This window comes from Canis lupus, chromosome 11 (genome assembly GCF_011100685.1).
Source record: "Canis lupus familiaris isolate Mischka breed German Shepherd chromosome 11, alternate assembly UU_Cfam_GSD_1.0, whole genome shotgun sequence".
Taxonomy (NCBI): Eukaryota; Metazoa; Chordata; class Mammalia; order Carnivora; family Canidae; genus Canis; species Canis lupus.
The window spans coordinates 62201161-62273249 of record NC_049232.1 but is presented as its reverse complement, the minus strand read 5'-3'; positions in this window follow the sequence as shown (position 1 = coordinate 62273249).

Below are 72089 nucleotides of genomic sequence, written 5' to 3'. Positions count from 1 at the left end.
GGTATCTTATTTCTTCCATGTTTGTAAGAGAGAGACAGAGAAGCAGAGAAAGGGGAGAGGGTGGAGAGCTTGCAGCTGGCTGTGGGTAGTAGTGTCCCCACTGGGCAAGATCTCACACTGCGTTTAATGGCAAGCTTACTTTGGGGACGATGGAAATGGGGAGCAATAGATTGACTGCTGTGTGTACCAATTTCAAATTGCTAGCTATACCCTCAGCTAACACTAGTGTTTCATGTTGCAAATCCAATGTTACCACATGAAATAGTCAGCAAGTACACCTCTGCCAGAGATGGAGTAATTTGCTATCGGCTGGAGTGAGAAGCTGACACAGTTACCTCACAGAGATGCTTTTATTCAGATGTGCAGCCTTCCTTAGATTAACCGTGACTCTCCCGTCTCCCTGGTGACACACTCTGAGCAATAGCTCCTTGACCAGTGCTGTTGCATTTTTGAAGGCAGTCCCCTATCTGCTATCCAGTTTCTGACTTTGCCAACTCGGCTGTTACATGGTGATGGCAAAGGAGGGTAATTTGGAGAAGTGTGGGATTCAGAGATAGTTGGAAAAAAGGTCTCTGTCTCCGGTCTTAACTACCTTCAATCTGTCCTCCAGTGTGTTTTGCTAAAACTCGGATCTGAATGCATCACCCCTGTTGACATTACCTCAATGATTCCTGTTGCACTTGGGATGAAATTTAAAGCTTCCTAGGCTAGCATGTCTCCCTCTGGGTAGCCTGGCCCCTGCTTACTTGTCCACTCTTGTTTCTGACTTTTGGATCCTGTAAACATCAAACTATTTGTCAGTTTCTGCACGTAGTGTTTTTGTATCCATGTCTTTGCTCAAGCAATTCCTTCTGCCTGGAGTACCCTTTCCTATATCCCTCACCTCTCACCTACTTTGCTTAGCAAATTTCTACGTAGCATTTAAAGGCTTAGCTAAAGCATCAACTCTTCCAGCTTCTTCTAACCCTCTGGATGAATTCATTTCTTTCAGGCTCCCCTAATTCTTTTACATTTCTTCTGTATGTTTTACAGTGACCTGGGAAAGCAGTAGAGTATAGGGGTTAAGCGGAGAGGAAGTACCAAGGGCAGTGACAGGAGTCGTCTGCCCTGGGTGCAGGCAATAAAGAGTGTATTGTATGTAGAATATGTAAAATTAGTTGAAAGTAAAAAAGCACTAAAAGTTTGATGTACCTGAAATTCTAAACAATCTCAGTGGTAAAACACCCACTTCCACCAGGGCAGTCCGTTCCCACCTCTACCTCTGGTTAATAATGCAGGGTCTGGAATGAAACACTCAGTTCCATTATTTAACATCACTTATGACCTTGGGCACATTACTTATCTATCTTACTGTTCTTCAGTTCCCTCCTCTGTAAAATGGGTACAAGAAAACCATCTGCCTTGCTGGTTTTACTGCATGAGACAAAGCAGGTAAAACACCTAGCATGGTAACTAGGATTAAATAATGATTAAATAATCATTCCATAAATATTTACTACTATCTGCTGATGAGTCTGTAATCCTCCTTTAGGTTAAAGCCCCCTCACTAGCTTAAAGCTCTTTGAGAATCTCTCTTGTTCACTGTTGTATATGCTCTGCCCAGCATAATAAGCGTTTGTGGAATGAGTGAATGAATCTTATTCATCTCTGTGAGCCAAGTGCATTGCAGAGTATGTGCACTGCAAATAGGTGAATGTTTGTTGGATGAATTGGTAGTTGAATGAAAGAATAGCTCATAGGAGAAGAAGAAACCTGCAATGAAGCTTGAAAGAACCCTAAGAAGACAGAAAAATAGGGATAAATCACGTAGAGAAAGTCAATGGTGAGAGCAAAGGAGAGATCCAAAACTCTCTCTCCTTAAACATCATGCACTCCAGGAAAATGGGAGCAGTGAAAGGGTGCACAAGAGAAAGCTTTTTTCCCACAGTCTCAGCCCACATTAAGCCTAGAAACATGGCTATGAAGAGGAAAATGGAGATCTGCCAGTTTCTTATTCCAGCTACTGTCTTAATATTAGGGTTTTTTTTTTTTTAATTTGGTCAGTAAAGTTCACTACCATAATTCTTTGCATCTAGTTTTTGAAAGATATATGACTAAGATATGTTCAGTATATGGATTACTGTCAGATTTTCCAGGGTGGGACACTTATGAAACCCGGTGAGAGACTCATAAAACTCTAGATTGGAGTCATTAACAGAACCAATCAAGATAATCCTTTCAAGTAACTCTAGCAACATTTAGAATTTCCTTCCAAAATATCACCTCATTAATTCTTAGCCTTAATAAGTAGGAAGAATGGGCTATATCTGGGAAAACTTTGCTAGATCATATGTCATCACCAGGATTCCAAAAGACCTTAACAGACTGAATTCAAACCAACAAAATACGATCCAATGTAAAAAAAAAAAAAAGTCCAAAGCTTGGTTGACATTTATATTAAATTTTAAAAAAAGCCTGCATAAGCAGCTATAGTTCCAACTATGATCCTGATGTTTCCACCCAGTGACCCAAATTCTGTCCTTTGTGGAGGCCAAGAGGTGTAATTTACTTCGTATATACATCACAGCCCACCAGCAAACTGGTGATAGCTCTCACATGCTGCCAACCCAAACCACTAAGGTTTATCTTTTCCAGAAGTAAATATTCCCAGTTCCTTCAGCTAGTCCTCACAAAGCACATTTTTCTATCTCCTCTTAGAATTTAAATCAGAAAAAATGTAGCTTCTGAATGTATGGACTAACTTAAGCAATTCCAGTATCATTCAAATGCTCTATATCTAACCTATGATGAATCACGTAAGATATTTTGTCCTGTCACCCATTCAATGAAATACTTTCCTCCACAATAATTTTGTTTGGACCTCACCTGCTAATAAGAGATCGTTATCTTCCAAAGCACTTGTTGGAAAGAACAGACAGATGAGGTACTAGTTACTCCATTATAAGGAAACCCAAAATAATATTGGCTTTAATAATCTAGTAGTTTATTTTTGTGAGTAGATGGTCCAAGTCTGATATGGCAGTTCTAACAGTCATTAGAGCCCCTGGTTCTATTTACCTTTCACTCTGCTGTTTTCAACATGCAACTTCCATCTCATGCTACAAGGTAGTTTTTTCAGTTCCTATCGTCATGAGTTTACATTCCCAGTGACAAGGAGAAAGGAGGACAGCGGAATGCACATCCCTTCTTTTTGACAGTAAATCCAGAAGCTGCAATCATAATTCCTGCTCAGTTCCAGCTGATCAGAACTCAATTACATTCCATACATGGTTAAAAGGAAGTCTTTATTCTAGATCATCATAGACATATATATATATATATATATTTTTTTTTTAAAAAGGTTCTACTGCAATGTAAATAAGAGACAATTAATATTAGAGGACAACTGGCAATTTCTGCCATACACGGTTTATTTTTTTATTTTATTTTATTTTTTTAATTTATGATAGTCACACAGAGAAAGAGAGAGAGAGAGAGAGAGAGAGAGAGGCAGAGACACAGGCAGAGGGAGAAGCAGGCTCCATGCACCAGGAGTCCGACGTGGGATTCCATCCCGGGTCTCCAGGATCGCGCCCTGGGCCAAAGGCAGGCGTCAAACCGCTGCGCCACCCAGGGTTCCCAAGCCATACACAGTTTAAAACTCTTCCTCGTACTTAGGTAAAATTGACTCTCTCTTGTTTGCAACTGAAAATGATTTATTCTCTGGAGACAAAATAGACAAACTTATTTTCTTAAAAAATTAAATACAATTGCCATGTAGCTTCCCCTTACTAAATCTTTACTTTGCCAAGAAAAGCAATCCTCCATTTTTTTTTTTTTTGCTTCTTTTGTAATATGGTTTCTGCATACATCTGCATCCTTGTCACATTCTTTTTATCTCTTTTATCCTAATGTTTCTCTCATAGAGTTCTTGCTCTATATCTCTAAGATCACCCATAACAGTCACATTCCACAAACATGTATTTATTACTGATACTTTCCCAGAACGATGCTAGGTATTGGCAATAACTCAAAGATGATAGGACTTTTAACTTCAAGTTTAGAAGTCTAGTGCCACATCAGACAACTGATTCATAATGACCTTACAGTCAACTCAATCCTCCTGGGTATTTCTCACACGAACAACAATGAAGTAATGCTTGCATCATTCTGAACTTAGATAATTGACTTTTTCACTTAACTGAGGGATGTAATGTCCAGCTATCTTGTACCTTACCTTAGTTTTCAGCCTTTCAATTGGACCTTGAATTGTGTCCTTGAACATTATGCAACCACTCCCACTTTTATGGGTTTTAAATTTTTTTCTTTGATAGGCATGTTTGGAGAAATCATTGATATAGGTAATTTGTTGGAACCCAGGTAGGATTCCAAGTATAACATCCATTGCTTAGGAGAGGTTAGAAAAAGAAACCATGATTTAAAAAAAAAAAAATCAGGATTTATTTTTCCTTTGCATCCTTTTTTTCTTTTGTTAAATATTGTATAAAATGATCCTGACAGTAAGAATGGCTGTGCAGGTAATTAGCCAATGCCAGCTGAATGCAGCCCAGAAGCTTCCAAGGCCCATTGGCAAGCTGGTACCAGTAACATTCCATATTAATAACTGGTAATACTGGTATAACTCTAGGAATTATGTGAACCCATCCTGTTTTGTGAGTTTGATCCTCATCAACAGAATGTTCTCCCATGCTCCATCTCCTCTTCTGAAAAGAAATGCAAATAAATGTGAATTACAGCTTGGGAAGTTTTCAAATTCTCAAATATATATTCACTTCTCCTGTTTTGGGGCCATGAATAAAGAACCAGCTAGAAGTCGAAAAAGTCTTATCATGAGAGCTTAGCGTCAGCCATAAATCTACCTCTTTTCACCTGGACTCTCAGGCTTACAGGGCAGAAGCCAAATATATGTCTTGTTCCATTGCCTCCACTTGTTTGTATTATCACAATTATTCCCTGCCCATGTCATCTGTGTGACAAGGAAGGTAGTAGCTAAACACAATCTCTCACACACACCACAGAATAATTTAATAGTACCATGCAGAAGAAGGATAACAACCATGATTTCAGCAATAGGGGAAATCCTTCGCGTTTATATCCCTCTGTAAAATTGGTGAACCCTCTACCTGAAAAAAAAAAAAAGTAGGATAAAAGATCCTTCCATCATTCCCCCCAGGGAAAAGGTAGAACACAGGAGGACAATTAAGTTTGAGGAGAGAGGGGGAGGGAGACTAAAAGAAAGAGGGGAATTAGAGGGGAAGGAGAGAGAGAGAGAGAGTGATTCACAGACTAGGCAAGTGAAGAAATAATCCATTCCTTTGCTAATAAGAGAATGGGAAAGGCACTTGGCAGAGAGCATTCAGGGGAAAGTACATCCTTTCACTGCAGCTAATAAAAGCTCTACATTTTAGGTGACCTTTGAGCAGTAACAGACACAGAGAGTGAAAAGTTCCTGCAAATAGAAATAAATGCCTCACAGAAAGAATTGACATCCCAGAGCAGACCTACTTGGGGCAACCACAGCTGAGGGCACACAGTGTCCTGTAGTGGCCTACAGTCAACCTTATGTCCCTATACCCAGTGGAACCAGGATAGCTTATTCATGTTGACTACCTACTACCTATCAGGCACTATACAATAAAATCATCAATCCGTCCTGGACCATAGCAGTGACAATTTTCTTTGCAGGCTGCATTGATAGATGCCAACCAACAAAAGCAACTAAGATGGACTCCCAAGGAAGACAGACACTTAAAGAACATTGCTTTGTCAGGGCATGTTTGGGCAGGCTGCCTGCCAATTATATTCAAATAACACTGTTGCTTACTTTTTTTTTAACTCCCTCAAGTATATTCACACAGTGTCTATGAGAAGAAGAAACAGAAATTAGAGAATAACATTTATGGATAATACAGAATTATGTTTTCACGACTTAAGGTTTCTGGTAGCAACAGAGATGTGCAGCAAAAACAAAACTGATTAGAGGCCATGAGACCATCTGAGACTTTACCAATTATTAAATGAGATGCTTTCTGCAAAACTCTAGCATGTTGCTTGGAGATTGGTAATTACTCAAGATATTACAGCTACTGGTATTGCATTATTACTATTGATTATTGTTCCAGTTGATTTTGGAAGCCATTGCATATCCATGATTCTAAAATTATCTCAGTTTTATATGGGTTCATTTCCCAGGGATGAATTGGGGAAAATGATAGAAGAGAATCATCCTTCTTAAACAAAAAGTATACAGGAAAAAAATTCCTAGAAAAGTATAAACTATACCTTAACAAATACTCGGGAAAGTCAGCAATCTTTTATATCCAAATTCACACCAGTAAAGTAAGATATCAGCATGCCTGGGATGGGATCGTGCCATACATCAAAAGAAGTGAACTATGGACTCCAGAGTGACCTACAGGTTGGTGGCCTGTACCAAGAAAGGGCAGAGAAGACTAGTCTGTGTGGATAGGTGAAAGAAATGTTTTAGCTTAAACTCATTATATGCTTCAAGCCAGCTACCCTAAAGGCAGCTTAGTTGCAGACAACAAAAACCATTATATCTGGCTTAAGGAAAGAGATCTATATTGGAGGGCAGTAAATAGTTCACAGAACGTATTGGATAGTCAGGGCAATAAAACTGAATGCTACGCCCCTTGGAATTATATTTTCAGGAGAAATGTCCAACCACACTACTGGACTTCAGCAGATGTCCCATTGCTGCTGCCAAAAGGGACTGGAAAATAGAATTTCCAGCATAGATGCCCTATGAGAAACAAGTGCTTCTGTGATAAAATTTGGTTTCATGCATGGTCTCCAAATCTCTTATAATTGTGTCAGCTTAGTAGAATCTAGGTAACCTATAAAAATCTTAACTGCACAGTAATGTCAGAATGTAGCTTTTGGCTTTCCAGCCCCTATAGTACAGAAAAGTATGAGAAAAAGAAAGGTAGTGGAAGTAGCTGTCGAGTAAACTAATCTGTAGTATCTGCCACATTGACATCAGATGTGGAAACTGAGTTGCTTTTTTTTAAAAAAATATTTTATTTATTTATTTGAGAGGGAGAGAGAGAGCAAGAACACACAAGAGCTGAGAAAGCAGCAGAAGGAGAGAGAGGAGCAGATTCCTCACTGAGCAGGAAGCCCAATGCAGGGCTTGATCCCAGGGCCCTGAAACCATGACCCAAGCTGAAGGCAGACACTCAACTGGCTGAGCCACCCAGGTGCCCCCTGAATTGCTTTTTAAGGCATCTGGTTATTAAATCTGGAAATCTCTCTTTATGCCAAATGGCCTAGAGCTGCTCCAGGACTTGGAATGGCCCCAGAAAATTAGTTTACCATGAATTTAATGGACAGAGATCCACAAATGCAAAGAAAAGCATAGAACTTGTCATTTTACTGGACTCCATAGGTTTAGCGTAGGCTCCACTGGGTATTTTCAATATTGAAAACTACTCATGTGCCTTGTCTTTTTACTAGTGGTACTCTCAGGTTGGAGGTATGGGTATAGACCAAAGTATCTCAAAATAAGTCCTGCACAACACCCTCATTGAAATCACTTGGGACCTTTGTTAAAATAAAGATTATTGGGCCCCATTCCAGACTCTGAAGCAGAATCTCTGCAATAGTGGGAACTACAAAATTATGGAACCACTTATCTGTATTTTGATATAGGTCCCCAGGAGTCTAGAGTCTAGACTCAGAGTATAGTGAAAACTCCCACTTATTTCTATAGAAGTTTACCTCCAACAGCTTATTATGTAGGTCTAAAAATTATAAAGTAGGAATATCATTGGAAACTACTTTCTGGCCTTGTGAATTTGAGGGTCACAAAAGAGCTGAGATTGAAAATATACTGAGACTTAATCTAAGATGTTTTAATGTAATGTAAAAAAAAAAAAAAAAAGATGTTTTAATGTTCTAAGCTACATTAGCATCTTGTCATATCTTAGACACCAAAAATATATAAATCAAAATTGAATTCATACTAATCCAAATGTTGTGTGCAAAATACCTCACTCAATTTCAGGAATAAGGTCATAGGCTTAGAACATTGTTTATAGGTGTCTCCAAGGAGATGGCATTAAAACATTTATACATGATGTGCCCTGTATTTATATGCAAACTAGCTTCTACTCTTTTCCTGCAGATGTTTTTAACCCTACAAAAAGAAATGTGAAGACCAACTTCTAGCACATGGAAGTAGTTTCATGTGGCCAATTGTATGGGAACTAGAGAAAACAGGAAAGACTTGTAAATACTGTGTGTTTAAATGTGCCTCTCAAATTCCATTAGAAGACCTAAATCCCTCTGTACGCATGCAACTAAAATCAGCCAACATTTCTTGAAAACCTACTGTGTGCCAAACTCGTTCTGGGTGCTTTCTCATATGCAATCTCATTTAATTTTTAGAACAATCCTATGAAGTAAGTAATTTTAATTCTGTCCACCATTCAGAAAACTGAAGTACCAAGAGATGATTGGGTAACATGCCACAGAGCAAGGAAGAAGCCAGGACTTTCTGACAACAAATCCGGTGCTCCTTCTACTCTGTCACTAAATAAGTAAATAAGTATTACTTAATACTAAATAAGTATTACTTAATAATCAATACTAACAACTCTCTATTTCTTATAGCAAAATACATTTTTACTAACTACATTATCTCATTTGATCCTAGTAACAGCACTCAAGGCAGAGAATGATGTTATTATTTCACAATGTGAAAACAGAAACCCCAGGAGATTCAGTAACTCCTCATAGGTCATAAAGCTTATAGCTGCAGAGCCAGGATTTGAGCCTTATTCTGATTCCAAATATGTGTTCTATTTACTACCTCAGAATTCAGGAAAAGGGAATTAACATTACCCTGTGCCTGGTATATCATCTGCTAGGCATTTTATATACATGAGTTCTAATCCTTACCACGGCCCTGAAAATTAGGAAGTAGACCCATTTTATAGATGTATAAACAATGGCTTAAAAGAGATTGAAGTTAATCAGCACCAGAACTGATTCCAACTCAAAAGTGTGAGACACTGATACAACTGTACATTACACACACATACAGTGTCATTCAGAGTGGAGAAGACTGTGATAAAGTACAAATAGCTCTTAACAGAGCCTTCTATTTGGAAACTCCTAGGTTAGATCACAAAAGTGTTCCAAATCACTATTCTTAAGTAACAACATAGAGCAAGCAAATGTAGTCAAAAATCTCTCCATAGAGTCAAAATTGTACCTGAAGGAAGAAGAAACTGGTTGGCTCATTCTGAAAGCACTTGGCCATGTCTCTGAATGTCTATTGCCAGGATAACTTCAAATAACTATGTCCTTCATGCCATTTACGCAGAGTCATTCTTAGAAGCAATATCCTTGAGGATCAAGTTATGAACAGACCTGTAGAGTCAATGAGGCCCTGTGCTCAGAACTACTTGCAAATGGATAGAAAATTGGGTAAGTAGAAAAACTTGTGTACTGATTGAGAACAGCATGCCAGCCAATACTTTCACAGATACTCTGAAAAGCACATTTGTTATAAAAATGCATGAGATTTTATCCAAGAAGAGCAATAAAGTATTTTCCTTGTTAACCAATAGCTTAGCAGGTAAGTATGTCATTGAGACTTACATATACTTTTTACAGCATACAAAATATTTTCACACAAAGTTCGTTTGATTTTCAGATTATAAAATATTTTAATCCCATCTTCTGTCCATTGGAGGCTTTCAAAAAATGCTTGTTACAATGAACAGAGTTAATAATTATTATCCTTTTTAAAAACATGAGAAAATAGATGCTCAGTAAGGTTAAGACTTGCCAGCTGTCAAATAAAAGCTGTTACATTTATTTAAATTCTTCTACTCTATGGTGGATCTTTTAGAAACCATCTAACTTGATATTGTTATCATGAAGTAACATTAGGCCATATGATACACGTCAAAATTGGGTATCTTTCCATTAAGATGTCTATCCATCTTAGTCAGAAAACCTGGATTTCATTAACTTTGGTTTCTAGAATAGAACCCCTGAAGAATTTAAATCCAGATTTTTTGAGCGGTCTATATGTCTGAATAAGTTGTTTCTGTCAAACATCCATTATCTCATGGCCCAAATTTCCATAATTAAATGAGGTCAAATGAGAATATATGCAAACTGAAAAGCACCGTGTTAATATTAGTTGTTACCAGTGAAATGTATTTCTCTTATAAACATAGAAGACAGTTAGATAAAGGGCTTCTTTTATAACAGAAAGAACTGTCTAGTTAGAAAAAAAAGATTATTTTACATTTTGCACACAAAGAATTTAAAGACAAACATAATTGGTAATAACACTATTACAATTATATTGCAAAATGGGTTGGAAGTTTGGAGTTTAATGTTTAAAGGAACAGTCAAATGTTGCAAGCACGGAGAACTTTTAGGGATTCAGTCTATTATGAAAACCAAAGATTTACCGGGATATAATCCTCTTAAAACATGAGCACATGTCTTCACATTTTCAGGTTCAGCTTTCTTGACGTCTTCAATCTTTAAAAAGCTATAACTTTAAAAAGGAGGGGGGCTAAAGCACTCGGAATGAATATAAGCTATATTTAAAACAGCCGCTATTTATTGAATATGTTCTAGGTGATAAGTGACTGCAAAAAATACATTACTTTCCCTATTTTACACATTAGGAAACTGAGATTTAGACTGGCTAAGGCACTTGTCCAAGATAATGAAAATAATAATTAACAGAGGCATAAATTAAGTTCAAGTGTTCCAATGTTGGGTCCTATATTCATATTTTCTAAACTTTTCTATCAGTTTCAAAATAGACCAATAGATGGGTCCAACATGCTGATACCGTCTTTTGTTCTTTTAATCTTTTTATTAATGTAATTATTTTTAACATTTGCTTCCTCTTAATGTCTCAATTACTCTCTATTCTTCACATCTATTTAAAGATTAACACATTAAAATCAACGTAATAAAGAGACTTCTAGTGTTAAGATATCTTCTTCTTTCAGCTATCACTCCCAAAGTAATAAGAAACATAAACAAAAGAATTCATAGTCTTTTTTTTTGGCAAAATTTAGAAAATCTATAATCCCAAACCACTGTATATGATTAAAAGATGTCAAGATGTGGGATTAGCTCAAGAAAAGAAGCTTGCAGGAGCAAATCTTAAACATATCAGGGGAGTACAATCACCAAAACAGATGGTGCACTAAAAAAAGCAAAAAACAATAATCACATCTTTGGAAAAAAAAATAGACTGAGAGGCCCAGGCAATGTAAAAGTAGCAAGAGATAAGCAATGAAATAGGAAGACATTCCATATTTACAAGAAACAGTCTATTGATGAATTGTAGTGAAAGAAAAAGTCAAACACTGAGAAAATAAAAATGTCTAAACTCTTTTAAAAAACCATCACACACACATACATCCACACAGGCACATACATACACATACACACACACACAGGGAGGAGAGAAAAAAAAGGGAGAAATAGAGAGACTTTTATTTCACTGTGAAAGGAGGAGACTCCTATTCATCTGCAATATAAGTTGGTTCCTTTCTCATAAACTTCCTATGCATGCAATCCAAGAACCCAATAATTTATTTCACTCAAGCTAGATTCAAAAAGAACCAAAGATTCTTTAAGAAAAAAAAAAGGAAGAAATGGAAAAAGTTGTTTTCTTTCTCACAAAAAAAATGCATGTATAAAAGAGGCAGAGAAAAATCATGACAAAACTTATTGTTACAAATCAAAGAACATTAAAAAAAAATCAAAGAATCCAAAGTAGAGATACAAGAGCTTAGGGACTATGTGGTGAAATGATAGAAGAAAGTGAAGTATAAGAGGTTAGGCCTAAGAAAAGAAGGAAAGGAAAAGTAATTAAATAAAGACCATATTATAAACAGTACACAAAAATGAATTAAATCTTATGTAAACATAGTAAAGTTGGGTGAGATTGCAAAAAGTAATCAAAATAAATAGAAAGAATTCATTAAAATAGCTTGGAGAAAAATTATATTAATGAAAAATAAACTGGAGATCTTTTATACATATGATCAGTGTTCCTAAAGAGAACAAAACACACACACACACAAAATCAAGATATAAATATATAAATAAAATTTCCAGAAAGAAAATATTTGAATCCAAATTAAGATAGTCCAATCTGTCTGAGAAAATGAATATATTACAGTACCACTAACTACAAACATATCTCAATAATGTTATCACATTTCAAAACAAAAAACTTCTGGTCATTCAAACAAAAATATTAACTATAAGACTAAAACATACAAAGGGGGCATGGTTGGCTCAGTTGGTAGAGCATGTGACTCTTAATCTCAGGGTCATGAGTTTAAGCCACATGTTGGGAGTAAAGTACTTTAAAAAAAAAAAAAAAAAGGAATAAGACATACCAAGCTAATCTCAAGTTTCCCAAGCACAATTTTTAAGAACAGAATCCAGTAACACTATGTTTAAAAACCCTAGAGGAAAAATTTGAAAAATTCAGGTATAAAGACAAGAGAAAAACATTTTGAACTTGTAAGACCCAAAGAATATAAACTATACAGAGAGGAAAAACCTATGCAATTTAAGAAATGAATTTAAAACTATTACAGAAAGTCTGGCAGTGATTATTGGATTCAGGTAGCCACAAACCTAAGTCTAAAATAATTCTGGTAATGATAAGTGTAAAATACAAATGTTGGAAAGTATTACAATGTATAAGTGATATAAATATCATATAAATATATACATATATATAAATATATTACATTTATATATAAATATATGTATATATTTTTAAACACCAGAAGAACCAGAAAAATGAAAAATGAATAAAGGTAGGAGAAAATTAAGAATGTGGCTTTCATCATTGCTTAATACATACTGTCTTTAAGAAATGAGGAATTAATTATACAAGGTTATAATAATAAAGATAATAAATAAAACTTAGAATATAAACCTAAATAATTATTTAGAAAAACAGATTTGAACAAAAAAAGATTTTTAAGGAGAATCAATTAAAAAGAATCCATGCTACAAGATTTTATTGCAAAATTATGATTAAACTATTAAAGCTATTATATAAAAGAGATAAAGTCAGAAATAAGTAGAAAAAAACTAAAACACAATAAAATACAACTACACACCATATACAGAGAAGATGCTATGTGTCAATTACTTATGCATATATATAATCTTATAACTTAATAATACACTTACATATATATTCATATATAATAATCTTAAAGCTTAGTAACAGATAACCCAAATAAAAATGGACAAAGGACCTGAAGAGACATTTCTCTGAAGAATATATACAAATAGTTAGTAAAACACTAAAAAAAAAAAGTGCTTAGAATCACTAGCCATTATAGGGAAATACAATTTAGAACCACAGGGGAACCTGGGTGGCTCAGTAGTTGAGCATCTGCCTTTGGCTCAGGTCATGATCCCAGGATCCTGGGATAGAGTCCCACATCAGGCTCTCTGCAGGGAGCCTGCTTTTCCCTCTACCTATGTCTCTGACTCTGTGTCTCTCAATAAGTAAATAAAATCTTAAAAAAAAAAAAATAGAACCAAAATGAGAGATCACTTCACACTCACTAGAATGGCTATAATAAAAAAGAGACACAAGCAAATGTTGGCAAGTATATGGAGAAATTAAGACCCTCATATGTTGCTTATAAGAATTTAAAATGGCACAGCTACTTTGGAAAGCAGTTTATCAATTTCTTAGGATGTTAAACATAGAGTTACATATGATTGAGCAATTCTACTCCTACCAAGAGAAATGAAAACATATGCCCATGAAAGACTTATACACAAATGTTCAAAGTAGCATCATTCATAACAGCACTTGTGGAAATAACTCAAACATCCATCAGCTGAAGAACAGATAAATAATGTGGTATATCCATAAAATGAATATTATTTGGCAATGAGAATGATGTACTGATGCATGGTACAAGATGGATAAAAGTTGAAAATATGATGCTAGATGAAAGAAGCCAATCACAAAAGATCATATACTACATTCCATTTACCTGAAATGTCAAGAATGAGCAAATTTATAGACAGGGAGTAAATTGGTAGTTACCTAGGGCCAGGAAGTGGGGGAAGTTGGGGAGAAATGGGAAATAATGAATACGTGGTTTCTTTTTGAGATGATGAAATGTTCTAAAATTGTGGTGATGGTTGCACAACTTTCTGAATACACTAAAAACTATTTGACTGTCTTTAAATGAGTAGACTGTATGGTGTACTAATTATATATTAATAAGGTCATTAAGAAAGATAAACCATTAATTATTTTAGTTTTTAAAAACAAAGTAGAGAAGCACAAGTATATAAATGGGAAATGAGAGTGGAGAACTGACTGCATATAGAATTTAAAAGATTATGAAAGACTATTTTGCTTGACTATACATATTAACTTGAAAACCTGAATGAAATGGATGACTTTCCAGGAAAATAAAAATTACAAATAAGAAAATAAAAGCAAATAAATTGTCACAGGAGACACAAAGTTGTCAAAGAACTAATCACCCCTTTCCCCCAGAGTGGGTCAGGTTAGGTCTCTCATGTTGAGTTCCACTAAACCTTTAGAAAAAATATATATCTCAAATACTCAAATATATCTCAAATATCTAATCAAATTCAACATCTATTCTTAATTTTTATAATTTTTACTAAAATATAAATCAGTTCATACTTATAAGACATGATATGTGTGTGCAAACAAAGGGGGAGAGAGAGAAAGGGAGAGGGAAGTAGAGGAAGTAAGAGAGTGGGAAAGGGCAAGAGAGAGCAAGAGAGGGTAGGAGAAGAGAGCAACCATCAAATTTACAAGTAAAACATTAAAGGACTCCTATCAAAGACAAAATAAGGCAAGGATTACAGAATGCTATCAATTGTATAAACACAAAATTATTATCATGTTATAAAAGAAGATCCTGTTTACAATAGCAGAAAATAACCACAGACAAAAAATACATAGAAATAAACCTAACAAGATATGCCCAAAACTTAGGTAACTTTAAAATACGTTGAAGAATTCAGAAGAAGGCTGTAATAAATGAAAGGAATACTTCATTCTTAAATAGGAAGACACAATATTGTGATGATGTCCATTTTTTTCTAAACATCTATAAATTTGACCTCATCTTTTTTTAGAAAAGCTTTTTAAAAAGATTTATTTGAGAGAGAGAGAGAGCAAGCAAGTGTACAAGTGCGGGGAGGGGCAGAGGGAGAGAGAGAATCCTCAAGCAGACTCCCTGCTGAGCTTGATGCAGGGCTCCATCCCAGAAACCATGACCCAAGACAAATCAAGAGTCAGCCATTTAACCAACTGAGCCACTCAGGCACCCACCATTTGATTCGAACTTAATAAAATACCAATAGAATTTTTATTTTTAGAATGAGACAAATTCTAAATTACATGTGGGAGAATAAGTATGCACACTATAACAAAAAGAATTCTGAAAAGCAAAAGTAATGTGGGAGACCTACTCCAAAAGGTATTAGAACATATTTTATACCAGTATAATTTAATTGGTGTAGTACTTGTGCATGAATAGAGAGTTAAGAAAAAGAAAAAATGCACATAGGAATTTAGCATATGATATGGTCGTGTTGAGATATGATAGATTAATTCAATAAATGAGTACCTTCTAGAGAAAGTAAAGATCTGTCCACATAAATATTTTACAAGATCCCTGCCAAAAAGAAATTACAAATGGATAAAGGCTTAATTCTAAAAACTGAAGCCATGAAATTCCACAAAGAAAACACAGAATTTTAAAAATAATCTTTTTTTTATTTATTTTTTTTAAATAATCTTAGAGATATTCTCAGTATAATCAAAACCCAAGAATCTTTAAAGATTGCTATATCTTTCAAATGTTTATGTATAGCAAATAAAAATTAAAGTTAAGATTAAAAGTTGGGAGAATAAATAACACATACAAAGGCTATATTTTTGTGCATATAAAGAGAGCTTCTGAAAATCAAGAAGAAAGTGACCTGCAGCCTATATTAAAGTTGTTGAAGAACATGAACATGCTCACACTAAAGGAAGTATAAAACTTTAGACATATGAAAAGATGTTCAAATTCACAATAAAAAAAATGCAAAAACTAAAATGAGTTAGCATTCACCTAGCAAAAACCGAATCCCTTCTAAAAATCTATATTTTTCAGGGGATGGGAAAATAGGGAAACTATTTTGTTGATAGGTATTTTACACACAGACAATTTAAATATATATTTAGAACATATAATTTAAAAACCAATACTGGGGGGAAATTTCTAAACTGAAAACCACTCAACATTGCTGAGGGAAATTAAAGAAGACCAAATAAATGAATAGATTTACCATGTCAATGGATAAAAAAAAAAAAACTGAATATTGTAAGATACTACTCCTTCCTAAATTGATCTATAAGTTTAATGCAACAGGGTTCCTTTTCATTCCAAAATTTATGTGGAAAAGCAAAGACAAAGCTAGACTAAACAAGACATCTTTGAAGATAAAGAATTAAGTTGAGGAATTACAATCAAGACAATGTAGTACTGGCATAAAAAGAAGTGGAACAGAGTACCCAGATATAAATCCACTTATAAATGGACAATTGATTTCAACAATGATGCGAACACATTTCAATGAGGAAAGAATGGCTTTTCAACAAATGATGCTGGAACAACTATAAAAAGATATTTTTGGTGGGGGGGGGATATTTCACTTTCAATAATACTCTCTAGCTCCATCTACATCATTTCAAATGGCAAGATTTCATTCTTTTTGATGGCATAGTAGTATTCTATTGACAAATTGATATCATGCATATTTGAAATTTAGGGAAAAAAAGAAATTTAGGAAACAGAACAATCATAGGGGAGAAATAGAAAGTGAGAGGCAAACCAAGAAACAGACTCTTAACTGAGAACTGATGTTTACATCAGAACTTACAGAGAACTGATGGTTGCCAGAGGGGAGGCAGGTGGGAGCCTGAGTGAAAAAGGTGATGGGGATTAAGGAAAGCACAGGAAGATATGAGTGTAAGAAGCACTTCAAACCTGTTTTACAACATATACAATTTGAGATGGATCACAGACCTAAATGAAAGCCAAACTCTAAGATATCTAGAAGAAAACATGGAATAATATTATTGCACACTTGGGGTATGAAAACATTTCTTAGTAAGAACAGAACCTGTTATAATCACAAAAGAAAAAATATTGATAGACTAAATTTCACAAAAATAAAATCACCTGCTCTTCCAAAAACATTGCTAAGAAAAAGACAAGCCACAGACTGGGAGAAATATTCACAAAACATATATCTGACAAGACACTTGTACCTAGATTATATTTTTAAGCACACAAATCAATAGCAAAATGATAAATTTTCCCAATTCTTTAAATGGCAAAAAATCCTGGACAGTTCACAAAAATAGAAATATATGTGCCAACAAGCACATCAAAAATGTACTCAACGCCATTAGCTATCAAGGAAATGCAATTTACAAACCACTGTGAGATACCATTTCATATTCATTCAAGTAAATAATATTTAAAATGACAACACCAAATATTGGTGAAAACATGAAAAAGCTGAACTCTACTATGTTGCTGGTGGGAATGTAGAAACTTTTTGGCAGTTTATAACAAAGTTAAAATACATCTAGCCTATGACCTAGAAGTTCTACTCTACATGTTTACTCAAGAGAAATGAAAACACATACCTCCTAAAAAATTTTACAAGAATGCTCTTAGCAGCTTTATTCATAATATTCTCAAACTATAAATGACTGAAATGTCCATCAATAAGAGAATGAGTACAGTTGTGATATATTCATAAAATTGAATACTACCCAGTAAGCAGAAGTGTGCATACTGTATGACTCTACTTATATGAAGTTCAAGAATATGCAGAACTCATCTGTGGTTAGAAATAAGACCGTGTTTGACTACTAGAGGCATAAAAATTGACTTAAAAAGGAACTTTGAGGGATCCCTGGGTGGCGCAGCGGTTTAGCGCCTGCCTTTGGCCCAGGGCCCGATCCTGGAGACCCGGGATCGAATCCCACGTCGGGCTCCCGGTGCATGGAGCCTGCTTCTCCTTCTGCCTGCGTCTCTGCCTCTCTCTCTCTCTCTGTGTGTGACTATCATAAATAAATAAAAATTAAAAAAAAAAAAGGAACTTTGAGGTGATGGAAATGTTCAATATCTTGATTAGAGTGGTGAGTAACATGGGTATATACATTTATCAGAATTTATCAAGTTGTACACTTAATGTATTTGTATTTCACTATATACAAACTTTACGTCAATAAAACAAACCAATGAAGTGAAAAAAATATATACATATGATTTGATCTTGCAATTCCCCTCCCAGAGTTTATCCTAAAGTATAGTGTTCACTGAAACACAGTGGAAACATTCTAAATATCCACTATGAGGTCATTAAAAAGAAGGAGGTGCCACAATAGATAAAGAATGAGCTTTAATACATAAACTGTTAAGTTTAAAAGGCAAAGTACAGAATAGTGCATATGATAGTTACTGCACGTATTTTTAAAAAAAACACAGAAAATATCCAGAAAGATAGAAAAGAGAATGGAAACCCTTGTCAATGTACCTGGAGTAGGACAGACTTAATTTCAATATTTATTCTTTCTATATTTGAATTGTATATCACTGAGCATATGTACTCTACTTTTTAAAGTAAAGAATTACTATGTTTTTTAAAACTTTTATAGGATAAAATCCACTTACATCATTTTTAGACCTGAGATTGAGTATATGTCAAATGAGAGGTCAGAAACTAAGTATTAAGGATATTCAAAGAGAAAGAGATGAGTTTGTATACTGAAGGAAAAATCAAGGAAGGCTTCATACTGAAGGGAGGATCTGTAATGGAATTTTGAAGCGAGAGTCGTATTTTGACAAGAGTACAACAGAATGAACCAGAAACAGTATCCAAATAGAGGAACTGAGGCGGCAAATACAGGCTTTAGGTAACCTCGGCCACATTTGGAAATTGGGCACTAGAAACTATGTTTGAAAAAATAAATGGGAGGCCTTAGCCTAACCACTGAAGGCTCATTCAGTATACTTTATTGATTTGGTTATAACCCTCAAGCCTGTGTCTTCTACATGTATACAGTATTGACTTCTTTTCTATCAGAAAAAGAAAATCAAAAGGGATGGGAAAAGAACAGAACAGGGAAAAAAAGGAGAGAAGAACAAGTGTCAGGATAAAGAATCTTAGAAAAGTTAGAATGTGGTTCATTGGAAGAGAAAGTGAAGCAAATTTAAAAATTGAGGAAAATAAAGATTTTGTTGGTGTTGGTTTTGCTCGTACAAGAAAAGAAAAGAAATAAAAGGACAAGGGCAGTTGCTTTCCTAGGACCTGTGGTAGGTAATCAGACACTAGGGGATAAAAGGACAAAAGGCCTATTAAATAACTGTCCTCCATCTGCAGTTACAAACGAAGAAGGTGGATCATCAGACAAACCAAGGATCAGGTTTCCAGGAATGAAAGATGAGGGCAGATAAAATCAGAGTGGAAATTAAACGTCTTTGGAAATTAAGAAGACACCAAGATCTCACGAAAGCAAGAAACCTGCAAAGGGAGGAGAATCCAACATGTGGACGAGACTTGACAGACCAGCTCTGAGTTCATTCATCCGAGCTCATTGGCTCGGCAAAAGCTGCCTCCTCTCAAAATGAACTGTACGTACAGGGATGAGCTGGGTCTGAGACGCTGGGCCACTTGTCGGCTCACAGTGGGCAAGTTACAGGCTTCCACTTGGCTTAAGAGAAGACCTATCTCAGGATCTGTGTCTTCTCTTAAGTGAATGTTTGTTCAGACTTAGAAAGTCCATGGGACACTCTGGTCTTTCACGTCCCTTGAAGCTCAGTCTCTGGGATGTGCTAGGAAGATATCTGAGGGAATAAAAAAAAAATGTATTTATTCATTCATGGGTCAAATATCTATTGGTTACCTATAGGTGCCTGATACGCTGCTAAGTTCCAATGAAATAAAGATAAATTAGATTAATAATCATTGAGGCACTCCAGTCTAGTGGGAAGAGAGAAACAAATAATGGATAAAGCAAGTGTAGCCAAAGGTTCACTGTAGAATCTAGACACTGTGGATATTTGCTTTTGCTGTACATTGCTTTCAATTCTTTCGTCACTTCAAAAACCTTAATAATAAAATGTTGAAAAAATAAATTGTAAGTGACAAATGCTATTGGCATTTAACTCAAAGTGAGGATGCCATCATTTTTTCTAATGATGGGTGCAACATGGAAAGAGGTGTGTGGTCAAGTAAGTTTGGTAAACACTGAGTTAACAGTGTTTCTTTACTGCTTCATTTATTAATACCACTAAAATGTTCTATGCACCTTAGATCAGATATAATGTGCAGAGTTTTCCAGGGTTATTCAAGTATACGCCTTCTTTTTCACTGGGTGTTTCTCAGCATACATGTTTTAAGGAGAGGACAGTAGGAGATGCTGGATTAAGGATTAATTCCCCTGAGCTACCGCTATCCTGCAGAAATGTAATGAGGTCACTCAGGTAGTGCCAGGTGTACTGCACATGGGGATGCCTTTTTCAGCTCATAGTCTGAACAGGAATTTACTTTCTCATATATAGTGATTTAAAGTACACAATCCAGTATCACAGCCCTGCGATCATTCACAGAGACACTGAGTAAGGGCTTTGTAAGATACGAAGAACAGAAACACAAAAACAAATTGATGTTGAAAAACAACAACTTCCTTTAAACAAATGCATAAGCAAAACCTAAGAACTATGAAAATATTTAGGTAAGAACCCTGAAATGAAGGCGGGGCATCTCAGTCCAGAATGACATACAGGAGAGGAAAAGCAGAACTAGAACAATGCAAACATTAAAGACACGGTTTTGTTTTTTGTTTGTTTGTTGTTGTTGTTGTTGTTTTTGGTTTGGGTTTTTGTTTTTGTCCCACTGGTTTAGAGTCTTTTCATGAAGGAGAACTGGAGATGAACATTAGAATCCCACAAAATAGTATTCAGAATTGTACTTGAGTAGGACTGTGTAGTAAAATAGACATAATTCTCCACAAGAAGACATTTTCAACAAGTCCTTTTGCACTTTTTCAAAGTCCCAAATGAAAGAACCCATCTAAGGATTGTGTGAGGTAAGCTTATGTCTGCATTGATATGAACCTGCCAGACAACATGTGTTAAATTTTGCTGCACAGAGTGAGTAAACTAAGTACACAGATGACTTTGGAGAATGCTCTCTTAACAAGCCAAACTACTCTGTTGCAGGGCTACATCCTACATGATAATAGAAGTATTACAAATATCACACTTCATTATAGTTGTTTTTATTTGCACATAACTATGAGAACATTTTTCATAGTGCATTAAAATTGTGTATGCACCGGCCTCCCTAATCAAATCGTGAACTCAGAAGATGGGACTGCATTTTTTCATTTTTTGTATCCCATGTGCAAATTCCGAAGGTCCTGGTATGCCGTTCTAAAGAGCTTGGATCTTATCCCAAGAGCAATTGGAAGCACTAGAGGCTTTTAAATAAGGTCAGTTTTTAATAGGACTAGATTTGCATTTAGAAAGCCCTTTGGCTGGATTGTGGAAAGTAGATTAGAGGCAGGAAGCCAGGTGGCAGACAGGCCAGTGAGAAGGCTACTGCAGTCTCGCAGGTAGAGATGATGGGGGGGGGGGGTGCTGAAACCAGGGCACTGGCACAGAGGAGGGGACAGCTGGAGGCTTCTCAGAGGTAGAATGGGCTGGATTTGGTAACTCCTGAGATGCTGGAGATAAAGAAGGTATAGTCTTAAATGACAGATGTTTCTAGTTTTGGCGATGCCAGTGATTGCAAAAGGGATTCCTATAGGGAGATGTGGGCCAGAAAAAAAAGAAATGAACATGTTCCTTACAAAGGACCCTTTTTTTTTTTTTTTTTTTTTTTTTGGAAAGCGAGGTGCTGTGCTAATACAGAGAAACAGAGACAGTCTCTAACTTAACTATCAGGCTAGAATCCAACTGTTTACAAATTTCAAGTGCTTATAAATTGAAATCTGTTTTCCCAAAGAAACAATATTATAGATCCTGTTTGGGCCTAAAGACTATTGACTCTCCACAAGTATAGTAACATTTCGGTGGGTGTTGAGGAAAAAGCCCTGGACACAGAAGAACAAAGCTTAGAACCTAGACCCAGGTTCACCACTGACTAGCCTCATCATCTGCTTCCTTAGTTTCTCTATCAATAAAATGAGGATTGAAAGAAATGCTCTGCTTACCCAGGAGGATTGTTGTAAAGCTCAAGGGAGATGGTTTATAGGAAAATAATTTCTGTATACAGTAATATGTCTTTTAAAGGTAAAATTTAAAAGCAGCTATTCAGTTATCTGATACTCCTACAGGGTAAATGATTCTGGGTAGCTGGGATTGAAACACAGTGGAGAATTTATTCCCTTAAGCAGGAAAATATTTTTTTCTGAAATATTAACCAATTTGTAGGTATGGAAAGCTCTCCAAACTATTGCTTCTGTCACAGAGCACACTGAAGACAAGACATAAATGGCAGCACCATTGGCCATTTGCTCTGACCAACATTCTTGGAGTCAGCCTTGACACTCCCTTTCCCTCACACTCTGTGTCCAATCCATCAGTTACAACCTTCAAGGTCAATTCACACTGCAGCCACTTCTTGCCATTTCCACTGTTCCTCCCTAGCCAAGCCGTCATCATTTGTTCTATAGATTTTTACAAAAGCCTTCTAACTTTCCCTCCTGTAATCTGTTCCCCAATGAGCAGCTAGTATGTTATTCAGCCATGGTTATAATTCATGTCACTCCTTCGCTCAAAACCCTCCAAAGACTTAGAATAAAATCTGATGTTCTTCAGTATGGAGATTCCTCAAAAAGTTAAAGATAGAGTTACTCTACAAACCAGCAATTGTATTACAAGGTACTTACCTAAAAGATATTAAAATACAGATTTGAAGAGGTGCATGCACCCCAACGTTTATAGTAGCATTATCAACGATAGCCAAACAATGGAGAGAGCCCCAATGTCCATCAATTGATGAATGGATAAAGAAGATGTGATTTATATACATACACACACACACACACACACACACACAATGGAATATTAGTCAGTCATCAAAAAATGAAATCTTGTCATGTGCAAGGATATGGATGGAGCTAGAGTATATTATGCTAAGTGAAACAAGTCAGAGAAAGACAAATACCCTATGATCTTACTCAGATGTGGAATTTAAGAAAGGAAACAGATGAACATATGGGAAAGGGGAAAAGAAAAAAAGGAGAGAGGGAAATAAACCATAAGAGGCTTTCAACGATAGAGAACTGAGAGTTGATGGAGGGTGGTGGGTGGAAGATGGGCTAGACGGGTGACGGAGATTAAAGAAAGCACTTGTGATGAGCACTGCGTGTCGTATGTAAGTGGAGAAGCACTGAATTCTACTCTAGAAACCAATATTGCACAGTTCAAATTTTAAATAAAAGAAAAAAATCTGAAGTTTTCATGATCTAATAGGCTATAGTAATCTGACCCACCTTTTGCATGCCCCCCAGTCATAGAAGACAGCATGAATCTTGGCTCAGAGCCTTTGCTCATATGGTTTCCTTTCCCTGAAACTGTCCTCTGGTATCTGCAAAGCTCACACACACTCCTACTTCATTCCATTCTCTGTTCAAACCTCACATCATCAGGAAGCTTCTCTGTCTTCCTTCAAAAGTAGCACCACCACCTTCCAACTCCATCATTCTCTTTTCCACTGCTGGGCTCTATTTCACTCAATAGCATTTAAACAACACCTACACATTATTTGTGTATTTGTATGTATTTCAGTGGTCCATGTGGTCCATGGATTGCTGCCAGTCTGCAAACTGTTACCAGTCTGCAATGAGAAAAAGAAAAAAAATGCTTTGAAACTTGTTTAGTAATTTGACAGAGGTAGTTTATGTTTATAGAATCTAATAGTAAAAAGTTAAGCCTTGTGCTTTGTATTTTTTTTTTCAAAATTATTTTTCCAAGTATCATCCTACAAGAGATTGGAAAATTAAAAAACAAACAGGAAAAAATAGCTTTTCACCAAAGACTGTCCAAAAGGAGCTAGTTTACTTCATCCTCTGGACTGTGAGCTCCAAGAGAGCGGGATTACATTTATCAAAGACTTACTAAGCACCTACTATGTCCCTGGTCCTGTACTGATCTCTGGGACTCAAAAAGAACATAGACCATGCCCTCCTGGAACGCACAATTTACAGGAGGAGAGAAACACAAAAACCAAATGGTAATAATATGAAAGTCCAACAGTGCAGGCAAGTTACATATCACTCATAACTTACAAGTTTAAATATTTTCATACCTGAAAAAAATAGCCAATAGTGCAAATGCATAATAAGCAAGGAATAAGCGGTCACAGAAAGCTTTCTTGGGGAGTCCCTAGGCTACACTGGTACGTGTCTCCCTCCCAATTCATGAGAGTCCATTAGTGCTTCTTCCCTTAGCATCACCTTACATATTATGTATCCATTTGTTCATTGATTACCACAAAGGTATTCCACGGACCAGTACCTATTTGTTACCTGGGTCAGAGGAGGTAACTCACTTCCATCTTTTCAGCCATTCACACATACCACATCCATGGTCCATGCCTAGAGAGGAGTTTTCTGTTTCTTGTGCTAGTCTGGCAGAGGCAGGAGCTCCTGCTAAGTGGCAAAAGTTAGATACAGGAAGTGGAAGGACAAACCACTGCTGAGATGCAAAAACCTACAAATATGTAACAACACCAAACTGTAGCCAAGAAACCTTGTTTGCTTCATGTTCTCTGAACCACCATAATAATAATTTTTAAAAATTCACAATTCCTCCTAGCACCATCTCAAGGAACAGGGTATCTCATTTCACTGCAAACAAAGTCACCTCACTCTTTCCCCTGCAAGCCTGGAAGTACGTGAAGGTAGATAGCACATCCTCCATCATCGTTTCCATCTCCCAAACACACAACATGCATTTGGTACAGTGCCATGCAATCTGAGAGCCCTCACTAGTTAGGTATTTTAATACATGTCTAAATCCTATTGCTTTTCAAAAAATGGTTTGAGATAATAAGAAAAAATGGAAACAAGGATTTATTGATCAAGGCCCATTGCATAGCTCTTTGATTATTTAATCTTCACCATGGTCAAGGGAGGGAGGGAGAGTATGCCCATTTTACAAATGAGGAACCCGGCTAAGAGAAGCTAGGTGGAGAGATTAGGCTACAAATTATGTTGATTTTATTCCAGAGCTATGGACTTAAGTAGGGCCTTGGAAAAAAAATAGGAGGAAAATATGAAAATAATAATAGCCATTAGAATTTCTACAAGTGCATTATAATTGGTTACAAATGTTTTTGATTTCAAACTAACAGCTGAGGCATCACAGGGGAGGAAGAGGAGAAAAGGAGGAGAGGCAGAGGAAGAGAATGGGGAGAGGAAAGGGAGGAAGAGGAGAAGGGAAAAGCTAATTTTCCTAACATCTATATCAGAAAAAGAGAAAGCACTCAATTTCTCAAAGGTAAAATTTCTTATATGAAACTTTAAATAAAAGATAATGAGCTGAAGAAAGAATGTGGCTGTCAACAAATTTATCCATTTATTCAATACTGTCATCAGGCCAGATGCTAAAGTTCTCGGGCACAAAAACAAACAAGAGTTCCTGGTTTCACATAGCTTAGAGTTCTAAAACACACACAGGGTTTTTCTCAATGACATTAATGTTATTTTCAAACAACAGTTCTTAAAATCGAAATATTCAAATCTCCATGACATTGGGCTTCAAGTAGATCTCTTGGTGAGTTCCTAAACTGACAGAGCCCAAAATCATAGCATTTTGGAGGAGCTAATTTGACCCAAAGATTAAATATAAAGCAGTGGATAGAAAACATGTCTCTTTACCCTATTTTCCATAGATATTACATTTCACAGCCTGGCTTAATTGAGGTCATTCACACAGACCCATGAACAGGGTTTCCTGTGTTGCTGATGGAAGGAAGATCCATTTTGTTTTAGTTGCCAGATTTGTGGCTAGGAGAACTGTTATCAAGCTCTGACAGTTGAGAATCCAAACCAATTTCATTCAAATGGTTCATAAGCAAATTCATACTAAGATTCCTGTTTTCTCTTTTGCTGCTTTAGTTCTCTCCCAATTGCCAACCCCCTCCCCCCCCACCAAAACACAACAGAATAAAAAATATTTTATAGTATTACACAAGAAATAGGACCTTTGATTGGATTAGGACCTTGTGGTCATTGCCTCCTTCATTTTAGGGGGATTCTTTCCCTTATTCCACAGCTCAATTTACTATTAACTATAATTATAATCGCTTATTCCACTGAATAGTAAATGAGTACTTTCTCTGTGCTAGGCACTCTACTAGTGCTAGTAATGCCCTCAGGAAGCTTACTATCTAATGGAAGAACTGGGCAAGCATATAATTAAAATATGAAAAGCAATTTTTCTATAACAGAAATGGAACTAAGCTGTGGAGCCCAAAGAGAATATAGTGATGACTGTTATGTAATATATTGTATAATGATATCATCACAATAAAAAAGTGGAAAACAGACTTATAAAAATCTTACATGTTCAACAAAACAGGCATTTTTATGTCTTTGTTCGCATTCTGCCTTTATGTTCAGACACAGTTGATTTCCTGAAGATGTACATTATTTTTTATTGTTTATTTGTTATATATTTGGAATGTCTATGTATTGCTCTGTATCTTGTAATTATCACATAATAGCCTTCTAAATCAATTTATTGTAAGTTTCATATCAATTTCTCTATTGTTGAATACTTAGATTGTATCTAACCTCTCTTTAGTATAAATGACACTAATATATATTTTCACTGTATATGTTTGGGCTAAGAAAAGTTACTGAAGCTCCTATACCTCAATTTTCTCAATTTTCCCTTCTTTCTATATAAAAAGTAGCATATTGTGTTGTAGAATATTTACTTTTCTTTATATATTTTTCTCTTTTCTTTTTGATTTTTTTTTTTTTGGCATTTAAGAGATTTTCAATTTTTTGTTCTTGTAGCTACCATTATATAATAAATGCCCTTTTAATCTGTTTTCTTCCCTATGCTTCTACTATTTCTGTTTTAAACAGAAATTACCTATGGGTCAATTATCGAGTTTTTGTCTTTTTTTTTTCTCTTCTCTCATGGTTTAGTTATGCCACTTCTTCTTTGTAAAAATGTATAAAATTTACATAGTAGTCTCCTACATCCTTTTTTTAGCTTTAGATCTTGCTCTATATTTTATAAATCTAAAATCTACAATTAGATATATTTAATGCTTGCCAATGTGCCAAACTTACCCTAGTCATAGCTTACTTGAATGAAGTTCATCCTCTATTAAGATTCCTCAGAAACTACTCATAAATGCACTATTTCCCAAGTTGTTGTGTGTTTAAAACTGTTTTCCCTTACACTATATGTTAACTAACCAGAATTTAAATAAAAATTTGGAGAGAAAAATAAAGATAGAAAAAAAACCCTGCTTTCCTTTAGTCTTGATTTTTAAGTACAAGCTGGCTTGATAAAAAATCCCTAACACTTTATTTCCTTAAGTCTCTTGAAAACAGTGTTCCACTATTGTCTTTCTCTGTATTTTGCTGTTAAGAATTCTGACACCCTAAATTTTTCCTTTTTCAGGTGGTTTTGCTTTTTTTGCCTGGAGGCCTTTATCTTAAAAATGTGCTGTTAAAGACTTTGAACCAGAGTTGACTATTCCGGGTCATTTTTCCCAAATATGTAATCGGTCTTTTCAATATATAGGTTTAGGTCTTTTTTCCTAGAAAGTTTTCTTTGATTATAATTTTAAATATTTGTTGAGTTCCCTGTTTTAACTCTTTAAAGACTCCAATTATAGATATTTTGGGTCTTCTTTGCTTATCTTCTAGATCTATTACTTTTTCTTTCAACAATTTAACCTTCTATTATTTTGTTATTATTTTCTTGACTATTATCTTTCCATTTCCCTGCTCCTCTCAATGTCTTTTCAGTTGAATCTGTTCTCCTTAAGCACTTTGCATTTTATCCTCATTTTGAAGAAGATTTTGTCTCTTCTTTCAAATGCTTTTTGAGTTTATTCAGTACAAATTTCCCCTCTTCTTGGATGTTCTGTCCATCTCAATTCTGAGTTTTTGAATTTTTGATTTGAGGAAGATTTTCATATCTCCTTGCTTAAGGATATTCATTTCAAATTGGGGTAATGTATTATATAGCTTTCCTGTGCTTCATGATTGATTTGGGGGAAGAACTTTCTTTTCTGGTTTTCTCCTCATCTATTAGATTCCATTTTCTGTTTGTTTTTTGTTTTTTTGTTTTTCAATGTCTTATATTTTCCTGACCTGCGATAACTGGCTTATGTAGGCAGGCGTGATGGGTTTAGATGGCTTATCAAGTTTCCTAGTTCAAGAGTACCTCTTCTATGGCTATAGCAAAGTCAGTTTCTTTAACAGTGGTCCCTTAATCAAAAAAAGTTCCTTTTATTTGGATGGGGATAACAGCTGGTGTGTCTTCTGATTTTATGATTATCTTTTATTTCTGTAATGTCCTTTATTTGCACACTTTGCTTTCTTCTTTCTATTTACTCCAAGAAACACCTCCACCCTCCAAATCATCCCCTCCTTCCCAAAAGCAGTGGTTCTAAAACTTGTCTAGTAAATTTACCATCTTACAGTTCTAGAGGTCAAAAGTCCAAAGCGGGTCTCACTGAGCTAAATTCAAGGTACTGGCAGAACTGAATTCCTTCTGGAGGCTATAGGAGAGAATATATTTCCTTGCTTATTCCAGATTCTAGAGGACACCCACATTCTTTGACTCATGGTCACATTCCTCCATTTTCAAAGCCAGCAAGGTCCTGCTGAATCCTTTCATACTGCCATCTGTCTGGTTCTTTCTCTTCTAGTTCCTTCTTCCACTTAAAATACCCTTGTGATTACATTAAGCCCCATCTGGATAATCCAGGATAGTCTCCTCATCTCAAAATCATCTCATTAGTTACCTTAATTTTCTCTACAATTTTACTTCCCTTTGTCACTTAAGGTAACATATCAACAGTTTTCAGGAATTAGGATGTGGATATCTTGGGGGAGTGGAGCATTATTCTGCCTACCATACTCTACTTGAACAGAAATGGAATTTATAATATTCTATGCCTTCTAGTGTGCTGTACATATGGATTGTGGGTAGTTTTATTTGTTCTCCTTATTGATACTGATGGTTTGGGCGGGGGGATTTGAAAAGATTTGGCTTTATGCAATTACTACTGCCCCAGTAGAAAATAGATTTCATCCACTTATCATTTCAAAGGCCAGAATATTGTTTCAGATCTCCACTCCTTTATTCATAATATACTTACTGATCAAAATGTCCTTTATCCTTTATAAAACCCTACCTCAGATGGTATCTCTTCCATACATCCTGGACAGAATCATTTTTCCTTTGAAGATTGCTTAAGATTTTGCATTTAAACCATCATTCCATTTGCCATGTTGTGTTACAATTATTCCTTTATGTATCCTACTAGACCAGGGAACCTTCTGAGAGTAAAAGATTACTTCTTATTCACTATGGTTTACCTGCTGCCAAGCATAGCATATGGCATGTACTTTGCTGTATTATTGTTACTGTCTATATGAGTGATGTCAATTTTATAGCTAGTATTTATACTGAACACTTAATACATTATTATTAATACACACTAAAATTCAATGGCATAGGTCTATTATTATCCTTATTTTCCAGAGGGAAATACTGAGACTGAAATTGTGTCCAAAGTCAGAGTTAATAGTGGTGTAAACTTTTATCTTAATTCAAGACTATTTAACTAAATACAAATCTTAAGCTTTCACTTCATCCCAATATGTTCTCAGAGAGACAAAGGAAAAGTAGAGCATTTTTGGAACAGTCAGCAAAAGAAGATTCCAGAACCCTCTTGTTCTTTCTTCCTTAATGTTCCAATAAAATCACATGGTCTACCTAGACGCCAAGAACCTCTGCTAGGTAGACAAATAAAAAACTTCTCAACTAGAGTATAATCTAAGTAATCTTGGCATTTAACATTTTACTTGAATAAAAGGAAGCCTTAAGCATTTTCCCAAGAAAAAAGACCAGATGAACTCTGGGAGCTGTGAAGATTCTGGAGATAAGCCAGGGACTCAAGGAGGCTTTCAGGAAAAGTGGCTCTCCTATTACAGGAAGCGAAATGTCCTGAATAGTCACCAAAGTCCTCAGAATAGGTATAGAGAAGGCATACAATGCATTATTTTCTAAAGAGCTGACAAAGATCCTAGCCTTGGCTCAAAAAGACCAAAATTAAAATACAAAGTTGCTGAGTGAAAATCCATTTATAGGTATAGATTACCAGGAATCCACCAATTCCATTGTTAAGATGAGAAGACAAATCTAACAGGTAACCAGCAAAATGAGAACCATGCTGGCTAATTAGTTGTGAAGAGAGCTTGGATACTAATTTCACAGATGTAGGGATGTATTTCATATCTCCAGATGGCACCAAATTGGGAGAAGTGAGGGCAAAGCAAAATCATGAACCTAAAATAAATGACCCTTCAGTTCTGCTTCCAAAAACTTCCTTGAGAATTGGTGGCACTTCTTAAAGGAATCAATAGCTTTACAGCCCTGGAAAATAGTCTTAAGGCAGGTCTGAGGCAAAGAAGACATAGTCTTTGATGCTGACCACTGACCCCTGTGTCTTAATGTTGACTCCTTATATAAGGGGATGCAGGATTAAGTAAAATAATATAAACCAGACAGGAATTAAAATTCAGAAGTCAGTGCCACCAAACACCAAGAAGACTGAGAAGTCCCAATTAATGTTACTCAAAAGGAAGGCTCTCATACTGCTGGTATCAGGTAAGATCAGATGAGTCAGAATGATCTGAGACAGACTCCAAATGTAACTTTTGCTTCTACTATTACATGATTTAGTGGCTTTGAATGATCTGAGACAAATAGACTCCAAATGTAACTTTTGCCTCTACTATTGCATGATTTAGTGGCTTTGAGGAAGAATCAAACTAAGTCAAAATGGCAGAGTTAATTTATATGGGCTTATAGGCTACGAAGGGCTACACAGCTCTGAGCTGTATGACAAACCAATGACTTGAAAGTGCCATTCCCATTAGAACACAACAATGATATCTACCATTTAAACTAACAAAGATAAAACTAAGTAAAAACAGACAAAAAGAAAAAAAAGAACTTCTGTTGGTCCCACAGCTCCTTCTAGTCACTACCATATTACTCTAAGAAGGATTGACTCTTCTATTTCCCTACCTTCTGTTCTTTAATGAAAATACTCCAGTCAAGCTCTCATCCCCACCACTCCAACCAAACTGTCCTATAAAGGACCACCAGTGCCTTCTACTCTAATGAAGACAATGGATAACTTTTAGTCTCTAGCATACTTGACTTCTCCGTAACATTTGGCAGAGTTAATTTCCTTCTCCCTCTTGAAATACTTGTCTCTCTTGTTTCTGGAATAGCACGCGTCTGTTTTATTTCGTTTTTAGTTGTTTGCTTGTTCATTGTTTTATTAGATTTTTCTCCTATTTTGCTGGCTTTCCTTCTCAGGCTTTTTTGCTGACTCCTCCTCATTTTACTGCCTAAATGTTGGAATGTCCAAGGGCTGGGTCCTCCATTCTCATTTCTTCTCTTTTGATATGCATGTAAAAGGTATGCTCATCAGGCTTCAAGATTAAATATCTATCATGTCTATGATGCCTACATATGACTTTCAAGCTCCAAACTCTACCTTACTGACTAATAGGGTTCTCAAATTCTTGACCATCTAATAGGCTTTCTCAAAAGAGAGCCTTAATTCTATTTGCTCTAGTACCTTGCAAACTGCCCCTTACCTATTCCTCTAGCCTACACTTACCTTTGCTTTACTGTACAATTATTCCTTGTATGGCAACCAGAGTGATCATTTTTTTTACTGTTATTTATTTATTCATGAGAGACACAGAGGGAGAGGCAAAGGGAGAAGCAGGCTCCCCACAGGGAGCCTAATGTGGGACTCGATCCCAGGACCCGGGGATCGCAACCTGAGCCAAAGGCAGACACTTAACCACTGAGCCACCCAGATGCCCCCAGAGTGATCATTTTCAAACATAAGTCAGACAATGACATTCCCTTGACCAAAACACTTAAAGGCTTCCCATCTCACTTATATTAAACTCCAAATTTCTGGTCATCTTAACTATAACTCCTGTATTACTGATGCTCTCATCTCCTTTAAATCTTTGCTCAAATGTCACATTTAAAATGTTCATAGTGACCACCCCCTTTAAAATTCTAACCCCTAACCCTCTACTTTCGGTCCAACTTAGCTCTGATTTATTATTTTTACAGTATTTATAACCATCTCAGATGTTACATAATTTATGTATTATATTTATTATTTATACTCTCTTGCTTTGCATTTAAATATGAATTTCTATAATGTTTTGGTCTATCTTACTCACAGACATGCCCTGAGAGCCTAAACAAGTGCCTGGCATACGATAAACACTCAACAGACACTCACTAAATGATGACAACGACTCCATCTTGCCCTTGTGACTACGCTCCTGCCTAATTCCCTGGCCTCATTTCCTACCATTCTGCTCTTTTTCTCTGTGCTCCAACCATACTTGCCCTCTTGCTGTTCCTCAAACACACCACTCTCATTCCTCCCTCAGTCCTTTTGTGCTTGCTTTCCCTTTACCTATAACAGGCTTTGCCCATATCTTCACACAGCTTATTTCTTTATTGCATTTATGGAACACTTTCTAGACCCCTCTGGTAAGTGTGTGCTTTCTGTTAGATGGTAACACTATTCACCAAATACCCATTTCCTTCCCTATGGTTCTCCACCCAGTGGGGCAATAATAAAAGTCAAGAGCAGCCATTTAATTTGCTTTCATCAATGAAATGTGAACAGAAGTGATGTGTGCCACTTCCAAGAAGCAGCTTTAAGAACCAGCCAGTGGCTTATTACATTTCTTTTCTCTCTGCCACCATGACCAGAAGTGTTCCAGACTGAGACTGCTCTGTTGGTCTGGATCCTACAGTAAAAATGTGGACCAGAGGTGCAGCAAATCCATAGTAGACATGTTGCAGGAGTGAGAAATAAGCTTCTTATTATAAGCTACTGATATTTGAAGCTTGTTACTGCATCATAACTTAACGCTTTACCTTCCATGCCACTTATCACCACCTGAAATTATAATATGCTTTTGTTTGATTAGTTGTTCAATATCTCCCACTGGAATGTAAACTCATGAGGACAGGGACTTTGCCTTTTTTTTACTATATTGCCATCACTTAGAACAGTACCTGTAGGGGACTCCATAAATATTTATAGACTTTATTAATGAAGCTTTGTGCTTTAGGACAGCAAGTGCTGGTGGCTCCAACATGCATCTGTACAGTGTATATAGATATAGTGGAATTGCTAGGTCTCTCTCCCTCAAGGTAAAGGGCATGCAGAGAATGCTAACCCAACACCTGTTTCTCTAAGAATCAGCATCCTTCCATCCCAAACTTCCTGCCCCATCCTGGTATTGATGGAGTAGTGTATCTGGATTAATTCATCCCTGACAAGGGACAGCCAAGAGGTGTCCGTCCCATTCTGATCCATACCAACAGGAAGAGGTATAGTTCTTGTGCCTGGGAGTGTCCTCCTACCTAAGATCCTCAGTTTTACATGAGCCAAGCTCGAGGAGGACCTTTTTCTTTTATAAAGGACATACAAATACCACATGGGGCATAGGGCATGCTATCTTTGCTTCAGGCCTGTTTTTTATGAAGGGTGAATATCAAACTCTCTGTTCCTCATCTGCAACAAGGTTACTAGTTCTCAAGGAAGTTGTTTGGATTCAAGTAAGAGAGAGGAGAGGAGAGGGGTGGTGGGGAGTCGGGGGAGAGAGGGAGAAGAAAGGAGGAGAGAGAGAAAGAGAAGAAGGAAAGAAAGAGGGAAAGATAATGAGAGAGAGAGGAGAAAAGAACACATCAATTTTACTTAATCCACACCTCGACCAAAGATAAAATTGCTTGTTTACTTAATTTGATTATAGAGACTAAATTTACAAAGCCTCAGGAGAGACTGAAAAATCATCTACCTTTCTCCTCCTTTCCCATAAACTCCCATACTACTGTTCAAAATATCCTACACCCTCCCTTCCCAGGGACTGACATCCTCTACTGCTCACTCCCAGTGACAGGGAACCCACTCTCCCACCCCATCTTTGGACAGTTGTGACTGCTGGAATTGTCTTCCTTGAATTTAGCTACAATCTGTGCTCCAGAGCTTTTCATACATTATCCCTAGCTCTAATCCCTGACACAGCAATCAGTCTGATCCCTCCCTGTGGGCCAACTATTTGGCGGACTGGAGGAATCAACTTCACTTTCCTAGAGAAAGGCACCTCTAAGCAGATACTTTATAAAATAAGTGGTAGTAAGTCATGTGAAGAAGAAAGAGACCTTGTAAGAAGCGAAAGGAACAGAACACACTTCTGTCCAGAAACAAGTAAGAGTGTGACAAGTTCCAAGGACTGAAAGATATGTAAAATGTTGCAAGACTACTGTTTCTGAGAATTTAGGGAAGAAAGGAGAGTGCAAGGAATAAGCCTAAAGAGGTAAAATTATACAGGTGCTTATAATTAATTTTAAGAAGTTTGAATTTTACTCTATGAACACCAAGGAATATAGATCTGTTTCAAGCAGAAGAGTAACTTGACATAAATTTTAGGAAGACCACCTTTTGGAATGGAAGACCAATTCCTGTAGTGCGGAGAATGGATTAGACGAGGGTATGATATAAAACAATTAGGGGAGACCTTTTAGGAAGCTCTTGTAGTAATTAGGGTTCGAGATGATGGTAGTCCGGACAAGGAAAATAGCAATGAGAGAGATAGAAGTTGATAGAAATCATGATACTTAGGAGCTAGAATTGACAGAACTTTTATGCTCTGAGAATGAAATTCTCTCAGAGCCTTGGTATATATTCTGTTGGATCAAAAGCCTGGCATCACTCTTCAAGGCTAGTGTTTCTATACTATTTCCCCCACCTCTCTTGGGCTTCAGTTCCCCTGACTACTGTTGGCTCATTCTGTCCAAATCAGTCCAGATGCATTCTACTTGGCAAAGGAAAACAAACTCAGGAAGTAAAGACTTTGCACTCTGCTCTGTTAGGGTAATATGTCCCTATCAGTGTATTTGCATAATTGACAACCAGCCAGAATAAAGACTGTGTAGGAGGGTGATGGTTGTCAACAAAAAAATGATAGAACACAAAAGCACAAAAGTATTTGTTTTCTTTTATATTTCAAACAATGCTTCAGCATATAGATAAAAGATTACCAGATGTTATGTCGTTTTTTTGTTTTTTTAATAATAAATTTATTTTTATTGGTGTTCAATTTGCCAACATACAGAATAACACCCAGTGCTCATCCTGTCAAGTGCCCCCCTCAGTGCCTGCCACCCAGTCACCCCCAACCCCCGCCCTTCTCCCCTTCCACCACCCCATGTTATGTCTATGTAATTTTAACCATTTTTAGGCTCCCTTCATCTCAGTTCCAGGAGGCAGGAGGAAGACAGGTGACACGGACTTGGATTTGAAACTCAACTCTATTCTCTAAAAAGCAGTGTGACCTTGGACAAGTCATGTAACTTCTTTGGCCCTCCGTTTTCTCATGTGAAACACAAGGTAATAACCCAGCTCGTTATAACTGAGATAGCTGATGAAGGTAAGATGCTTAGCATAGGGCCTGCTACCCAACAGTCCTCGGTAAACAGTGGGAATGATGGTTACTGTCGGTGATAATTGCAAGGTTAAGTCATTTTCAAAAATCCATTATACTCACTACCAAGAGAATAACATTGTCAAGCCAAGGCCTTCTTAAATTTTCCTGTGGTCAACTCTAGGTGGACTGAGAAGCTGTTTTCTTCTCTCTCTCTCTGAAAGTGGCCTAGCATTTTCACAGGTATAGGTGGTCTTGAGGAGAACTGAGTCTCAGCTCAGGCTTTGTCCCCTCAGATATGTTCCAGATTGTCTCAGATTCAGATTGATTCAGATTCTCAGGTTCAGATTGTACCACCATGGCCTGGGCTTCTCCCTGCCTCTCTAATTGGACTGATTCCTATTAGTACCTTGGCTATCATATTCATCAACTGTTTTGGGACTCCTAGTTCCCCTGACCAGTTATACCATCCTTCTGCTCCCTCTCAAAAATCCCCCACCTCTCATTTCCTTAGAGACCCATCATCTAATTCATCTCCTAAAGCTCTAGTATCATAGCCTCTTCTTGGAAGAAGAAACTGGCTGTATGGTTAGCATCCAGATAAGATGTAAAGGACCAGAGAGCAAAAAGCTTCAGTAAAGTAACACTGGGTTAGAAATTAGTCTAACTTTATTCTAATTCTACTCTCTTGGAGGTGACATACATGGAAATTATGCAGATGTGTTTAATTCCACTTATTAAATAAACTCTGAGAACTCCCTGAACCTGTTTGTTCATTTGAAAAACGAGTAACAAGAGTACTTATTACTTCATGGGCTCATTGTCAGATGAATAAGGTAAGACATTTAATGGACTTAGTAGACCTCTCACATAATATGCACTTAACTAAAGGAAGCTCCTTCTATTGTTCTATGATAATGATTATTACTCCTAAAGTCATTGGACAGGTGGTTAGTGTCCAGTCCTCTTCATGGCCTATAATTCACAACTCTTTTTTTATCCCCATAAGTTAAACATCATCTGACCTCTCCAAGGAAATATCTATTGACTTTCTCTGAAAGTTCTCTGCACCTCCATCTCTGTAAAATCTCAAAGCAAAGATATCTTCGCATACTAAACCAAAAACCATGGAAGCATGATGATGACTGTATGCATGTTACAGCTGACAAAGTACTGAATCTTCTTAGAGCCTTACCACCACTCTGAGTAACAAACAGAGCAAGGGTCACCATGCTTACTTTGAAAGCAGGCCAAGAGAGTTCAGGTAACTTGTTCAAGATCACACAGCCAGAAAAAGGCAGAACCAGAATTAGAATGAAGGTCTTAGGACTTCTAGTAATACCTCTTAACTACTAAGTTTGAACTTCTCTACTTGGAATTGGCCAACTGTTTGGCCCAGGGCTTCTGGGTCAGATGATCTCATAGAAAGTATACAGGCCAACAGCCTGTATGCTAACAGTGCTTGACCTCTGGTTACACTGACAAACCAGACCAAAGAGAAGAGAAAGGGAAGGGAACAGGAATTTCAGAACTCCAAAGACTTCAGCATGCCAACTCCTCATTCTAAATAAGAAAACCATTCCTCCTCTGAGGACACACTGAATTCATGGCAAACCAAGACCAAAATACAAAGGAGAAAATTAATTTGGGTTATTTGAAAAAAAAAATGTATGAACTCATCACTGTTAGGTTTCATTACCATCATTAATTCAACTAACATTCGTTGAACACCTACCATGTGCTAAAGTCAATTCTGAAATCAGAAAAGGAAAAGATCATTCTAATTTTGAGAGCAATCAAGTATAGTTTCTCTCTCTAATACACACACACACTCATCATATTTATAAAAACTATTAATTAACTGACATCAGCAAAGCACTATAATTTCCCTATAAATACTTTACATCTTAATTAACCCTGTAAGGGTAGGCACAGTTACTATTCCTATTTTATATGTGAAGAAACTGGGGCTCAAAGAGCCTAAGAAATATTCTCAAGGTCTAAGTAATACAGGTAGGACTTTAAGGCGATCAAATTCTGAAATCCATGCTCTATTCTAGTGGAAGATAAAAACTCCTAAACAAAGAAGTTCCCTCAAAATATTTCAAGGGGATGATAGGTCCATTTCACTTGGGCAGTGAGGGATCTTAGAGCTGAGGATGGAGCCCACAGCACCTGAGAATGGTGTTCTCTCAGGTTACAGACTTGGTAGAAGGTATGAAAGAAATTTCATGAGTGGAGCTGCTTGAATTCTACATCCATTGTCCAGGCAGTATCATATCTCTTCTCTGAATTTTTCAAAGCACCACTTCTTAATGAATCTGCAGCAGCCCCAGCCAGGGTGATTGCAGAAGGGGTATTACAGAAAGAAAAGCAGGAGTGAGAGGGAGGGGGTTGAGGCAGCATGGAGAGACACTTAGTTTCATTGCTATTGAATCTGTTCTTTATCTTTCAAAGCTGGAACAAGCAATCCAATCCATACAGCCTTTTCCCCCCTCCAATAAATTGCATTTAAAAAAAATCAACTGGTGCAGGATTTATTGATCTGAATTGACAGTGAACTGCACAAATTCATACAAAAGAGTTTTCTCATTATAGAGTCATTTAAAGGACTTGTTAGTTCAGAGCATTCATCGTAAAGTTCACCTGCAGTATTAAAAAAAAAGCCAAAAAATGTATAAAATTGAACCTGGCCTGTGTTTTTATTTCTATCAATCGAATTTTTTCAGCATATTCTTTCAGCTATGTTTTCTCCAGCTTGGTAGGCAAAACCAGAAGGCACACCTCCATAAATTTTTTCCAACAGCAGCAACAGAAAACCAGGGGTTTTAGCCAGTCAAAACTTGAAACCAAGTGCTATAACTGATCAAAAGTTGAATCTATGGAAAAGTGTGGGGTTTTGTTTCTGCAGGTCCCCTTCTGTGTGGAAATGAAACAGTTTGTCCTTGAGGGTGGCTTCTTAGGTTTCTCAACCTACACGTGGAATATCAACTCTACTATCTGCTCTTATGGCTTCTCAAACATAAAGCTCTATCTTCAGCCATCTAAGCTTTAATCAGATAGTATCAGTCTTACTGGTCACAGTTTGCATCCTAATAGAAGCCTCTAAGTATGTAGAGAAGATATTCATACAAAAAAAAAAAAACACTCCTTTAGACAATTTATACTATTCCATAGGATCAAGAAACAACCAGAGGCTCCATAATCAAACATCACCAATTTGTCCTGAGTTGCCCTCCAATGACATGGAGGCATCGCAGAAGGAATACCCATTCCACTTCTTGCTGTATTTGTCAGAGGAAGAGTTACGGGCACAGGCTCCAAAGTCAGGCTGCCTGGGTGTCAGTATTGGCTCTACCACCTACGAGTTTTAGGCCCTTGATAAGTTATATGCCCTGTTAGGTTTCAGTTTCTCCATCCGCAAACTAGGGTTAATTAAGAGCATTTACCACATAAGGTAAAAATTAAATGAGATGAATATATGCTCTTAGTTCAATAAATGCAAGTTATGACATTTAATTGTTCTTATAAAGAACTCTTATGTAGGACATCATATATTAAATCATTTGATGTCTCTGATATTAGGCTTTCCGTGAATTTTTTTCTTAAAAATGTAACATAGAGAAAACAGAGTACCTACAAGAGTCATAGCTTTGTCACCCTGACGAGCTCTGTAATCTAACCTGGTTCTCACTTTGCCTTGTAAAAAGGAATCTCAAATCTAAACATGATGAAAGCTTGTATTTGATTGACTGTAGCTCATGTATTTATTTAACCTCCCTAATACTAGTATTTTGATATCCTGCTGCAGAATGTTCCAAGGTCATTTGGGGAAGAGTTTACTTGACAGTCTGTTTCTTAGTAGCAAGGTGCCTGCCATTCCCATTTGTATACACCTTATCTAAGCATAGAGCACAAAGTAGGTGTTCATAAATATCTATTGATTTGCATGTTTGAGAAAATTTAAGAAAACAAGACACTCAAAAGATAGAGCTTTAATTAGCATTAATACTGTCCAAGGTACAATGATAGCAATTTATGCCTTCCTCAAAACCTTTCTGTTTACTGCAATTAAAAACATGTTTTTACTGTATAGTAATGAGTTTGAGTAATGAGTTACTTAAGGATCTTCAGTTTATTCATCTTTCTTTCCTCAGATCTAGCCTGGTGGTTAGCACATTTGTGGTAAAAGTAATGGATACACATATGAAATTTTTTAAATGACTATGAGTAATGGATGGTCAGTAAAGTCCCCAGAACAAAATAAAACTTACACTTCACATCAAGCACAGCACATTATAAAGACTCAATGGCAGCAGTTAGAATGAATTCAAGCCATTCTTAGTTAATCTAAGAGAAAGATAAAAAGGAGGATAATAGGGAAAAGGGAGCAGGAAGCCGTCTCCAACCACATTTATTTAGTCAATAAATATTTCTTAAGCACCTTCAATATGCCAAGCATTGTTTTAAACACAGCATTACAAGAGTGAATGAGTCAAAGGATCTGTTCTTACAGAGCTTACATCCCAGTGGAGACAAAATAAACAAGGAAACAGCAGAATAAATAAGATAAGCTTAGATAATAAATCCTATGAGAAAATGAAGCCAGATAACACAATAGAGAATAACTGGATATGTAAAGGTGGGTAGTTTTAGATAGAATGTCTAAAAAAGTCTCCTTTTGGTCTCTATTTGAGTACTTCTTTACTATTATCTTTACATCATTGGGTTATGATGATCTCTCCTACATTTATCTCCCGACTGCTCCAACTGAAATATAGCATATCACAGTCTTAAGCACAAAACATAGTGTCTGGTACTTGTTAGACCTTCAAGAATTTTTGCTGGATTAACATTTTTTAAGGAAGTACTTCCTCTATTTGGACAATACCGAAGCAGGAAAAAAAATTTTTTTTCATGAGAAGGAAAGAGGAGTTGAAGGCAGGAAAAGCTTCAAAAGCAAGGTAAGAAAATGCACAGAAACAGGAAAGTATATGCCATATTTGGGAAACAACTGTAGTTCAGGCAAAGCATGGCGGGGGAAGTAACTAGAAGGTTCATTGGTAGAAGCTAGTGTGGCAAGGTTGTGAAAAGACATGATTGCTATGCTTGGACTTTCTCCTGCAGGCAGTGTAGGAGCCATCAGAGATTTTACCACAAAAGAGCCACACAACAAGGTCTGGAAGGTGGAAAAATCACCCTGGCAGCTGAGAAAGAGATCACAGAAAGGGGAAGAGGCTATAGAAGGGGAATCAAGACAAAAGCAGCTATAATGACATTGTTGAGAAAAGAAGAGGGGCTGAACTAGGCTTCCCCAGATTGGATGGAAAGACACAATGTCGATTCAGGAGATGTTAATGAAATAGAATCAATAGGACCTGGGGATCAATTGTACCTGAACCAATTTCATCTAGCCCAGAAGGTACTGGAAAGGGTGGCTCAGCAGTTGCCAGCTCAGAGAACTTCATTTTCTCATGGTTTATCCATAGGAGAGTTTGAGATACATAAAATATGTTACAAGAACAGATACCCTGAGCAAGTGGCAATTCCATCAACAAATATGGAATCATTTTGCTTTCAGTCTGTATGAGAGTCTGAACTGAGAAGCATCCAAAACACTTTTTGGGCCAGCATGGACTTTTACTCTCAGTTGGTCAGTTTGACATGGAGTCTTTTTATCCAAGGATGTCAGCCATTGCACTGTGCAGGCTAACTCTCCTCATCACAAGGAGGGTTTGTCTGCATAGCAGTGGCTGGCAACTTAATATTTTGCATAAAAATTCATGAGGTGCAGTATCCATTTCAGCTATGTTATAAAGTAGTAAAAGGAAGAAAGAGGGAGGAAAAGAAAAAGTTCAGCCCCGCACTCAGATAGGGTTCATTTTGAGTGATGATTGCGAGCCATCCTTGGAAATTACAGATGCTACTTGGTTCACTATTATTTTGCAGCATCTCTAGTAATCTTCCATGATCATTTATAACAGCATGTCTGATGACTTTCAAAACGTAACGGGAAAGGGTACTTCTGTGAAGCATGTCTACTCAAAGGAAAAATCAATCTTGGCTGCCGAGGGAGTGAACTTTGTACCACCACGATTAGACAGTTAGAGATTTCAACATATAAAAATAGGAATGGCAGGGGTCCAGTCCTCCGACGTATATGTGTGTATAATGTGTGTTCCAGTTGCTTGAGCGGTTTATGATTTCTCCTTTCATCCAAACAAAACACAACATGTGTCAAGAATCCAAATTGGCACACTCCAATAGAAAATATTCATGAACTCCATAATCATAACTACTAATGTTTATATAATGCCTTTACAGTTTGCTAAGTACTTGTCACACACCTGAGCTGCTAATCATCAAAAATACCTTACACTTTCCAACCTTCTTTACTTCTCTGACAACCATTCCTATTACCTGGAATGTTCTCCCGAAACATCTGTGCTCCCGCATTTCAAGGTTAAGCTTAGAATTTCCCTCCCTGTAGCACACTCTATGGTTATTTTAACCCTTACAAGTGAATAATATTTTATAATGTATAAAGGTCTCTGACAGGCAGTGTAATGTGGAAAGTCAGCAACATTCAGCACCAGAAGACTTATATTCAAGTACTAGTTTTACAATTTATTAGCTATATGACCTGAGCCCATCTTTAAACCACAAAACAGGAGTCAAACTGTTATCTACTCTATATGATTTTTTATGTAGATCCAAAGAGATGTTATATATAAACCTGCTTTGTAATCCTAACTGATTATATAAATATTAAGTATTAGTATCCTACTATATTTATCTCAGAGGGTTACTATGAGAACTAAGTAACTGATGTAAACACTCAACCCAGTGCCTGGCACATAAATGCTCAATTAACGAGAGTGAGAATTATTGTTGAGGTTTACTTGTTGAGTTAGCAGATCTGAATTAGGCACATAATATGTGCCTAATCCTATAATGGATATAGCACCTCACTCATCTTATACATAATGCACTGTGGAAATATAAAAAACATTGTTGTGAATAAATAGGACAACACAATGATTAGAAATAGTGGCTCTGGGGATGCCTGGGTGGCTCAGTGGTTCAGCTTCTGACTTTGGTTCAGGTCATCATCCTGGAGTCCTGGGATCGAGTTCCGCATCAGGATCCCCATGGGGATCCTGCTTCTCCCTCTGCCTATATCTCTGCCTCTCTGTGTCTCTCATGAATAAATAAAATCTTTAAAAAAAAAGAAAAGAAAAGAAATAGTAGCTCTGGAATCAGATGATCTAGGCTCTAAACTTCATTCTAATTCTTTAGAACTGCATGACCTTGGGCAAGTTACTTATTCTATGACTGTTTTCTTATCGATAAAATGATAAAAATGGTATATCCTTAAGTAGAGGCTTATTATAAAGTTTAAGCAAATTAATCCATGGAAAGAGCCCCAAATGGTGTTGATCACATAGAAATTATTCAAAAAGTGTTAGATATTATTGTACTCTTTCAGAGTAACTACCTCAAAAATAGTTTTTTTGTGTGTGTGAGTCAGGAAGAAAAATGTTGTAGTAAAGAATATACTCAATTATTCATTCTTTCAATCCATCCCACTGCTCCTACTTCACCTCTCTGCCTCTATACTTGTCTTCTCTCCTCATGCACTCTCACGTTCAAACTAGTCAACTTTCTAAGGCATCAAGCCAATCATGTCAGAACCTGCAATGTATCCTTAACTTGCTTTACAGCTTTCCATTACCTGGCTTCACCTTCCCTTGCAGCTTCTCTTCTGCAACTTATCTCAGCCAATTCTCTAGACTGTTGTGGTTGCAGAGTCATGGAGATGATTTGGGAGAGATTAACCCATCCCCTCCAATAACGTCCAGAAGCCATATATCCTCATTTTTTATTTGGGTAATAGATAGCTTATCAATTTCATGTCAAGATGCTATGCAAATTCAGCTTCAATGTAAGTTCTCTGGTTTTCTTCCAACCAGATCACCTCCCCCAAACCTCTTCTATGTAGAAATTGAGGTCATCATGTTTAATTGCCTGCCCACTTTCCAAAACAAGCCATTTCCTCCCAGACCTCCCTATTATTTGTCCAAGTGACTTTCTTTCCCTAGGATTCCACTCCACCATCAACAATAATGCCCATTTAGAGACTCAACTCAATTATCTTCTCCTCAAAGACTCTTCGGACTCTTCAGGCAGATTCAGTCATTCTTACACCATACTTGCCGGAATGTCCCTACAATATGTGCTTCCCAAAGGAGAATTTGGCTCAAGGGTTTTGGCACCTAGCACAACTACACACCTAGTAAATACTCAATAAATATTAGTCTAAGTTAATATTTGGGAGATCATGTTATCCACATAAAAGCTTTGAATAAAAGGATCCTAAAAAATAATTGAGTACATTCTTTACTACAGAGCACCAATGATATCAACAATGATGTTAGATTGCTGGTCAATGCTAGACTTTTTTGGTTCAGTATCTTCATAATAATAATGAAACTCTTGGGGGAATCCCTGGGTGGCTCAGCGGTTTCGCGCCTGCCTTTGGCCCAGGGCACGATCCTGGAGTCCCGGGATCAAGTCCCACGACGGGCTTCCGGCATGGAGCCTGCTTCTCCCTCTGCCTATGTCTCTGCCTCTCTCTCTCTCTCTCTCTCTGTGTCTATCATGAATAAATTAAAAAAAAATAAATCTTTAAAAAAAAAGAAAGAAACTCTCTAAAACCCAAAATAGCCACTATAATAAATGTCAGTAACATTGTTTTCACCATTCAACAAACACATTGAGGGCTGTAAACTCATCTCTATAATGGGTGTTATATATTGAGATGTTCAAGTAGCCAGATTTTCTGAACCAAAAATACGTCACGCATTTAAGAACAATAATGATAAAAATATCTACCATTTACTGAGTAGTTATGATGTCTCAAGACATCTGGTACAGTACATGGATTATCTGTGATCTTACAAAAATTCTGTATGTTAAATATTTTTACCTCCATTTGATAGATTAAAAAAAAAAAAAAAAAAACTGAGTCTTAAGAAGTCAAATAACTTGCCCAAAGTCACAACTTGGAAAAGGGAAATCAGAATTTGAATGTGTTTTCAGAAACTATTATACTATCAATTTCAGGAATAATTTCTACCTTGACATATATGAGAAGTACTAAAACATGAGCAAGACTTCTGAGTTGTCTTTTAAGGACCTTCTGAATTGTCTCTTAACCTCCAGTCTCTTTCTTTCTGTGAAATAGTGGCTTTCTTTCTAAGGCTAGCAACACTGATAGTTGCTCTAGATCCAAGTTACACAAGACCTCTCCTCATCAAGTCATCCTATACATTATTTTTAAACAAATCACCTTAGCATACCATTTCAACTGCTGATAAGGACAGGGAGATAGACTGGGGTAGAGCGGTGAAGGGCCTTGAGAATTTAGCTAAAAATTATCTTTCTATTCTGGAGGGTCGTATTACATTGAAAGTTTCTGAGTGCAGAAGTGATATATGCACAGCAAGGTTGTAGAATATAAATCTACCAGCAGTATAGTGATAGATAAGAAAGCAAGGAGACTGGCTCAAAGGAAATAGCGTGTTGTCTCTCTCTCTCTCTCTCACATACACACATACATACACACACACACGCAAAATAAAAATAAAACCAAACCTAGAGAATTGATAGTAGAAATGGAATAAATGGAGAAATGGTAAAGGATGTTATAAATGTCTAGATGATGGGGGAGAAATGCAGAAGTAGAGACGAAGATCAACTCGGAGGCTGGGATAAGGATTTTGAATTGCATTTAGAGTATTTCTCCTAAGGTAACAAGAAGATAGCTAATTACTCTGCCTGCAAATCATTGGATTGTGGCACAGGAAGCAGGTAGATAAATGGGTCATGGGTATCAGATGGGTGGCTAAGACTTCTAAGGAAGTCAGGGTAGAAAAAGAATTTAAGGATAAACCCTTGAAGTATAACTCTATTCAGAAGACTCAGTGATCTAGTCAATAAATGTCTGTTGAACATGAGCTATATGCCAGGCAGTGTTCACAGTCCTGGAGACATAGCAGTGAGCAAAGCCCTAGGCCTCCTGCAGTTCACCGTATAGTAGAGTCTGAGAAGGAATAGCTACAGAGGTAGAGAGAAAACCAGGATGCTGTGATAATCAGTTCAATAAGCTTCAAAAAGGAATTGGTGGTCAACCACATCAACTTATAGTCTATTGCTCTCACCAGGAACTCAGAAAAATGAAAGAATGCATGTTTAAGGTAAACATTGCCCAAAAGCTCTTCTCTAGACTCCCTATTTGGACTATCAGAACCATCCACCAAAAAGACTGAAAGTGGTTGAAAATAAAAAGCAGGTCTTAGAAGCCTCTTTAGGATAATTATAATTCATCAAGGCATTGTCTCTACTCAAGTAAAGTCTTCAAAATGGGATAGGACACTAGCCAGAAGGGGAGAAAATATACAGGCTGAGGAAATCCGAAATGTGACTTGTCTCAAGCAGTTTTTAAGGAGGAATGTGCTTTAAGAGGAATTTAATCCATATGTTCCAGATTCTTTTACATTCTACAAAATGTCAGCACATAAAAGCTCTTTGATGTCCAGAGATCTTTCCAGTTCTTTTTACGAGACTTGTTAAGCCATATCACTTCTAAATTGGAAGTTGTGTTTTACTCAGAGTAAACAAGCTCACACACCAGCAACCCAGAGTTTGGGTCAAGGCAAAAAAGACAAAACCCTCAGTAAACATGTAGAACATAAAAATAATTTCCTTCCTTGACGTATGTGGTCCACATGTAAGGGGGGCATGAATCAGCTAAGCACAAAACCAGACAATAAAGCAAGTGCATAGTGCTTAAGACCAGCTGCTATGGGCAGAGACAAGAGTGTGGAGAGTGGCCAGAGAAAACATACTTGATAGTGGGACTCATGAAGTAATCACAGAATGTGAGGAAGAAAATTATTTTAGCCAACACTCAGCCCAGAAATTGTTTCATCTACTGAAAGCCAGAGAGCGCTATAAAGACCGTCCCATCACGACACTGCAGAGAAGGTGGCATTTTGCAACAAGAATTCTACAAAACAAGTTTTCCTGAAAGAATATTCTGCCTCTAGCATTTTCAAAGATTTGTGCAATGGCAAATAAAAACAGAAATCATTGGAATAAAATAGAAATACACAAAGAAATCTTTACTGTATAGATTGAACTTAAGCAATTTCATTCATAAGGATTAAAAACTGTGAGATCAGTATTGAGAATCTGCCAAGCAGCTTCTGTTTCTCCATTGAAACTGAAAACAGAAACAAACTGATGCAATTGCGAGATTGGCTCAGCCATCTACAGAATGAGTGTGACAAAAGGCGCTGGTGATAGATTGCTGTGCATTTATAATATATGTCATTTCCTTTAGAACAATTCTGTCTTTCTACAGGACACCAAAGTACTAAGCTCTTTCACTGGTCAATTCTGAGACTTTAGGTATTATGAGGAAGAAATGTTTATTATTTTTAATATCCCACTACCGTCTATGGAGGATGAGGCTTAACAAATGAAGAACCCGTTAGTTGTCAAAACTAGGACCCAAATATTAGCTAGGCCAGAGCCAAACCACTCAGCGTAAGTGATAAGAATCCGAGGATAAGAGAAGATCCGGGAAAGGGAAGAAAGGAGCCAGTGAGATGGGGCAAAGTCTGGGCTGGGAGAAGCCTCTTTGATAATAAACATGGAAAGACTTGAGAGGATAGACATATCTTCAAGACTTTACCTCAGTCACCTGCTGTGCACAATTCAGCATGGCCCTATGATTCTATTTCAAGTAGCATCTGACAAAGAAGAAGAATGTTGTGTCAAAATGGGTAGGGAACTAAATCAAAGGTCAAGCAAATGCCAGGGACTAGAGCTATCTGGCTTGTATCTGGACAGAATAACTTCTTTCCCTACCACGTGTTCCTAACCCAGGCCACTGCTCTGATAGGTGGAAAGGTACAAGGGAATATCCAACATAGACCTCATGACCAGGGGCCCTGCTTCCTTGGAGAATGCTGGAACTCATATCAATGACACTGAAACCCATGTCTATCAACTGTGATATTTAGTGCTTAGCACAGTTCCTGAACACACAGCAATGACTTATTGAATGTTGAAAGAATGAATGAGCCAAGAATATAACCCGCCTGTGTGAAAAGGGGTAATGGAATCCACAAAAAGTTACATTTACAGGTGCAATAGAATGAGGTAAGAAAAATAAAAAAGAACATGTGTAACCTTGTTACTCAAAATGTGGTTTATGGGCCGCACTGGCATCACCTGGGAGCTTGTTAGAAATGAAGAACCTCATGCTCTACTCCAGACCTTTGAATCTTATTTTACATTTTTTAAAGAGATTTTATTTATTCATGAGAGACACAGGGAGAGAGAGAGAGAGAGGCAGAGACATAGGCAGAGGGAAAAGTAGGCTCCTCAAGGGGAACCCGACTGGGGACTTGATCCTGGGACCCCAAGACCATGCCCTGAGCTTAAGGCAGGTGCTCAACCACTGAGCCACCCTGGCATCCCTGATTTTACATTTTTAACAAAGTCCCCAAGTGATTGGTAGGCCCATTTAAGATAGAGGAGCACTGATCTAGATCGTAAGCAGGACAGGCACTACTAAAGCCACACATGACTAAGAGGATCATCACCGCCATAGTGCAGAGGAACTGGTGGTTACCCCAAGACCACGCTGTGGTGATGCCTGTATGTTATTTGTCTGTCACTCTGAAGAGTGAATTCCATCTGCCACAACTCTCCTTTTCTCTTCAGAAATGCCCAAGGGAAGAACTTATTTGGATACTATTATTAGAGACAGAGAGTTTTCCCCCATTCTGCTGGACTTCGTGTACATTTGCAGTGGTCAAATCAGCAGCCTAGGGGAAAAAATATGTACTGCCAGATACATTGCTTACATTATCACTGTTCATAGTGGTAACCGTAACAACAATAAGAGCTAACAGCCATACAGTGAGGATAGGCACACAGTGCGTATGTACAGGTTTCATGGTTTCCACATTTGATCCTCTTAAGAACCCAGTAACAGAGGTTCTTTTCTCTTTTTTTTTTTTTTTCCAGAGGTTCTTTTCTTACCCTCATTTAATCCTTTGACACTGTGACGTGGGTATTTTAATGCAGTTACAGATATATTATGGAAAAGAAATTACACACACACATACACACACACACACATATATGAAAACAGCAGTTAAATCATAACAAGTTCTTACATTCAAACCTAGACCTCCTCGATTCCAGTGCCTGCATTCTTCCCTTTATATTGTGTGGTCCAGCGACAGCCAAAGTGGATGCAAGGGTGAGTGTCTTCTTGGATAACAGTTCCTAGGGGCCTTTTGCTGAAGAGTGGGCTATGCCCACAGCACCAACCCCAGATACTCTGAAGCCAGATTCATCTGAGCCTGAAGTTGTTTTCCATACCAGTGAACAAAATGATGGGAATGGAAAACACACAGAAATGATTTTGTCTTAAGATGACAGCAGCAGAAAGTGGACTGTGTGTACTCCTCCAGGTGTAGACCATGATGCTCCACCAAAACACAGGACATCTCACCCACAATCTCTGGGTGCTCTTGACACATTTGGGTACCAGTTCCTTACTCTTCTTCCCCAGAGAGTGTGCTCAGTTCTCCTCTAACTCCGAGGACTATGATTTTTAAAGATAAGTTTTCCTTTAGTGTCTTTACTTTGTCTCAGGCAACTTGCTCAGATCCTGGTAGTGAAGCAGAGAAGCAAAGCTGCTGATGGGATCCTGAGGGATCAGAAGGAAAAAGGCTTGTAAGAGGCTACATCAGATGGCTTCATTCCAAATTCCTTAACTGCCCTATTTTCCTGTTTCCCTGTCTATGAAATAGGATCTATTTTACCTTAGCTGGAAGCAGTGCTAAGTACATCAATCAGAGTAGAGTCTAGTAAGTACTAAAGGAAGAAATTCTTTTTATCCAAACTTGGTTGTTTTATATTCTTTGTGTCAGAGGAACTGATTGCTCAAGATACCCACATCACTCTGAAAGGGAGTCATGCAAACTGCAGCTGGAGCTCCCAACTCAGACGATTCTGCAAGCTGGCACCAAATCTCCCTCTTGCACAAGGACTAGTGTCAGTAAAAGCTTTATTAAAGAAAAAAATAGGTGTATGTATTAGTTTCCTAGGGCTGCTGTAACAAAATACTGCAATCGGGGTAACTTTAAACTACAGCAATTTCTTGTCTCACCAGTCTGGAGGTGAGAAGTTTAAAATCAAGGTGTCAGCAGGGGACTCCTCTGTCACAGCCGGTGGTCTGCCGGGAGTTTTTGGGGTCACTGGCTTGCAGCTGCATCACTCCAAGCTCTGCCTCCGTTATCACATGAGGTTCTCCCTGTGGGTCTGTATCTTCACATGGCCCTCTTCTCATAAGGCTGCCACTCATATTGGACTAGGGACTCACCCTATCCTTGTATCACCTCCTCATAACTACTTACATCTGCAATGATCTTATTTCCAAATAAGGTCACATTCTGACGTATTGGCAGTTAGGACTTCAATGTATCATTTTTGGAGGACACAATTCAACTCATGACAGGATGGATTCCAAATACTAGGCAACACAACAGTTGATGACTCTAAACTCCTTAACAGCCCCAAAGTACATTTCCGTTTCAGAGAGAGTCATAGTCCTCAGACTAGTTTGTTTTCGCACAGACTACTCCCCAGCCTGGTGATGGAAGGCAGGATAATGCAAGGAGTAGGAAAAGTCAGGGAGTGGGAGTCAGAACCACTTGCATTCTAGTGCCAGCTGGATATGACATTTTACATACTAGGGAGTAGGGGCAAGCTAGTTGATTCCTCTGAGCCTCAGTTTCCTCGACTGTAGCAGACATTGTAAGGGCCCCACCCATTTTCTCTTGAACCTCCCACCTGCCAGCATCTTCATTCATCTGCCAAAGGATTTCTCTGTCCACAAGAGCCCACTCTGCTCACCCAAGGTAGGTCACAAGTACTGAATAATTAACATGGACAGAGTGCAGCCCTCATCCAATGAGCAATGGGAACCAGTGCATACAATACTCCAACTCCCTCACACCTTGATTGGGATAAGCCTGAGGCACTTGTCCCTCACTGGCTTCTAGAGGTGCCCAGCAGGATTAGTCCCAGTTGCCCACAGTGTTAACTTGCGTTACAACACATCCTTAATTGGCTGCCTTCCCTTCCCTGCCCACTTCCTGACTCCTTCTCAGTATTTCCTGGGACTGTTTCCCAAATAAACTACTTGCATTTGAACAATATCTTAGGGCCTACTTCTAGGAAAATCAAACCAAGACAATGTATTTTGCCTTGCAGATTAATTATGAGGATAAGAAATCATACAGGTAAAGAACTTGGTATGTAGTAGGTGTCCAGTAAATGGAGACTATTAAAATAAACTAGGGCATTTCCATTCAAGAGGCATTATAATATTTGTGAAGAGCAATGATACAACAAGCTATTGGCTGCTACTAGAAATATACTCTTTGTTTATATATGACTGTAACTAAACCTCTTTCCAACAAGAGTTAAAGTGAGCTTTTCTTGCAAAAAGGATAAGAAAAGGGAAGAGGAGGAGAGGAAGGGGAGGGAAAGGGAGGGAAGGGGAAAAAAGAAAAAAGAAAAGAAAAAATATTTTCTTTCACCTTGTTCAAAGACCAACTCCATCACCTACTAAGAGTGTACCCTTGGAAAAGTTTCTGAAGCTAATATTAACTATCATGAATAATTTCAAGTGGAAGAGCTGTGAATCCTCAGAAAAGATACATAATATCTCTAAGCCTCAATTTCTTCACCTGACTTGTTCAAGGTCACACAGGTATTATGGGATGCAGCCAGCAGTTGAACCCAGGCAGCCTGAATCTAAAGCCTACACGTTTAGCCACAACATTATACTCCTTCCCTCACATGAAGTGCATTTAATAACCCAGCTGGGACCTGCATTTAAATCATTCAAACATGAAATTTTTAAGGAATAAGATGCCTTTGCATTGAAGTTAATGTACTTTCTGAGGTTTCTATAGCAACAAAAATCTAAAATCACCTCTGGTGGTATTACTTACAAAAGAAGAGAGAGGTTCCTGCTGACCCTTTATCAAAGAATTTGTTTCTTCAGGACAGGTCTAGCCACACGGAAGAGAATTGTGCGATGGATTCGCAAAGATGTGACTGCTCCACTTGACTGTGAGAGTTGTACATTAATACAATCAATAAATAGTTTTGAATGCTTATTATGTGCTGGACCAAAGATGTTAAAATATTGCTGTTTCTTTTCTCAAGGAACTCACAGTCCAGTAGAAAAGACAAATGTATTACAAGTGCCAAGCTATCACATGACCTTATTAGTGCTATAGGAGAGGCAAGTACAAAATGCAATGAGAGCAAACAAAGGTAAAAACATTAATTGGCTGGAGAATCAAAGAAATCTTCCCAAGGAGATAAAAACTGACTGTCTATTCTCCAGATGAAAGCCAAGTCAATCACTAACAAATACCTTCTTGTTTTTTCCTCTTTCCCTATCCCCCATTCCTCATTCGAGCTTCCTGGGATCACCTCCCAAGGTGCACACAAGGGCTTGTCTCTGAGTCTGCTTCTCTAGGGGAACCCAAACTAAAATGACATCAGTCAGGTTGATTCATTCAGTTTCCTGGGTACATAATTTACAGTTAACTCAAGTTGATGGGCCCTTCAGGATTCATTAAAACAAGTTCATCCACATTACAGGATTCAGGGTAAAAAACCACAGCAAAGTGAGTGGCCTAATACTGGTCCCTGATCAATTCCCTCCTTTTTCTAAGAGCTAAATTTCACTTCAGTTTTAATTCTTAGTAACCAAGCAAAAGCTCAAGAGCACATCTCCTACATTCCTGAGCAACTATCCGTGTGGAGCCATGGGAGGCAGGCCTTCACCTTCACCGAGTTACAGGTCACTGTGGTCCCTCTATTATCATTCCAGGGTGTTCCAGAGACAGCCACTAGGAATTGTTATATGGAGGGATGACTGGGTGGCTCGGCATTTGAACATTTCAGCTCAGGGTGTGATCCTGGGTCTGGGGATCAAGTCTCACATGGGGCTCACTGTAGGAAGCCTGCTTCTCCCTCTGCCTATGTCTCTGCCTCTCCCTCTCTTTTCTCTTTGTCTCTCATGAATATTTTTTTTTTTAAAAGGAATTGTCATAGGGAATGTTGCTGTGAATTGTTGCTCCAAAATAGTATTTGGAAAAGTTTTGCTTGTTTTGAATGACTGAAATACTATTCTATCATCTATCATCTGTGATCCATGATGCTGATCATGTCTTTTCATTTTTGCCAACACAAGCGTGGCATCAAATATGAAGTTCACCTACAGTCAAATTCCTTTGACTCTCACAGTAAGTGAATTTGTGTTCTGCTATTGAGCCTCATATTTTACTTTTCATTCTTCTGTTCTCCTAATCCTGGTTATTTCTATTTTATAATGTTTTATTTCTATTTTTATAATGGTTTATTGCAAGTGACCCTATAATCAACTGCCTCAGATCTTTTGTGGAATTCAGCTGAAAATCATACTGAGTATCTATAAATGTCAAAACTATATTCAATAAGGGGAATAGAACAGTGACCAAGACAGGCATGCTCCTCAGCACCACAGAGCTTACTTTCAGAAGGAATGAGGTGGAATATAAATAGATTATGCGGTAAATTTTTGGTAGAACAAAATTTGTCCACCAAATGGACATTTTTCCTTTTATTAGAGAAAAACAAAAGACTGATTATGTTTTTGTTTTTGTCTTTATTATTAGGGCACTTGAACAGTGTTTAGTGCTTAGATCCTATAATTCATCATCAATGAACTACTTCTTCATTTTTTCCAAGTTGTTTCTGATGTTTTTCTGGGCTAGTCTGTTTTGTATGATTTGATCTTATAGTCCATCATAAATTATTTCTGCCACAGTCAGAATACATATCTTAATAAGTTGGTACTATAACTTCAGCCCTGAATATTCAGCCTCTATGTTATATGGTATTTTCCTTATAAAACAAATCAATTCAGTTTAATAATAAGTTCTGATAACCTGCAAACCAGAGTCCAGGTTATCAGTGCTGACTTGAAGGGAGAGAGAATGGTATGCAGATTAAATGGTAGCATTTCTTTCCTTCCCTAATCCTGCAAGTAAGTACCCCTTCAGGGAGAGCAATTAATTCAAGTCCAGGAACCAATACCTTGAGTAGACACAGGTGATCAGATAAAGAGTACCTAGAATGGTAAAAACCCTCAAAACAATGCCTGGGAAGGAAGTGAAGAAATGACAGGGGAAATTTAATGTGGAGAAGCAAACATTCAGCAGAGAAGTCCAGTCTTTAAGTATCTGAAAAGGCTGTGGATTTGTTATACATGGTTCCATGGAGCAAAGGTGGAATCATGAGTGGAATAGTATTCAACTACGAAACAAGGAAGAACTAACAGATAAGTGTCCTGGAACCACAGAAGCCTGTGAATCCTGCTCCTTGTGACTCAGACTCGCTCCTATGCTGGCTTTTTGTTTCTTGCAATAAGATCCAGGAAACCACTCTTTTACTTTCCTCTGTAATGCTGTGTTGAGAAGTAATGAGTTCCTCATCACTGAAAGTAATCAAGCAAAAGTTGGACAAGCATTTGGGAGTGATGTTGCTGATAAAAGTTAAATCTTTCTCAGGTATCTCTCAAAGCTCTGGGATCTAAAGATACGAGCGTCAAGTGGAGGGAAGTAAGCTCCTCCCAAGATTCTCAGTCTTTGATTAGAGCAAGATGTGTTGCCTCACTTCTCACACTCTGCAGAAGCCTTCTCAATTTTGTAAGTACATTCCTCTCACCCCCTATTCCAATACATTTCTCACATGAGGTGGAACAGATGCTGGGGTAATGCCGTCTAAAAATAAAAGCAAGGGGAGAAAAAAACTATTTTACAATAAATATCTCAGCAAAAATTTTATATCCTGAATGGATTTGGCAGCAAAAGAGCAGCTGCTGCCTCGTTTGTGGTTCTTCCCTCTCTCACTTTTATAACCTGATTAATATGCCAATCAGATTTTTGTAATCAGGAGCAGGGGACATTAACCTCATAAAGCACATAAAATGTATCTTATCTGAATAAAGAAGGATGTATTTTCTGAATTGGTCTCTTTGCTCTTTTTTATTTCCAATTGCATTGAGAATCCAGCCTGTCAGAGGAGACCAAAAATCCTTGCCATCTGCCAGTGCTCTGGCCCTTGAAGTAGCATACTGGTATTCTTACCCTTGCTCCAGTGGGCCAGAGAGCAGCATCGAAAGAACCTACACTACACTAAGGGACAGTGGTACCCATTTAAGCCATCCCAAAAGACCACAGCCCTGAAAAGGGTCTTGATCCTCCCTAGGTTTCCCCAGCCATTCCAACCAAATAATGATACATTGGAAAGGTGGTCCCCCAAGAGATCACACTAATTTTTGAACTTTAATGAACAAGGCCATCATTATGGGGTCTTCAGGGCTTCACACAGAAGCAGTAATTAAGTAAGCACTGTTAGGTACAAGGCAGTCTGAGAACTATAAGGATCAATAGGTGTGGTAGGCACTCTCAAGAAGCTTATGATCTATGGGAAAAGATATATTATACACACCACTTAAAAATGGCAAAATCAAAAGTGGTAAGGGACACAGAAGCACAACCGATAAAATGAACAGGAGCTCAGATGGAGGAAATAATACTTCTGGATTGTGGGAGACAGGAGTAGGTGCATTCTGGAAGAAGGTCCCATTGGGTCAGGGCTTGGAAAATGAGTAGGATTTGGACAGTTGAAGAGAAGAGGACGGTGGTGGTAAAGAGTGAGAAAGGAAAGAACCAAATGAAGGAAAAATCATGAATGAAAACAAGGACAGGGAAGCTCGGAACATGTGCTCTGATGGTGAAGTGGACCAATTTAACTAAAGCAAAGATCAGAAGAACAAAAAGAGAGGAAGGGGATCTTGGAGTCAGAGAATGGAACAGGACTTCCAGCATTTACTTTTTATGATTCCACACCTGAGTGTTAAACCCTATAATATTCCACCCTGTTGGCTCGTCAGTACCATCCATTCACCCTCCAACCCTGTCAAAAAATAAAAAAATAAAAAAATAGAAAGGCAGGATATACCTCAGGTCAGCTCTAGACTGCAGATCGTGCAACACGCTGCCCCATTTAACCCTCTGATACGCAATCTGTAGTATCCTCTGAAATCGTTCAGCAATGTGTGTATGTGTGTGACAGGAGTATGTACGCGTAAAGCATATTTGGCAAAATGTAGGCAATTGCTGGACCTAGGTGATGGATATATGTGTGTTCATTTTTCTCATCTCCCTGCTCTTTGCTAATTATGAAATGGCTTTAAAAACGAAGTTTATAAAAGGTTTAAAAAAGCAAGTAATTAAATCCCCAGTATTTACTGGCCTAAGAACCATCAGAGGACCTCATTTCCAGCAGTGTGCTGCCAGATTGAACCAATCCCTGAATTTTGTGTGTAAACCAATCCCGAGTCCATGCTGTGCTCTGACTGGGGGTGGCTGGGACCCTTGGTCACGTCTCTGTGACGCCTGTGGTACAACTGCAGAGTTAACAGGCAACAAAATATAATCATATGTGGGAGGCGAAAAGAGCAGAGCAGTGTGCCATTTGTTCGTTTTCGCAAGTTGTAGGCGCTTTCAATGGCAAAAATATTCGTGGGGTTAAGAATCAGCTTGTTTGGTAAACTGCAATTAGCATGAACTGGGTCTCCTCAGCTTCTGTAAAAGGGATAAATATAGATGTCGATACTTTCTGTGGAAAGACAGGCCCCGAGCTTCTATTTTAGAACCTTGGAAAAAATGCCTTTGTAAAGGGGCATCCCAGCCAGGAAGGCAGGCCTTGCCTCCACACCCCCTCCGAAGACAGTGGGGAAATGCTGCATTTGGTCTGCGGGTTCAAGAGCCCAGGGCCCAGAGTGTGCCCTCACCCACCTCTGAAGGAAGCACACCAGACAGGCAGAAGGCAGGGAGGTTGGCGGACTCTGGCAGCCAGACAGGCCTGGGTGTGATCCCTGTCCGCTGCTCACGAGCTGCGGGACTATACTGGAACACCAGTCAGTCTGTCTGGGCCTCGGTCTCCTCATCTGCAAGATGGAAATGGGCTCTGGCATGAAGTAAGCAGTACCCATGTATTAGCTGTCACTATTCTTTCAACTTTCAAGAATTAAAAGGAACATTCATGTTGACCTACTATCAGCTAATGTATGGACCTTATCTGACTTTCCCTGGTTTTTCCACTACTGTTCTTTTTTTCTGGTCCAGGATCCAATCCAGGATTCCACAGTGCAGTAAGTCCTCATGCTTCCTTAGACTCCCCCAGGCTGGGGGACAGTTCCTCAGTCTTTGTCTTTCATAACCTTGGCCCTTTAAAAGAGAACTGGACAGTTACTCTGCAGAAGGTCCCTTGGTTTTGGTTTGTTCTATGTTTTTGATGATTAAATTGAGGTTATGTTATTTGGGCAAGAATATTGCAGAAGTGATGCTGTGCCCTTCTCGGTGCCTCATATCAGGAGATAGAGGATGTCAATATGTCTTACCCCTGGGGGGTGATACTAGCTTATTGTGAGGTTAACACAGTGTCTGCCAAGTTTTTCTACTTGGAAAGTGACGAGTTTCTTATAGGGGAGTACTTTGAGACTATGCGAATGCCCTGCTTCTCAGCATACTTTTGCCCACTACTATTAACATCTATCAAAGATCCTTTCCTTCTACAGTTATCAAAGTGGTGTTTCCCTGGTGGTGATCTTCTATTTCTATCATTTGTTACATTTATTAATTGGAATTCTACTTTAAAAAGAGCTGTCCTTTCCCTCCTAAGTATACAATTGTTTATATACATGTGACTCATGGATATTTATTTTATAGGTTAAAAATCCATTGCTTTGTTTGGTTATTGGCATTGCTTAAATCATCCATGTTTTTTGGGCATTTGGAGTTAGTTCCAGTTGGTTCCTATGTCCCTTTGATAATTTTATTATAATTAGGTCAAATGTTAACATCAGGGAAAATAGTGAGGGGTATATAGGAACTCCATACTATTTTTACAACCTTTCTATAAATCTAAAAGTATTTAAAATAGCAAGTTTTTTAAAAGTTAAGAGGGACTTGAAGGGAGCATGAGGACAGCTTCTGGAGCACTGGAAACGTTCTATTTTTATCTGGGTGTTGGCCACATGGGTGTATTCAGTTAGTGAAAATTCATCAAGCTGTACATTTATGATTTGCATATTTTTCTGTGTCTTTGTTTTGCTTTAGCAAAGAGTCTTTAAAAGGAGATAAAAGAGCTTTAAAAATATTGTTTGAGGATAATTTAGCTGTAAAAGATATGGTAACAGAAAATACCATGCTGGGATTCCTACAGAAGTAATCTTGTCAAGTTTCAAACCATCTTTAATAACCATTAGGGAAATCCTCAGTCAGGAGCAGCTAAGATCAAGGTTTTCATCCGGGTCTTCCTCAGACCTCTTTTGCTGTTACTGTGTTCTCTGCCATCTTCTGAGTCATTTGCATTTTCCAAGGTGATCCATTTTAATTCTATCCAGCTGGTCACTTCCTTAGACCAGAGCCAAAATATTATCAGGTCTCAGTCTCTGTCTACAATTCCCTGATGCTCCATCTGTAGGCGATACAGTCTGTTTTGTAATACATCATTTTCAGAAAATTCGCATTGACTGCTCTAGTTATAGATGTTATTTATTGAAAATTTTAATTAGTTGCTCCTTTATCCCTGTTGCCACAGCCCTTTCTTTGTATATAGCTCTATTAAAACATGCATTATATTGTTTCTGTAGATTATGAGCTCCTCAAAAGAAAGGCACTAGTCTCCCCCATACCTGTGCTCCAGAACCATATGAAGACTTCCCTGTATAGCACCTGACTTCATCAGAGTGGTCAAAGAAGAGGACCAGGGAGAGAGTATTAACAAAACAAAAGTCACAATCTTTTATAACCTAATATTAAAAGTGACAAGCTGTCATTTTTGTCATACTCTATTGATTAGAAGTCACTAGAACCAGCTCATATTCAAGAAGGAGGGACTAATTACACAGGAGCATGAGTACTAGGAAGCAAGGCTCATTGGGACCATGTCAGAAGATGCCTACCACAAATGAGATTAAAAGAAGGTGATAAAGTATAGGTAGCTTTAGGAAGCTTTTCTAGAAAATGTTGGTTGCTCTGCTTCTTCATTTATACCGGCACCTCTGTGCACCCAAATACAGCTTATTGTTTACGTCTCTTAGAAGCCTATGAAAAGTGTTTTGATAGTTTAGGATGATTGCAAACCATATAATACATTTCTGAAAAATCGTTTCCATGAATTCCCTTGTTATAGGACTTTGTCTCTCAGCAGCCCATGTTTCAACTATTCATGATTAATAATCATGTCAGCAAAGATAATAACATAACAGGTTATAACTCAAAATCATAATCTATGTGTTTAAGTATATTTCTCTCTTCTTCTGTTCCCTTACTCTCAGCTGAGGGCATTTTTCCCCCTATTCTGTCTTCACCAAAGCACAAATAAAAGTCTGAAGAAACTTCCGATCTAAATATAAGACAAACATTTTTGCATGCATGTAGTTCTACTCCTAAAAACTGTATTCTCCTGAGAAATAGAGAAAGATGGATGAGAAGGCAGAGGAGAGACTGACTGGAAAGGCAAGAGTAGATGCAGTTAAATATGAGAAAGGAAGAGGACCTGTCAACCCAAAACCCAAGTGAGACTCAGCATTGACTTCTTCTCCAGTATGAACATTCCAGTGTCCATTGTCCAAGGTATGTGTAAGGTCCCTGAGTAGAGAGTAGCCTCTCTTCTACCTTAGACACCTTGTGCAGGAGTAGGGCTTGAGAGAAAAGCCTTACTCCTTGAACAAAATGGAACTCTACCAAACCAGTTGAGGATTAATCCCTATTAGTTGAGGTGGCAGTGAAAGCACTATTTGTTACTAGAACAAGACCAGTAATAGTAACTATCATTTTCAAAGCATTTTCTTATCTATATTATCTAGGTAGGATTATTTCTTGCTCATGCAATGTTCATCAGTGGCTCTCCTCTATCCTGTAGTTATGCCATCTGAAACACCTGGCATCCAAGGTTAGCACAGGAGAAAAGAGAGGTACAGGAGCTATACTTGTTCTTAATGGGCCATGACTTAAAAGAATTAACATTAGTTTTGCTCATATTTCATTGGCTAGAATTAGTCTCATGGTCAGAGCCTATCTGCAAAAAAGATGATTGTAGATGAGAACATGAGTTTTTGGTGGGCACTAGCCCATCATCTTATATGATCGCTTGGTATCTGTGTGGCTTTGAGAGTTCAGACAACATATCCAAGATCATATATTAACGAGTGATTATATCCCTAATTATTTTCCTATGTTCTGTACTTATTTATATCTCAAAATATCTTTGGCTCAGATTAACTTCTTTCTGTTTTACTGATCTAATCTTACTAAGGGTAGACCCTTCACCAAACCAAAATGCTGGTCAACGTCACAGGTAATGTCAAGCTTCCCTAAGGTCACAAATGCAGTTGTTAGAAACCATTCTTGTGAGTCCAAAGGGTGTTATATTATTGTCTAAATATGGTGCCATCCACTTCTGGATAGTAAAGGGGCATTTGTAGCTCAAGACCCCTGTCTGTGTAAGAAATAAAAATATCCAAAGTTTCAAAGGGAAAGAAACATTTTTTTTCATGAAAAAAAATGTTAAAACACTTTCCTGACCCATCAATCACAATGACATAGGCCTTAATTATTTAAAAAGAAATTTTATTTCTGGAATCAAAGATTTGGATCTTTCTTCACAAGGTAAAAGTTTTGAGATATTCACTCCGTTGAGTGCTCTGTAAGATTTACTCTGACCTTATTAGAATTTAACACTCTGTGAGATAAATTGATGCCCAAGCTACAGAATTGGAAGGCTCACTCAATCTAATTTCCAGAAAAAAACATCCTAAACCACAAATCAGATCATGTCACTTGGTCTGCTTAAAAAATCTCCTTGGCTTCCTTGCTAGACACTTTTAGGTGACTACTCAATCTCCATTCTTTCCTCTTCTTCCTAGCTAACCAAACCCAGGTTATATTGAAGCACCAGATAGATAACGTGTTCAGGAAGAGCACAACCCTCCCAAATTCCAAGATATGATTAAAAATACCTTATGTCAATCACTCCCCATTGAAATGCTTACTTTTCCAACCTTACTGCAGCCAGCTGGGGGCAAGCATGTGATGTAGCTTTTGTCAGGGAGATGTAAGAGGAAGTCATCCGGAAAATTTCCAGGAAAATTGATACAAACTTACAAAGAGAGGTTTCTGGCACTATTTCTTCCCCTTTCTTCCTGTCTTGAAAATAATTTCATAAGAGGTAATACAAGAAAAAGAATAGGAAGATCCTGAGCCATTGAAGATATTGTTCAGAGGCTGTACCTAACTGGAATTAATCTCTAGACTTCTTGCTCTATGAGAAAATTAAATGTATTTATTCCTTAAGCCACTGCCAGATGGATAGTCTGTTATTTGTGGCCTAAAATATTCCCAGTGTTTTAGGTACTACATCCCATTTCTTTAGGTACTACAAGTACCTAAAGGAAAAAACTTGGTCTTCAAGTTCTTTATCAGTCTGGCCTCAATCTTCCTCTTCAGCCTCACCCTCAGCCACTGTCTTCATCTTATGAACCCATACCCCATAATGAACTAAAATCTGTTCCCTGCTTTACCATGCACCATGATGCTTTCTTGAGATTACCCATGTCCATCCCTCTCCCAGGTTTGTCCTTCCATCTCTCTCCATCAAAGTCTTCCTAAAAGACCTCAAGTCAAATGGCACCTTTTCCTGTATTCTCACCTGACCCCAGCAAGTAGAATTAACTTGCTTCCTTAACTGTATTTCCTAGAGCCTTGTAAAAACCTCTAACATGTGCTTAGTTGCTCATCTGCCCTGACAGTTGACCTGCCTACCTCCCTCTCTAGACCAAAAGCTTCTTAAGGGTGGAGACTATAATTCTTTTACTTCTGCTTTAGCTTGCACTTTATGCAGTCCCCATGAAGGACTCTTGATAAATATTTACTGAATTAAAAAGAATCATCATATGCTAAATTGTTGATTTTTCTCCCCAGAATTGATAGGATCTTTTAACACTAACCTTTCCGTCCCCCTCATTTTACAGATGAAAAAAAGTAAAACCCTGCAATGACCCAGAATTTAGTGTCAGAACAGGTGTGGAACATAAACCTTCTGATGTTCAGGCCACTAAGAATTTTTTCCATTTCACAGTTTCTAGGCTGAAGCTATTTTTTAGTTTGACCGCTTTATTCAACTCTGGTGACATGACCTTCCCCCAGCTTTAGCTTTACCAGTCATAGAAATAATTTTCCATAAATCCTAGTTTGAGCACAAGGAAGAAGAGAGAAATGTCAGAAAGTAAAAAAGAATACATCCTAGCTTGGAAATCAATCATCTTTAGGATCACACTAACCTAGCAAACCCTGCCTTACCAGAGATTTTCTGGCTTGCAATCCACATCCTCTATGCTGGGCCTGGAAGCCATCCCTGACCTTCAACCAGAATGGGTGGGGCTTGATAATGTGCTTGGCTCTGAATAGGTAAACTCTTCTGGTGGAGGCAGTTGAACCATGCCCTCTAGCGTATCAACCACTATCTGGCTTCTCATTTCAGGCTGAAAAGAACATACAAAAACACAATGATTATACATAATCTGACATATTGTGCCTAGAGACTCCTGCTGCCTCACTCACCCCAGATTAGAGCACTTGGATACTGAGGTTCAACCTAGATATTCTTTTACCTCTCTGATTGGCCTGATACCAACTCCTAGCATGCCAAGTTCATCCAAGATGAGGCAAGAAGGAGTGGTGGTGGCATTATGGAAAGGTTTTATTTAGGGTATTTATTCGTGTGTTCAATAAAAATTTATTTCTCTGAAATTATTTGTCATTAAGGAAATAGAAGTCAAAACCATGATGAGATATCACTTCACACAATCACCTCACACACATCATAATGGCCACAATCAAAAGAACAGAAAATATGTGTTGGCAAGGATAAGAAGAACATAAAATGGTCCAACCATGTGGAAAATAGTACAGAAGTTCCTTAAAAGATTAAAAACACAATTAGCATATGATCCAGCAATTCCACAAGTGAATTTATATATATATATACATTCAAAGCAAGATCTCAGAGATATTTGCAAATTCACATTCATGGCAGCACTATTCACAATAGCCAAGACCAGAAAACAATCCAAATGTCCATCAATGGGTGAATGTATAAAGAGATTTGGCATATACATATAATGAAATATTATGCAGCCTTTAAAAAGAAGGAAATTATGCCACATGCTATAATATGGATGAATATCAAGGGCATTATGCTAAGTAGAATAAGCAAGTCATTGAAAGACACATTTGTATGATTCCAGTCACATGAAAAAATCTAAGACAGTTAAATTCTCAAAAATAGAAAATAGAAAAATAGTACCAAGGGTTGTTTTTACCTATTGCTTCTTCTCCAATATTTTTTTCAATATTTTTCTTTTTGCAATATCATATTTGTATGTTGGGTCTCTTGAGTCTTTGCACCTATCACTTTTTCTTTCAAGCTTTCCCTATTTTTATCTTTCTGGCTAAGTATTTGTAACAGGAATGACTGGTGCCCTGCTTCACATCCACTTGGCCAGTCTCTGATGTTAACTGCAGCTGCAATGGAGAGTGCCATGTGTGCTCAAATTTGCCTTGTGCTGACAAGCTGTCCACTTCAACTACTGCCCACATCTTCAAATACAGAGGAATTAATGTTCCCAGGAGCATCCCTCAATCAATGGGGAATGGGAGACAGTAGATAAATACTCCAGACTCCTGCCCTTCAGGGGCTCAATCCCAGGAAGAATTCTGTGCAGTTCTCAAGAGGTCGCAATGGAACTGAGTCTTTTTGCCCACAGTAGACATTGAACAGTGCATTCTTATATTGGATTTTACTCATTCCCTGTCTTATTCTCCAACCTCTCTCACTCTTTCTGTCAGGAATCATCTTTAAAACATACTGCCTACACCTAAGTCCTTGTCTCAGTTTCTGATTTAGAAAGACTGAGTTGGAGGGGGGGGGAGGAAGAGCTAAACCAAAGAATGCTTTAAGATATTCTTATATTTATCCCTCCAGATCATTAATCTGGACTTCAAGATCAATCATCCTCTACCTTAACTCAAATAGTCTAATTTTTACCTCAAAAATTAACTTTTTAAGCTACAACAAGGTTATATTTTCCCCACTATCATTCATTCTCTCTCTTTCTCTCATTCAATGGTCATCCATCTCCTCCAGTAGATTTATTTCACTATTTTTCTCTCCTAATTGTTCAATCTGATTTCTTCTCCTTTTTTCTTGATTATTGGATCCCATCAACCCTAAATGCTAGGATATTCTCAATCATGGGAATCTGAAAGGAGGTAAAAGCTCAAAGTATGTCGTATCCTGTAGACATGTGGTTTAAGGACAGGGTGTCAGCCTCCAGGGAGGCTGCTAAGAGAGGTCTCTCTATCTAAGTTCTACCTAAACCCTTTCATACTTGATCTATGATGCTCTCTCTGGGTGACTGTCCAACAATTAGGGAATGTCCCATTCAGTTCTTTCTCAGGGTCCTCAGCAAAGCATAAGGCCTTATCCGTGGCCAGTCACTGAAAGATCCTGGCACCTAGTTGGCTCAGAAGAAATAATTGTACTTGTAGTTATAGTTGGAGTGAAAAGAACTAAAGATATGTTTCCAAAATCCCCTTTTCTCAGTTATGGATGATAAGTAAGCCTTTGGACTAGATGAAATCATCTACAGAGTGAATACACATATAAGGAGGCTGGGGGCAGGGTCCTGGAACATGAAAACATTTGGAGGACAGAGAGAGGAGGAAAGCTTATCAATATTATAATTTAAATAAAATATTTCTAACAAAACTATATTTTATTTAAAAATACATTAATAAAAATATCAAAAAGCTAAAAAAAGATAAATCATATGATCCTATTAATATATAGAAAGATAATATTTGACAAAATCTACACTCATTCATGATTTAAAACTTTTTCAATAAACTAGAAATAATAGAGAACTTCTACAGCTTGATAAAGAATATTTACAAAAACCCACAGCTAATATCACACTTAATGGAGAGAAACTCTAAGCTTTCCCACTAAGATCAAGTACAGGCAAGGAACTTTCCTACCATTCCTTTTCCATATTGTACTAGAAATTCTTGTTAGTGTAATAAGGCAAGAAAATAAAAGGTACACAGATTGGAAAGGAAAATATAAAACTGTTTGCAGATAACATCATCTGTGTAGAAAATATGGAAGAATCTATAAAATAAAAACACTCTCTTGGAACTAATTAATGTAGCATAGATCGTTAATATGCAAAAACCAATTCCTTTCTTATATACCAGTAATGAACAATAAAGTTTAAAATAAAAAACACACAAAACCATTTATGTTGGTAATCCCCAAAAATGAGTTACTAAGGTACAAATCTAACAAAATATGTATGAGATATATATGAAGAAAACTACAAAACTCATGAATGAAATCAAAGAAGGATTAAATAAATGGAGAGATATTCCATGTTTATGATAGGAAAACTCAACATTGTCAAGAAGCCAGTTCTTCTCAACTTTATGGATTCAATGCAATCTCTGTCAAAATGAGTTATTTTATTTTATTTTTTGGATATTGACAAACTAATTCTAAAGTTTATAGGGAGAGGCAAAAGACGCAGAATAGCTGACACAATATCAAAGGACAACAAAGTTGGATGATTGTAAAACTTATGATAAAGCTACAGTACTCAGGACAGCGTAGTATTGAAAAAAAGAATAGGCAAATAGATCAATGAAATCGAATAGAGAACCCAGAAATAAACTTACACAAATATAGCTAATCAATCTTTGACAAAGGAGCAAAGGCAATACAATGGAGCAAATGTAGTCTTTTTTAATGTATGGTGTTGAAACAGCTAGGTATCCACATGCAAAAAAAGTGAATCTGGACACAGACTCTATAACCTACACAAAAATTAACTCGATGAATCACAGACTTAAATGTAAAATGCAAATCTATAAAATTCCTAGAAGATAACAACATAGGTAAAAACCTTGATTACCACTGGATATTATGATGACTTTTTAGATACACCATGAAAGTCATGATGCATAAAAGAAATAATTGATAAGCTGGACTTCATTAAAATAATAAATGTTCTTAAAAGGACAATGTCTACATAATGAGAATACAGGCCACAGACTAGGAGAAAATATTTGCAAAAGACACACCTGATAAAGGACTGTTATCCAAAATATGCAAAGAACTCTTAAAGTTCAACAATAAGAAACAAATAATCCAATTTAAAAATGTGTCAAAGGCTTTAACAGAAACCTCACCAAAGTAGATATACAGATGGCAAATAAACATATGAAAAGATGCTCCATATCATGTCTCATCAAGGAAATGAAAATTAAAATAACAATGAGATATCACTATGTACCTATCAGAATGTACAAAATCCAAAATATTGACAACACCAAATGCTGGTGAAGATGTGGAGCAACAAGAACTCTCATTTGTTGCTGGTGGGAATGTGAAATGGTCCAGCCACTTTAGAAGACAGTTTGGCAGTTTCTTATAAAACCAAACATATTCTTACCATACAATCCCGCAAATGTGTTCCTTGGTATTTACCTAGAAGAGATGAAACCTTATGTCCTTATGTAAAAATCTAAACATGGATGTTTATAGCAACTTTATTCCTAACTGCCCAAAACTCAGAAGCAACCAAAATATTCTTCAATAGGTGAATAGATAAACTGTACTACATCCAGACGACGGACTATTACTCAGTGCTTAAAAAAATAGAGCTATCCAACTGTGCAAAGATGTAGAGGAACCTTAAATGTATATTACTAAATAAAAGAAACCAATCTGAAAAGGCTACAAACTGTATGACTCCCAACTATATGAAGTTCTGGAAAAGGTAAAACTATGGAAACAATGAAAAAAATCAGTAGTTGCCAGGGGTTGGGGATGGAGAAAGGATGAATAGATGGAACACAGAGGATTTTAGGGTAGTAAAAATACTCTATATGACACTATGAAGATGATACACGTCATTACACATTTGTCCAAACCCACAGAATGTATAATACCAACAGTTAACCTTAAAGTAAACTACAGATTTACGGGGATTGTGATGTGTCAAGGTAGTTCATCAATTATAGCAAATGTGCCACTGTAGTGGGGAACGTTGATAATGGGGCTACACAAATGTGTGCACATGTGTAGGGGAAGAGGCTATGTGGGAAATCTCTGCACTTCCCTCCCAATTTTGCCATGAACCTCAAACTGCTCTGAAAAATAAAATCTTAAAAAATAGAGAGGGGTAGTGTTGAGAACTGTGTCAGCAAAGAGGTCCTTAGAGGACTCAATTAATACAGTAAGTGACTCTTCAACCTTAGACAGTACAAGAGAGAAAAGAGGAGAAACAAAACTGCAACCATCAGTGAAATTAATTCAGCTACCTTCCCTTGGCAGAACAAGCAAGCTGCAAAGGAAATAGCTCATGCATTTAATGAGTGAAGAGCACATCAGCCAAGCAACTTGGGGGAGAGGGCCTGTGTCCACACAGACAAGAGATGGGGCAGGTCCTGGAGAAGGAATCCAGTCATTTGCAAGACTCAGTGAATATAGGGAAACCCCCATAAAATTGGGAGTTTTTACTCATCGCCAAGGCCTCATGAGTATCAGGAAAAAGGACAGAGACCCTGTTTGAAGAGTAGGAAAACAGTGAGTTTATATGGAATTCCAGCTTCTACACTTAACACTGCATATTATGGGACATGGGATTTTTTTTATATTTATTAAACTCTGAAGAGTCTGGTAAGAGTACTTTCTTTGTATCTCAGATAATCACAGGAGAACTAGGAAAGACAAAGACGTTATCCAAAAGTATTCCATGAAAATATTTACTTGGATGAATTCATAAAAAATGTGAATGATCAGGAATGATTAAATAATTTAAAAAATATAGAGAGAGAACTTGACATTTTAAAATCACCTTTGCTTACCTGATTTAAAGCAATCCGTAAGGGACCGCTGGGTGGCCGAGCAGTTGAGTGTCTGCCTTTGGTTCAGGGCGTGACCCTGGAGTCCCGGGATCGAGTCCCATATCGTGCTCCCTGCATGGAGCCTGCTTCTCCCTCTGCCTCTGTCTCTGCCCCTCTCTGTGTCTCTCATGAATAAATAACTGAAGTTGAACTTGTCATCTCTGCCCCAGTCTGGCTTGGGAGATGCTTTCAGGTTGCAGCCAGAAGGAGTTTGTTTTTAATGACTCCTCTGGATTTCAGGGTTCTTGCTATTGAAAAAAAGGGACAGCATGTTACCAAAAGGGAGGAAATCTTTGTTGCATGTTGGCCCCTACTCTCCAGCCTCCTAGCCGCAGACTATTGCTATCTCTTCTCCAGAAAGTTGCTAAGCCATCTGCTGAAGAAAGAACCAACTGACCTTCTTGATGACTCATCAAGAACTAGTCCTCAGTACAATCTAGCTCTTTCTTAGTTGTGAGCAGGTAAGGCTGCCCACCTCCTCCTCAATGGGGATGAGGCTGGGGCTGTCTTATCTCTACGTTGTCTCAGCTTAACGGCAGAAGTTGGCCAAAGCTGGTGGCCTGGCACCAATCTTTCATTCCACATCAGGAATGGTGGTGATACTGGGATATTTCCTGCCCTGACCATCTCTGAATTTTAAGTGTTTTAATAGTGCCCTCAATTGTTTTCCATGTTGCTGAGGTAAATGACGTCTTTTAAAATGTTAATATTAAGTAGATAAATAAGTCTTAGCCTAAAAGAAAAAAGACTTTATAGTCTTAGAAAAATAAAAATAAAGCAATCCTTAAAACAATTCTGTGGGAAGAGTAGGGCAGATATCATTAATATACCCATTTTATAAGTGAGGGTATTAAGGTTCAGACAAGTTAATGACTGACTCTAGGTTACCCACTAAGTGACAGAACTGGGACCAAAACCCAGGGCTGGCACTGCCTCTGCCGAGGAAGGCATGGAAGGAAGGGTAATGACTTGTAATTGAAATGTCTACCAAGAGTGTGATGAGCTAGTGTGGGTAACGGCTGCCCCGACTCGGGCTGGGCCGGCATCAGGCCAAGAGCAGCCTGCTTCCCAAGCATTCCTTCACTTGTTCAAGAGATCATGAAAATTAAATTGGGCTATAACCAGGCCTTAATTCCCCACCCTTGATGTGAGGAGCCATATTTGTCTCATTAGCCTAGGTCATAAACTCCAGCAGGAGGGAGAAAAGGAGGCAGCAGATAAAAGCGAGGGAGGGAAAGGGAGACAATTGTATGAAGAGAGAGCAAGAGGGAGGAAGGTGAGAGGGTATATGAAGGACAAGCACACCTCCTTACATTAGGGGTACTCTCCTTCCTGGCATAATCATGATTGCATTTTAAGTTTATGTAGCTCTTTGTAGTTTTCCAAACAATTGTGTGTGTTCTCTCATCTGATCCTCATTACCTTCCTGGGAGTCAGGCAAGGCAGAGAGGACCAATTCCACTTCAGCAGGGAAGGGATGAAGTTCTGAGAAATTGAGAGGCTCATCCAACTAGCAGACCCAGGGCCAGTAAGGCCTGCGGTTTTTGACTCCTACTCTGTAAACAGTAGGTCACAGTCTAAATCCCCTGGAGCTACTCAGGGGCAGAAGGTAGAGCTCCAGTATTCTTTTGAATATATCATGCTGCCTCTCAAATCACAGAAATATGCTAAATGAGGATTTTTTATTTCCACAGAGCAATAGGAGTTTGGGTATGAATGTTTTATTACCAATAGCAAAAAATTCAATGGATTGTCCTTCTTCTTTGATCTCCACTGGAATATGAACGAATTGCCTTATTGATTAAGCTAGTGTGGGTTAGGAGTAGGAACTTAGAATTATTTTTCTTTAGTTTACAGAGATCTGTGCCGTAATGGTATGTATTAGAGAAAGTTGATCTAAATCAAGCATGAAAGTCTTGGCTTCAAATTACATCTCTTGGATGTTTGCCTTCCACATAAAAGAAATCTAGTGATTGACTGTCTCCAAAGAATAAAGCTCTTCAGAGAGCCAAAAGAGATACACTTCTAGAAAGATAATGAGGTGCTGTACAATGGTAAGGGCTGTCAAATCAGGGAACCTGGATTCAAATTCAGTCTCTGCAAATTAGTGGACAGTATACCATGGATAAGACAGTATTAGAAAGTGTAGATTTGGGGTTCAAACTGATCCAGATCCAAATCCTGGTCCTATTATCTTAGGAATATTATTTGGACCTCTCAAAACTTTTAACCCCACCATAGTATAGTGTGGATAATCACGCTGGTCTTACTGGATTATGCTTAACAAATGGTAACTATTATTATTAAGGCATATCTGTTCTCAGTGGAATACATTTCATAATATTCTTTGCTTAAGTGGCAAGCCTTGGGACTTAAATAGCTCATCTATATCGTATATAATAATATATATATTATATATAATATCATATAAGGTTTTTCCAATAAAAATATTGATTGGACTTCATGCCTTATTCTTTATATTTTTTGTATTAGCACCAATTTGGTAAGTGCTTCTAAATTTACCTACCCTATATGATAAACATAGATTATATTTCTTCTTCAAGTAGATAGAGTTCACTACACACATGACACTAGTAAACTTCTATTGCATTATGTTGGAAAACAATAGGACTTTGTCTATTAAAACAGGTTCCAAGGATTCAGAAGAAAAAATATTCAATAATTCTCTTTTAAAAGGCATTATTGTTAAGAATTTCATTGGAAGTTTTAGTTTAAGGCAAAGCTTAAGCTTTCCATATGTAAGTAGTTCTATATTCTCTGAAGGTAATGCAGCATTTTCTTGGATTTTTTTGTTTGTAATGAAGAGACTGGCCCACATTCATAATGCTGAGTGTTCAAAGAAAAATCAGTTTGTCAACATATAGTCAAATACATTTTGGAATCTTCTCAAAAAAAAAAAAATAAGATCTTTCAATAACCAGAGGACAGACAACAACCTTCATGGCTTGCAGAATTTCCATGTACCTTCTAAGGAATATGTTGAATGACCTCTAGACAAAGAACATCCAAATATGCTCAGGCCCCAAGGCTCCAATTCTTAGGGGAATTACAAAGGTATAACAAAAGCCTACTCCACCTGCTAATAACTCAATTATTACATGTAGCTTTCCATCTACTGAGCTAGAACTATATCACTAGAACAAGGCCTTTGACTGTGTGTCCTTTGGAAATTCAGCTCAAATGTTACTGCTTCTGCCCCTGAAAGAATTATTTTTAAAAGCAAAATAAAATTCTAGTATCAGAGTATCTGGATTTGGATCTCAGATACTCGCAGCTAACATATGCAAAGCAGAATCCTAAGATAGATAGATACATGCAGACACATATATATGTACATATAAAATTGTATCTGATCCACATAACAATGCTATAAAGTAGATGCTTGTATTATTCCCATTTTACAAGTAAAAAAAAAAAAAAAAAGCATAGAAAAGTTAAGAGACTTGCCCAAGATCACATGGCAACTAACAGAACTAGGATCTAACTCTGACAACCTGGCTCCCTGCTACTCTCCTCCCTCTCAAGGTTAGCTGCTTACCAGATGGGTGGCTTCATGTGGCCATGGTACTCAAATGCTCTATGCCTCATCTGGTAAATGGAGAGAATTATAGATCACTGGAAGTGTAACAGACTTGTAGGGTTATTAAATGGATTAACAAAGATACCTCTGTCTTTATCTCAGCACAGCCCCTAGCACCTAATAAATGTTCAACAAAGGCTATTTATTATTTATAATACTGTCTTCTGGGTGAAGGCAGGAACATTTTATTCATTTACTCATTTATTCATTTATGTGGCCCAGCAAGTCACTTAACCTTTCAAAGACTTCATTTCTTCATCTGTAAAATGGGATAATACAAATATCAACATCACAGAGTTGTCATGGCACATAAAAGACACTCAGAAATATCTGATGAATTAGTGGAACCTCTTCATGTAGTACCTAACAC